Source organism: Lissotriton vulgaris, chromosome 3_1 (genome assembly GCF_964263255.1).
Source record: "Lissotriton vulgaris chromosome 3_1, aLisVul1.2, whole genome shotgun sequence".
NCBI lineage: Eukaryota > Metazoa > Chordata > Amphibia > Caudata > Salamandridae > Lissotriton > Lissotriton vulgaris.
The window spans coordinates 11,974,773-12,046,861 of record NC_141689.1 but is presented as its reverse complement, the minus strand read 5'-3'; positions in this window follow the sequence as shown (position 1 = coordinate 12,046,861).

Sequence of the window (72,089 nt, the reverse complement as noted above, 5' to 3'; positions counted from 1 at the left end):
ACCACAGCAAAGTCCTCCCTCTCAATGGCTGACCAACGTTTCTCTCTGGGGGTCAGCCTTCTGCTAATAAAAGCAATGGGCTGGTCCTTGCCATCTACATTAAGCTGTGAAAGCACTGCTCCCACTCCCAACTCAGAAGCGTCTGTTTGGACAATGAACTCTCTTGAGTAGTCAGGCACATGGCCTGCTTCAGGTCATCAAATGCCTCTTGACAGTTTTCTGTCCACTGAACCTTTTTGGGCATCTTCTTAGATGTCAGATCATTAAGAGGAGTCACAATGGACCCATAGTTCTTAACAAACTTCCTGTAGTACCCAGGCAGGCCCAAGAAAGCTCTAACCTGAGTCTGGGTAGTTGGAGGGGACCAGTCCTTGATGGTCTGGATCTTACTCTCCAGTGGTTGAACTTGGCCTCCACCTACAAGGTGGCCCAGGTATACAACCTTACTCTGCCCTATCTGGCACTTGGTTGCCTTGATAGTGAGGCCTGCCTTCTGCAGAGCCTCAAGCACTTCCTTCAGGTGGACCAGGTGATCCTCCCAGGTGGAGCTAAAGACAGCAATATCATCCAGATAAGCTGCACAAAAGTCATCCAACCCAGTAAGGACTTGATTCACCAACCTTTGGAAGGTGGCAGGTGCATTTTTCAAACCAAAGGGCATCACCACAAATTTATAATGCCCACTAGGGGTAGAAAATGCTGTCTTGGCTTTAGACTCCTCAGCTAACCTGATTTGCCAGTAGCCAGCTGTCAAGTCAAATGTGCTCAAATATTTGGCAGAAGCCAACTTGTCAATGAGCTCATCTGCCCTTGGAATAGGGTGTGCATCTGTCCTGGTGACAGCATCGAGTCCTCTGTAATCCACACAGAACCTCATCTCTCTCTTGCCATCTTTGGTGTGAGGTTTGGGGACCAGAACCACTGGGCTAGCCCAGGGGCTCTCTGAAGGCTCAATGACACCTAATTCCAGCATCTTTTGCACCTCAGTCTTTATACAGTCCCTGACGTGGTCAGGTTGCCTGTAAATCTTGCTCTTTACAGGAAGACTGTCACCAGTGTCCACCACATGGGTACACCAGTTAGTCTGACTGGGTGTCAATGAGAACATATGCCTGTATGCCTGTAGAACTTGTCTGCAGTCATGTTGCTGATGTTCAGTGAGGCTGCCACCTAAGGCCACACCATCAACTGAGCCATCCTCAGGGTTCTGAGTGAGCAGGTCTGGGAGAGGGTCACTCTCTTCCTCCTGTCCCTCATCTGTAGCCATGAGCAAGTCCGTGTCTTCCCTGTTGACATATGCCTTTAGTCTGTTAACATGGAGCACCCTGTGGTGGCTCCTGGGAGTTCCTAGGTCCACCAAGTAGGTAACCTCTCCCTTCTTTTCCAGAATTGTATGGGGTCCAGACCACTTGTCTTGGAGTGCTGCTGGGGCCACTGGCTCCAACACCCATACCTTCTGTCCAGGCTGAAACTCAACAAGGACAGCCTTTTGGTCATGCCAAGCTTTCTGTAATTCTTGGCTAGCCTCAAGGTTTTTGTATGCCTTTTCCATGTACTCTGCCATCCTGGAGCGGAGACCAAGTACATAGTCCACTATGTCTTGCTTAGGCTTTTTGAGAGGTAACTCCCATCCTTCCTTCTCCAGACACAGGGGTCCTCTTACAGGGTGCCCAAACAACAATTCAAAGGGGCTGAAGCCAACCCCCTTTTGAGGGACCTCTCTGTAAGCAAACAAAAGGCAGGGTAGTAGGATGTCCCATCTTCGCCTGAGCTTTTCAGGTAATCCTTTGATCATGCCCTTTAGGGTCTTGTTAAATCTCTCAACAAGCCCATTACATTGTGGATGATAAGGAGTGGTGAACTTGTAGTTAACACCACATTCCTTCCACATAGCTGTCAAATATCCTGGCATGAAGTTGGCATCTCTATCAGATATTACCTCCTTAGGAAACCCCACTCTGGAGAAAACTCCAAGTAAGGCCATGGTCACAACAGGAGCTGTTGTGGTCCTAAGTGGAATTGCCTCTGGGTACCTGGTGGCATGGTCCACCGCCACCAGTATGAATCTGTGCCCAGATGCTGTAGGGGGATCCATTGGACCTACAATATCAATCCCCACTCTTTCAAAGGGAACCCCCACCACAGGTAGTGGTATTTGAGGGACCTTTGTTGTTCCACCTGCTTTACCACTGGCTTGGCAGGTTTCACAGGAGCGACAAAACTCCTTGGTGTCTTCAGACATGTGAGGCCAGTGAAAGTGAGGGACAAGCCTGTCTGTCCTAAGTGTCCTGCTAAAGGAATATCATGGGCTAAGGTGAGAAGGAAACCCCTAAATTGCAGAGGTATAACCAACCTCCTGGTGGCACCAGGCTTGGGGTCTCTACCCTCTGTGTAAAGGAGTCCTTCATCCCAATAAACTTTATGGGCACCTTGAGCATTCCCAGAAGCCTCAGCAGCGGCCTGCTGTCTGAGGGGTTCAAGAGAAGGACAGGTTAACTGAGCCTGCCCCAAGTCTGCCCTAGAAGGTCCCCCTGTCCCCAGAAACTCAACCTGATCAGGTTCAAGTTCTTCAGAGACAGTTCCTTCAGGGGTCTCAAGACCAGCTTCCTGTGTAGCTTGATCTTCACTTGCAGGCAGTTGGGAAGGCACAGCCTTAATCCTCCTGTTCTTCTTCTTGGAAGGTGCTTGGTCCATTGTTCCAGGATCCAAGACCTGAGGTTCAGAGAGGCACTTTTTGGCCTGTGACCTGGTCACAGCAAGGACATGTGATGATATCCCTAACATCTCTGCATGAGTCCTGTACTCAACTTCTGACCATAGAGCGTTCTCCAGGTCATTGCCCAACAAACATTCTACTGGGAGATCAGCACTTACCACAACTCTTTTTAGGCCAGTTACCCCTCCCCAGGAAAAGTTAACAAGTGCCACACTATGGGTAGTAGTGACATTGCTGGCATTGGTCACCAGGTAATTATCACCTGGCATGTATTGTCCAGGGTCCACAAAGTTAGGTGTCACCATAGTGACACTGGCACAGGTGTCCCTGTAAGCTTGAGCCACTTTGTTATTAATCAAAGGCATCTGTCTGTATTTACCCAGGTTACTAGGACTGATGTCAGGGGGTCACATCTATGTCCCCTTCATAAATCAGAACAGCCTGTGTAAGGGTTCTGACTAGGTCAGAATCTCCTTCAGTTCCCAAGGTGATACCCACTACACCCTTGGTTTGTGGACCAGCACTTCTAGCTGTACTAGTGGGTGCAGTTGCCTTAGGGGCTGCAGTGCTGGGGGCTCCACCCTTTTTACACTCACTTGTCCAGTGAGAGGTGTTTTTTCAAGTTTTACACCAGGGTTTCTTCTGACCTTCTTTCTTCTTCTTCTTAGAAGTTTGGGACCCACCCTCTGTATCATTTTGGGGCCCTGTTGAAGACTTCGGGTCTTTAGCTTTCTGCTCCCCACCCTTCTGGTCTGTTTTCTTCTGGTCACCACCCTGGTTCTGGTTCTGGTTCTTTTGCTTAACTCTGGTTCTTACCCATTTATCTGCCCTCTTTCCCAATTCTTGGGGGGAGGTCATATCTGAGTCAACCAAATGTTGATGCAACTGCTGGTTCTGACAATTATTTAAAATGTTTTCTCTCATCAGCAAATTATACAATCCTTCATAGTCTGTAACCTTGCTTCCCAGCAACCATCCCTCCAGAGCCTTAGTGGCACACTCAACAAATTCAGACCAGTCCTGAGTCTGTGTCTTCTGGGTATCTCTGAACATTAACCTGTACTGTTCAGTGGTTAAGCCTAACCCATCAATCAGAGCACTCTTCAGGACCAGGTAGTTTCTAGAATCCCCATCACTAACTGTGAGGAGTCTGTCTAGGCCTCTACCTTCAAAGGAGAGCCACAAGATTGCTGCCCACTGCTCCTGAGGGATCTGCTGTACTCTGCAGGCTCTCTCCATTGCAGTGATCCATTTATGGATATCATCCCCAGCTTTGTAGGGGGGCACAATCTTACTCAGGTTTCTGTTACCAAAAGACCTGTCTTTATCCTTGTGGATATTGCTGCCACCAGTGGGTTCTATTAACCCACTCTCTCTAGGCTTTCTTGCTCTAGCAAGTTTCTCTTGGGCCAGTGCAACCTCTAACTCTTGTCTCTGGATCCTCAATTCAGCCTCTCTCATTTTGGCCTCATGTTCCCTTCTCTGAGGGCTAGTCATCTCCCTTCTGGAGTGACCATGAGAACCTCTAGAAGTATGGGAGTTGTTAGAGTCACCTGAGTGAGTCCTTCTCCTCCTAGGCTTCTGATTAAGTCCACCTGGGGGTCTGAATGGGTTGTTACCTGATTCAGTCCCAAATAGGCTTAAGTTACCCTGGTTCAGTCTAGTGACCAGAACCTGACTATTTCTGTCATCATCTGACTCACTGCTCCCCCCTTCTGTCTCTTCTTCCTCTTCCTCTTCCTCCTCATCTACCTGAGGAGCTCCAGTGATGGGGGCTTCCTCATCTATCAGGATGATAGGGACAGGGGTGTCTACAGTGTCATCCTCTGAAGGATGGCCTCCATCAGCATTCCCAGTGGGGTCTGCCTTAGAGGGCTTTAGAGTCTCAGACTGGTCTAAGAGCTCTCTTAGGTGGTCTGTAGTAGGGGAAGGCCCTGTCTTCAGACCCCTTAAGACACAAAGCTGTCTTAGTTCCTTAAAGGAAAAAATAGCAAATTTGGATTGTGCCCTTGGAGGGTCACTCTCAACAGGGATGTTCCCAGTGGAACCCTCTGCTCCAGACATTGCTCTAGTGTGGGTGGATGTGTTGCAATCTACCTACACTGGTGTTTACCTACTAAACCTATCTAGTAGTTGTAGTCAGGGTGTGCTACTCCCTTTGCTCTACAACAACTAATTTCAGTAGAACTCCAAGGCGTCCTCATTGAGTTCTCCAAATAAATTGCCTAACACCATGCGTGGGCAGAGCTGACAGGACCATGCTCATGGCCACTGATGAAGGCCAGGAGGATGAGAGTGAACCCTTCCCTGACTTACTGTTGAATAACTCACAAGAAGGGTCAGTTGAGGGTGTTGCTCTGTCTGACACGCTCACTGAAAAACAGCAATCTAGCTGCGGGCGAGTCATAGGGCAGTTTACCCTCTTTTCCTTGACCCCTGGTTAGACAACATGGTTTACCAACGAAGTGGACACTGGTGACAGTCTCCCTGTCAAAAGTAAGATTTACAGGTTGTAAGAAAAAGTCAACACTTGCATTAATACTGAGGTCAGCAAGATGTTAGTGATAATAGAGCTTGGAGTCACTGAACCCTCAGACAGTCCCTGGGCCAGCCCAGTGGTACTGGTCCAGAAACCTCATTCCAAAAGAGAGAACCTGAAATGAGATTTTGGGTGGAATTCAGGGATTTAAATGCAGTTACCAAAAGATCTACTCATCCAATTCAGAGAGCAGATGAACTTATTGACAAGCTGGGTGCAGCCACGTTTTTGAGTACCTTTGATTTGACATCATGGTACTGGCAGATTGGACTCAATCAGGGAACAAAAGAGAAGTCAGCATTTTCAACCCCAGAAGGCCACTTCCAATTTAAAGTGATGCCTTTTGGATAAAAAATGCCCCTTCCAGCAGTTGGTGAATCCTGTACTTTCAGGCCTGAATTACTTTAGTGCAGCATATAAAGATGATATAGCTGTCTTTAGCTCCAGTTGGGAGGATCACCTATTCCACCTCAAGGAAGTGTTTCAGACCCTGCATCAGGCAGGCCTAACTATCAAGGCCAGTGAGTGCGAGATAAGGCAGAGTTCTGTTATGTACTTGAGCCACCTTGTAGTAGGAGACCAAGTACATGCAACCTCTCCAGCACAAGATCCAGGCTATTCGGGAGTGGGTGGCTCCCAAAACCCAGACTCAAGTCAGGGCCTTCCTTGCTTTGACTGTGTACTCCAGGAGGTTTGTGAAGGGTTATGGGATCATTGTGGCCCCACTCATTGAACTTACTTCCAAAAAACAGCCTAAAAATAACCACTGGATGCCAAAAGATCTTTGAGCTGAAAGAGGCTATGTGCTCACCACAAGAACAGAAGGTACCTGTTGAGTGCTTGTTAGGTTCTTTGCACAAACTCTTCAATGTTTACATGATCATGTTAACGTTGACATTTTCTAAACTGCAACTCCATCTTCAGGATCCGGTATGCGAGGGTGTATGCAGGCTCCAAGAGGGTGCCTGGCGTCGAGGGCGGTGTGCCAATTACGCCACCACCCCCCTCCCGTGATCCATGGTGTGTAACTATCCCACAATTCAAGTGCATCATTACTATTTTTGAGGTTTCCTAACCAAGGATTACCTAAGGAGGAGTCCGCTTCCCCTAATGCACTTTTGCACTGTTTTTACATAGCACGTCCCGTGGTTAGGGTGGGCCTTAGAGTGTCCATACCGCCAGGGTTTAGTTCACTTTTTTGTCCTGATGAATGCCTGGTAAATTGACACCGTTTCAAGGCAGAAACATGTTGATTGACTATTACATTTCTGGAAATAACCAAAAAATGTATTTGGACCAATTCATTTTTCCACACTAATTTTATTTATGTCCTTGTGATCAAACATTAAATACTTTTTTTGAGACACATAAGACATTTTTAACTATCACTATCACTGTTAACTAATTGACTTCACGTCTATTTTTCACAATACCTGCTCCGCAGTAGATCTGGCGTCGAAGCTCACTGGGGTGCATTCGGCCTCTCCAGTGGAGCCCGATGATGAAGCATGTCACCAACCAGGTTGGTGAGTGAGGGCTTTTTAAACTAATAATAAACCTGAGTGGGGTTAGTTCCATCCCCCAGCTGCTCCATTTGCTCTTCGAATTGTGTGCGCCCTTTAGTCACTCGTTTCTATAATTATCAACATTTTCTAAACTGCAACATTTAGCACAAAATTTGCTTGCAAATCAGCATATAATATTGTGCTCAGAAAATAATTGCTTACATGTACATTTTCTTATAGTCACATTATCATCTCCTAAAACATTCTGTACAAGATCCCCGGCACACACCTCAAACTGTGTGGTGGATTATTTTCTGTTAAGCGACAGTCATGGGTGGGTGGGATAGAGAAAATGCAGCCAGACCAGAGCTGAGTTACTGAATGCTTGGGTTGGAGTTAATGTATAAATCATAAAAAAACGTTGCTTAGGTAGTGTTTTCAATGAATTGTGGTGAACACCCTGTGCTTCCATTCTAGCCAGATGAGATCTATCCACATCCTGAGGACGGCGACCTGCTCCAACACTAAAACTGGCTACCGCATGACACACAAACACACAGGTAACTGGGGATATTGTCCAGTCCAAGGTGTGCCAGACCTGCAGACCTTATGCTTTTTCAGGATTGGCAGAGCTGGGTAGTAGTACAATTATATGTATTCATATGATCTAATGCAAAAGTACAAATGTTGAATTATTCCATCTTTCACAATTCTCGTCATGCTGGTGACATTGTTTTTCTTCATTCTATTAATCATTGCAGCAGCGATATTTTACACCATAGTCCAATTGCCTCAATCAATACACAGGGCCAGATGTATCAATATTGGATTTTGTGAATCTATTATAGCGAATTCTACTGATTCGCTATTATGGAATCGCAAAATGTGATGTATGTAGGTTTCGCAATAATAATTGTGATTCTTACATATTCCTTAATTGTGAATCACAAATTGCGATTCGCTCTTAAGGAATACCTTCCCATTCATTTCTTTGGGCTTAGAGGCCCATAGGAATCAATAGGAATACATTTGCAATTTGTGAGTACCAAATAGGTACTCGCACATTGCGAATGCATTTTCCAGGGTAATGGGGGGCCAAAAGACCAACCTGTTGCACCCACTAAAAAGTAAGGCTGCATATGTGGCGCATATTACCAACAAGTAGCGATATTTATCGCTAAATAGGCTAAGCAGCGATTTTTTTATCGCTGGCCATCGCCGGAATTTATCGCTGAGATAACGTGCTATTAGCAACGTTTATCTCCAAAGCGATACATTTTTCAGCGATAGCGGCGAAATGCGTGAATATCGCAGAGAATACAGCGATATTCACACATTAGCAACGAAATGCTCTTAGCCATGTTATCCGCCTCCCATGTCATCCTCCTATTTTGCCCTGTCGTCCATAAGCCACCACCAGAGTATTTTAGCAATATGGTATAAAGGCCTAATCATTGGACTTATTATTTAATGATTGTTCCCAGTTCTCATAAGGGAGCCAGAAACCGCTATGCTTACATTCACATAGTCTATCCAACGTATTGGTATATTTTATTGAGGCCCACCATTCTATTTTATTAGGGCGAATAACTTTGATCCAGTTTTTACAAATTTCCCCTACGAGCAAGTAGTATTAGGTAAAATATCAATGTTTTAGTATTTTATGACAGAGATTCATAATTATCTGAAGTCCAAAAAATCCAAAAGATTTGCTTACCTGGATCATTTCACCAAGTATTAAAAGAATTGTATTACTCACATCCAGCCAGAAACCGTGGATTGCCGGGCAATCTGTAAACTTGTGAGTATCATCCCCTTTCTCTTTACTACATTTGAGGCATCTAGGCAATGCTCCGTTTCCCAGTTTTGACAATTTATATGGAGTCCAATATAAACTATGGAGGCAAAAGAGGGGGTTCGATCTTAAATTTGAAGGCCCTACTGTGGAGTTTAACATGTCCCAAGATACTTGCCATAAATCTTGGATCTGCTCTCCTGGCAAGCTCTTCTCTCACAGCACCGTTGGCAAGTTGAAATCATCATCCGCTATCTCCATTAACAGTCAGTATTCGTTTGCCACCTCTTTTTTTTTTAGTTACACCAGCTACTAAGCTTGTTTCCAGTTTATTAGACAGTCCTGCTTCCAGACCATCAGTGAGGCTCCAACTCACCATTAGATAGTATTTGGCTCTCTTCCCAAGGTATTAAGGCTTCATTCATCATCAAATGGCTCCAGATTGTTATCCCTATGTCTTTTAATGGACGCGCCAAACAGTCCTTCGACTAACGTGGAGATCCCGGAGAGTCAAAAATACGCGCCATCCTACTATAGTAGTTCATTTTTAGCGCCCGCCTAACTTTGAACCATGTTGTTGCTAAGCTCTGAAGGGTTTTCAGACATATCTTTTTAAAGTAGCGCGGGTCTCCAGATTTATGAATAAAACCATACTCTCCCCCTTTTACAACTTTTAGCATTGCTTTCCTAATTCTGAACCACCTGGTGCCTTAAACAGACCCTTCCCTCCTTTTAATAAGAAAACCCAGGCATAATAGGATAAGTCTGGCAGCCTTAAGCCCCCTTTCTCATATTGTTGACTTATTTTTTTCCATGTGATACACACTGGTTTAGAGGCCCAAATTTAACTGGTCATTTTTGACTGTGTTTTTTTAAGCCACTCTTCCTATAAGATGCCATAGGAACATTCTGAAATAGGAAGGTAATTTTGGGGAGAATTGTCATTTTGATGATATTAATTCTCCCATAGATGGATAATGGCAGGTGAGGCCATCCCAAAAACAGTTTCCCAATTTCCGTATTGATCTTCTGAAAGTTAGTTTCAGGGATTTGTTCTCTTTTCTGAGTGATTTTAATTCCCAGATACCTCATTTCCTTTTTGACGCAATCTCAGGTTACGATTTATTTCGTAACCTGAGATTTTCCCAAAACCTGCAGCCAGTTCATAAACTATTGCTAATGCAAGACTGAGGTTTGATGTATACACCACCAAGATCATTTGCAAAGAATCCCACTTTCTTCTGCCAGCCCCTAGCTTGAAAAGGAATTATCTCCTCATGCTTTTTGATTTTCCCTGCCAAGGGTTCAATATAGAGATTAAAAAGTAGTGGGGACAATGGGCACCCCTGACTTGTCGCTCTAAAGATATTACATTTTTCAGATAACCTGCCATTTATTAATATTTTAGCTGTGAGAATATTAAATATCTGCTTTATTGCCCATTACATTTTCCCCAGGTTTGATAATCTCAAAATGTCCTGAGGATAACACCAGTTTACTTGGCCGAACGCTTTAGTCACGTCAACTGTGATGACAGCTAAGGGCTCTTTGTCTACAGAGGCTAGGTCAATTGCACCAATAAGACTATAAGTCAGATCTTTAATACTTCTACCACGCACAAAACCTTTTTGATCTTCGTGAAGGAGTGCTCCCACCACCCCATTCAATTTGTCTGCTAATATTTTTGAATAGATCTTATAATCCGAGTTTAACCGGGAGATAGGACTGCATGAATCACAACAATCTGGTGGTCTATCAGGTTTAGGAATCAAAGTAACAATAGCTTAATTCCATGAGCGGTGAATCACTTCTCTGTTTTCAAATACTGCTGTAAGCAATCTACTGATAACTGGCATTAAATATTTGCCTAGCTTTTTATAGACTGCCATAGGAAAACCATCGGGCCTTGACTTCCCTGCTTTGATGGCATTTTTTATTTCTTGCTCAGATATCTTACTATTAATGACGTCTTTTTGGTGTTCGGATACTTTTTGTTCTTAAGGTCCCAGAAGGAGCCGAAGGGGAGGACATTAAAATGTTTGTGGTACATCTGATCAAGGAAGGGTTTCAAGTAAAATGGTCAGAAGAAGAACTAAGTATTGACATACAGATAGTCCATAGAGATCCATATAGAAGGAACATTAATAAAACTAGACCGAGGAAATTTCTGGTTAATTTTCATACTTATAACTTTAAAGAAGAAATTCTTCTCAAAGCATTGAAACAAAGATCTCTGACATTGGATGGTATTAATTTCGAGATTAGGTCTTTTGGCATACAATGTTGAGATAATGTCTTTAGTGGTACACCACAAACTGTAGGCCGGGTTACGCAGATTATACAGTTCTCCAGAATTGGGGCCTCCCTAGGCCTTGGCCATCAAGAAGTAAGAGAAGGATTTCCCATGGGGAGGGGGAGGGGAACACGAGTTGTTTCTGGTGCACAAGTGTGGGAGCATGAGGAAAATAAACAAAAAAATGTAGTCCTCTATATACATCTAAATGCAGGTCGCAGCAGAGCCACAAAGTTAGAATAAAGATAAATGACAGCAAATCAGAAGCCACTGATAACATTTTTATAATGGAATGTAAATGGCCTATGGGTGAGTCATAGGTGTGAGAGGGTCCTACAGTATCTAAATGATACTTCAGCTCACATTATTCTACTCCAAGAGATGCACCTAACCGGTAATGAGATGAGAGAGTTGTTTAAAAATAGGAGTTGGGTACAGAACATGGTATGTACAGAGCAGCAACTTACAATAACAGGTGTGGCAATTCTAACTTAATTATGGTAATGCTGGATGTCCAACCAGAGTGGGGACTAGTATAGAGGATACTCTATTAAAATATTTTAGCGAAGTATATACAGAGGACTTACGTATAAAAGGAAAGGAGGTTCTAGATTGGATAGACCAATTTGTGTACTTTTTGTGTCTCTCTTTTTCCATGCCTGAATTACTAATGCAAGGGTAAGATCTGTTTACATGTTTTCCTTGGGGGAATTGTGTTTTTTTTGCACAGAGTGTTATATGGCGCAAACTTGCCCCGAAGGTATCAGGTATCAGAGTGCTTAACACGAGCACAAGTTGCATTACATAAGGATAAATTAATTCTTTGTTAGACACGGGGAGATTAAGTGATTAAGGGCCAGATGTAGGTATCCAAATACCGGTCGGTAACGGCCGAAAATACAGATTTTCGGCCGTTACAGACCGGTATTTGGATACTGAGATATAGGGCCACCTAAAATACAGATTGGGTAATTTTACCGAATCGGTAATTTTACTGATTCTGTAAAATTACCGAATCGGTAAAATAACCGAATCTGTATTTTTAGATGTAGGTAGCACTGTAATCAGTGCTGAAGGGCTTTAAGAATTTGTTATTTACCACCAACTAGAAGTTGGTGGTAAATAATGAAAAGCCTTGAAAAAGCATTTTTTTTTGCTTTTCAAACGCTGCCATGTTGCAGACATACATGCCCTTGGGGCATGTATGTCTTCAACATGTGCACCGTACACAATTGAGGGGTGCAATAGGGTGTCAATGTGACACCCTGCCACCTTTCAATGTTTCCCCCAATTACTGAATCAGTATTTACTGATTCGGTAATTGCCATTCATTCCTATGGGCCTCCATGCCCATAGGAATGAATGGCAATTACCGAATCGGTAAATACCGATTCAGTAATTACCGAATCTTACCGATTCGGTAATTTCTAAAGAGAAATTACCTACATCCCATTTACCTACTCTTAAATACCGAATCGGTATGATTCGGTATTTAAGAGTAGGTACATCGAGATTACCTACATCTGGCCCTAAGTGATTTGCCCAGAATGACAGGATGTTGTGCGACCTTGCCAAAACTTGAACCCGGTTCCCCAGATTTGAGGTCGACCACCCTAGCCATTAGGACATACTCCTCTCCCCAAACGGTTGTCATGTTCTGAAGTTACATAACAGAGAGATTTTAGAGACTTCCACACTATTTTTTTGTATTTAAATTTTTATTAGCTCTGCATGTGCTAAATAGGTCCACCCCTGCATGCCCGTTTTTAATCTAACTGCCTACACCATAGAAGAAGATGGGAGAGAGAGTAGTCTTTTTAGGCACCATCCTTCGATGTCCCAATTTGTTTTGACCCCTATGTTGAGCACCTCAGCACCGTACTGAAATATGGCCTTAGGGAGGGCCCACCATAGAGGTTTTCAAAGTTCTCCAGTCTCCTACTGAAGAAAGTGCCTTGGTTTATGTTGATGCAAGGTAATCATTCCATCCTAAATAATAAGAGAAACACTTCCCTACTATATGTATTTTTTAATTCTCTCTATTCTAACTTTATTTATTACCCAACCAAAACTTTCCCAATTGTATTTAAAAAAATATTCTTCTTACAGTAATCAACAAAAATGTCCAATTTTCTCTGGATCCCAATTCCTGCCACATAAAAATAACAAATTAATCTGAGTATAAAAGACAGCTAATATGCATGTCATCCATTTTTGGGCTAAATCGATTGACTAAAACAGTGGTCAATTGTTGAGTGGCTCTCCGAAACAACACCCTGTTCCTTTGGTTGTCTATCCTTAAAACCAACCTTTTCCTATGGGTGTCTCTCCTTAAAACCACCCTGTTCCTAAGGTTGTCTCTCCTTAAAACCACCCTGTTTCAAAGGGTGGCTCTCCTTAAAACCACTCTGTTCATATGGATGGCTCTCCTTAAAACCCCTCTGTTCCTGTGGGTCTCTCTCCTTAAAACTACCCTGTTCCTATGGGTGGCTTTCCTTAAAACCACCCTGACCTATGGGTGGATCTCATAAAAACCACCCTGTTCCTATGGGATAATATAATTTTCTTAAGCCCACTCCTTTAACAAAAGGATTTTTGAGAAGGCCTCGCCACTTACAACCAAGTGATTTTTTTGCAGCCCAAATTATACAGTGTGTGGAGTGGTCTCTGTGGGTGAGTGAGTGACATGAATGACAGGTTGGATGGAATCCTCTGTAAGTATTGATTGTTTAATGTTTCAACTGTATGGTAGGAATCAGTTTGTAATGGTTAAATAATTTCACAATGTTTGGGGATGATACATGTGTATTAAAGCACCGTAGTGGATTGCTTGGTGCAAATAATTAGGGAGAAAAATGAATCTATACATGTGCCATTAGATTGATTCATGGCAAGCACTTTTGGCAGTGACATTTATGTGAACTATATGTTTGAATTACTGGTACGTGTGGTTTGGACTCAGGAGGCCTTTGAGGTTCACTGACACAACATCGATGTCAAAAATATCTATGTTAAAAATATTGAGTAAAAAATATAGACAACAAACATATTGACTCCTATACTTAAACAGGTAAGTACAAACATATTGAGTGTAATACCAATGTAAAAAATATAGATGTATAAAATATCTACTTTTATATCAATACAAAAAATATGTATATATTAAATACAATAAATATTAAATATAATATTAACAAAACAACATATATTTGATATACATATTAATAAAATATAACAAATATACTTAATAAAAAAAACACACAAACATAATAATGTATACATATATATTTACTTAAAAACAATTAATACACTATTATTTTAATTTAAGTTAAAAGTTCAAAATAATATCAAAAATAAAAAACATATATTAATGATTTGAAATATAAAAAAACAAAAATCTACAATAAATTAAAACTTTAAACTATTAAAAAAATATTTAAACTTATATTTCAGAATATAATCAGTGCAACAGTAGAGAAAGTGTTGGATAGCAACGGGGTAAAATTACTATTCCCGGTCCAGCGAGTGCATAAGTAGGGTATGTGTTGATAGCAGAGTAATTACATTTACTATTCCAACTCCAAAGTGTTGGATAGTGGAGGAGTAAAAATTACTATTCCTTCTCCAGTGAGAGCAACAGTAGAGAAAGTGTTGGATAGCAGAGGGGAAAAAAATTACTGTTCCCACTCCAAAGAGTAAAACAGTAGGGAAAGTGTTGGATACCGGAGGGGTAAAAATAACTATTTACATGCCAAAGAGTGCAACAGCAGGGAAAGTGTTGGATAGCGGAGGTTTAAAAATTACTATTTCTATTCCACAGAGTGCAATAGTAGGAAAAGTGTTGGATAGCGGAGAAGTAAAAATTACTATTCCTACTCCAGTTTGTGCAACAGTATGGAAAGTGCTGGCTAGCAGAGGGGTAGAATTACTATTCCCACTCCAGTGAGTGCAACAGTAAGGAAAGATTTGGATAGTGGAGGGGTCCAAATTACTATTCCAACTCCAGTGAGTGCAACAGTATGGAAAGTGTTGGATAGCAGACGAGTGAAATATACTATTCCCACTCCAGTGAGAGCAACTGTAGGGAACATGTTAGATAGCAGAGGGGCACAAATTACTATTCCCATTCCAAAGAGTGCAACAGTAGGGAAAGTGTTGGATAGTGTTGGGGTAAAAATTATTATTTCCACTCCACTGAATGCAATAGTAGGATAATTGTTGGATAGTGGAGGGGTACATTTATTCATTCCCACTCCGGTGAGTGCACCAGTAGGGAAAGTTTTGGATAATGGAGAGGTAAAAATTACTATTGCCACTCCAGAGAGTGCAACAGTAGGGAAAGTGTTGCCTAGCCGAGGGTAAAAATTACTATTCCAACTCCAGTGAGGGTAACAGTAGGGTAAGTGTTGGATAGTGGAGAAACAACAATTACTATTCACACTCAAACAGTTAAACAATATGTTTAAAATATCATAAAACATAAAAAACAATATTTAAAAAATAAAAATATTAAACATATAAAAAGAACGCATAATAATATTACATATAACAAAAACCTACAAATATGATATAAAATAAAATAATAAAAACATTTATAAAAAATTATTCTTTTGAACTAGAAAATATTTCAAACCAAAAAATGAATTCAAACATACATGTATTTATTTCATTTCCTACCCTATAATACCACACCAATAACAAAACACTTCAAAATGTTTAATTAAATGTATTTCGGCAATTAACACAATTAATAATCAATTAAAAGATATTAATAATAAAAACTAATAAACTTTTGTTGAATACACACTTTAACACTATAATATCCACAACATGCACCTAAATTAAACACAATTAAAACATATTTTTAAATTAAAAACTATATATATTAACAACTAATAGATAAATAATTAAAATGTATTCAATATCCACCGTTTACCCCTTTAAAACTGAAAACAATACACAAATAAAATCACAATTACCTAAAATAAATAACAAAAAATTAACGTTAACAACTATATATTAATTAATTAAAGACAAATTATTTTCCACCACCATAAACTCTACAACATACACCTAAAATGAATTACACAATTACCATACGTAATTACCAATTCATTAGTTAAAATGTATTAACAACTAATTATTAGTTCAATTAAAAATAAATTGCTTCTTATCCTTTCGCATCTATAAACACCACAACTCACAATTAATTTCACTATTTCCATAATTAATTACCAATGAATTAATGTTAATTACAATTAATAATTAATTAATATTAAATTATGTTACACATTTAACACAATGACATCTCAATTAAACACATATTAATAAATAAAAAATAATCAACACAATTAATATAATTAAATTATTCCACACCCTATTCCCCTATAAGCCCACAATCTGCAACAAAACTACAAATGTAAAATTAAAATTAAAAAAAATTATATCCACAACAAATGTAGCATATATATTAAAAATACAACAATGATCACACAAAAAATACATCACATATGTGTAAAATATATGCTAAAATACATAAAATTAGTAAAGAAATTATTTTTCACGCCTATATTTTTACAAATGATATTAAACACTTCATTATTTTTATAAATTGATATTACTTACCTTAAGTTGATATTCTTGACCATAATCATCTTGCAGTCGATATTTCTGAACCATGATATTAATGACTCAATATTTATGCAACTTGATATTTTTTACTCGAGATTCTCTCTGTGTATCAGCCTTTGAAGTTTTAATAATGGCTTAAATGGTTCAACATATTATGGAGGCAACCAAAATTTGAGACTTTGGTGTTTTAATAAAGGTAATTATGTTTATGAGCAATGTAAGCAGTGAGACTTATAAATACAGTCTTAAATGCATCTTCTTTCACTCCTTTTAAATTTAGAACAGAAATTGTGGATATTTAAAATAATGCAATTAAGAACTTTGCTTGATGGATTTTATGAATTAAATAAAAAATGGGTTTGAAAAAAAAGTTTTTAATATATTAGGAGCAGAGTTACATTTTTCACCCATCACAACATGATCGGGAGAGCTAAAGATGAGAAGCGCCATATTTGCAATATATATTCTATTTACTGGTCAGCTCTCTCCTGGAGCTGAAACACTTATGGGTTCGTATTAAACTGAAGACCTTACAAGGTTTTGCTAGAACATGGGCTGAAGTCATGAAATCCATAAAAGTAAATTACTTATGTGAAAGAGCTCCGTTGTGGGACTTGCCCGAAAATCCTGCTTGGCTTGATGACGCTCTAGCAATTCCTCTGAGCGAGGCAGGTCTGGAAGTATGGGGCGACCTCTTCTATGAGGGAGATCTACTTTCATGGGAACATTTGCAAGCTAAGGTTGGCCCTAATTTTTCACGTTTTAAATATATACAGATTCACAGTTGGACTGTAGCCTATAAAGCATCTCCTGCCAATAAGAATAAGTTTAAACTCGGAGGGCATAGCCCATTTATCTCTGATTTACTAAACAAAGGTCCAGCAAAGAAAGAAATATCTAAATGGTATAATTTTATTCTGGAGGAGTCAGATGGTGACTTTGTTTTGCCAGAGTCACTATGGAGTCCTGTTCTGATGGATCTGAATTTACAAAATCTTTGGATGTCTTCTTTTGAGCTTTTGTGGAACATTGTCAAGCCATCCTGTTTTCGTAGAAATCATATGTTTACCCTGCATATGGCATACTATTCCCCTCTAAGACTATCTAGATTTGCAGGAAGCCAGTCAGTGTCTTGTACTAAATGTGGTTTGGTTGCTGCTTCGGATACACATATGATTTTTGAATGTCCAGAATTAGCCACATTTTGGGAGGATATCAGCAACTCCCTTACAGAATCACTAGGAAGGACTTTCACAATGGATCTGTCTCTAATAATATTCGGTGTCCTAGAAGATGTACAATATCTACGTAGATGTCTAGTCTTTTATACCATCCTGCTCGCAAGAAGAGAGATCTGCAGGAAGTGGAAAGACCCTTTACCACCCACTTTTAGAGATTGGCAAAACTCAGTATTACAGACCTCAGTTACAGATCTGGCTAGATCTGGTAATCACAGAAAAAGGGCCTTTTGGCATTTACTTTCATGGCTTCAGTGATTCATGAGGGTTCGCCCCCCCGTGTCCAATGATTGATCTCCTATGGTGCTTCTATATTCTGTACCAATGGAACAGCCAATATCCGGTTCATGCCCGGCCCCCCACTTGGCTGCTAAAACTACTCCAAGGTTTGTCACAGATTGGCAAATCATGGACTTTGTGCCTTCTTGGAATCCGGTTGAAAGCTGAGGGAGAGGTGGCCCCCACAAGATTTGAGTCCCTTCCAGTTTTTAAATAAACTGAGACAGCTATTCTCCGTTAATTACTTTGGTACTTTGTCTATATGGTGGTTATGAGGACAAAAAAAATGAAAAATAAAAAAAATATATATTAAAAAAACTAACATGATTGGGAGAGCTAAAGATGAGAAGCGCCATATTTGCAATATATATTCTATTTACTGGTCAGCTCTCTCCTGGAGCTGAAACACTTATGGGTTTGTAGTAATAACTGAGGCACCCTTGCGTCATGAAGCAAGAGAGACATGGGGAAGGTGGTAGGAGTGAGCTAAGCAAGGCGTCTCTAGGAAAATAGCTGTATCTTGGCTCCTACCATCTGGTCGTAGGTGCACAAAGAGGCGGTGCAGAACTACTACGGCTACATACTCTACTTCTCTATTGTCCTTCCTTCCATGGAACTGAGGCTCCATCACATCCTATGTTACTCTCTCCCCACCTGCCCATGCCTGCCTACTCTCTTCACTGGAGCTGGCAGTGTGTAGAGCAGAGGCTGCTGAGGCATAAAACACTAAGGGGTCTATTAGGATGACAGTGGGAAAACCACCTCGACTGCCATATTAGCGGAAATGAACCGTCCTGGTCCCGCGGCAAAACAGGTGTTCCAATTAGGATCATCCACCCCAAAAATCCAACCATGGCAGAGCAAGGTCACGAACGACCACCCATAGCAGGCAGAGATGGTGAAAAACCATCCGCCGTGGTCGGATTTGTGGAGGAAACACAGTAAACCGGCGCCAGGCCAGAGGAGAAACCGCACGGAAAATCACCATTCCCCTGTGTGACAGCGGAACGTTCCGCAGTTTCCGACCGCCGCAGTCTTAATCAGTGATAAATAGGAGACCCGGCGGAAGGGCTGTAGCATAGCCATCACTGCGGGGACAGCATGACAAATATGGCGGTCATCAAAAGAAACTAACAACAAGGCCACCAAGTGTACACAGCAAACTAACCCTGCCCCTAAAACCACCTAACACACCCCCATGACACCCCCTATGACAACTTCAAAAATACAAATTCCAGGCCAACCCACTCAACACACCTGACAGCTATACTCCATTTTGACACACCCACAGAGCTGAGTATAAAACCAGCCCCTTCCCTGACCAGAATCCTTTGCACTTCTCATGCACTGAATGAGCCAAACCCTGCAGCACATTGGATAGGCAAAACACCACACATCTCACCAGTACAACAACACACACCTCCTACTCCACCCTACCACACTTACAACAGCACCTCAAAACTTTAGCGCATCACACACCATGGCACAAAAGAAAATGGCCAAATTCACTCACAGTGAGTTGTCAGTCATGGTAGATGAGATAATCAGAGTAGAACCACAATTCTTTGGTACCCTGGCCCAACAGACACCATTAGCCACCAGAGCACAAAAGTGGGGAAGGATAGTCAACAAGGTCAATGCAGTAGGGACCACCCTGCACAACAAGAAGGAGATCATAAAGCGGTGGCATGACCTCAAGAGGCAGGTGAAACAGAAGAACTACAAGTACCGTCAGCTCGCTCAGATGACAGAAGGTGGCCCTCCCATTCCACCAAGAACATTCACTGCATGGGAGGGGAAGGTGCTTGCCATTCTGCATCCAGATAGTCTCACAGGAATATCCGGGGGAGTGCGGGCTGGTAAGTACAAACAAATATATAGCATTACACTGCTATGTACTGTCTCGCACAACTACAAAGCTACACATCCTAGGCCCAATCCCATCCAACTGCACCACAATACGCAACACAGGTCTCACAGATATAACTGTCACCCCATTTGATTCACCCCAAATGTAGCCAGCTGCATTCCCAGGGTTGAATAGGCACAGGTAGGCAGCAATACAGCTCCCACCAGGCCCCCTGTCCCAGAGCTCAGCAAGATGGAGCAATCCCCCACCCAGCCAGAACCATATGGCAGCCATTGTAGCACACCAACTAAACTTAAAGGTAGGTAGCCCTCTTCCCAGGGTGGGCTGCTGGTGGGTGGTAGGGGTGCACTACAACTCCCACCATCCCCGCTTTCCCACACCTGAGCAGGATGGACACCCCCCCAGCCAGAAGCATGTGGCAGCCAGTGTATGTGTCACATTCACCTAACAGGTAGGTAGCCATCTTCACAGGGAGGACTGTTTGGGGGTAGGAGGCCTGTACTACTACTCCCACCATGCCCCATTATCCCATAGTTCAGCAAGGTGAAACACCCACCCCACCCCACCCCACCCAGAAGCATGCGGGAGCCCTGCCTTCCTGAAATCCCTTATCAGTCCCTACTGCCCTTCACGTAACCTCAGATCTTCTCACCTCCACCTCCTGGCTGTCCCCTCTATCAGACTCTGCAGATCCGGAGGTCAGATATTTGCACATTTGGCCCCTAAATTCCGGAACTCTCTCCCTCCCCTGCTTAAATCATCCAATTCCCTCATTCAATTTCGCAAATCTCTAAAAACATGGCTTTTCCCACAATCCAGCTAATCTCCTTTGCCCCCCTCAGCATCAGATCAGCACCAGGAAACCCACGGTGACAGAGCGCTTTATAAGCTTACCTTAACATAACATAACATAAAACTTACAGGTAGGTAGCCATCTTAACAGGGAGGGGTGTTTGAGGATGGGAGGCCTGCGCCACAACTACCACCACGCCTCCCCACCCAGAAGCAGGTGCCAGCTATTGCATTGTTCACTTTCATCCAAAAGGTAGGTAGCCATCTTCACAGGGAGGGCTGTTTGGGGTGGGAGGTTTGCACTACAACTCCCACCAGGCACCCCTATCCCACCCCTGAGCAGAATGGAGCACACCTACCCCACCATGAATCAGGTGTCAGTCATTGAATCACAACAAACAAACTTACAGGTAGATAGCCTTCTTTAGAGGGATGTCTGTTTGGGGGTGGGAGGCATGCACTACTAATCGCACAATGCCCCCTTGTCCCACAGTTCAGCAAGGTGGAGCATCCACTCCACCCAGAAGCATGTGGCAGCCTTTGCATTGCTCACCCTCATCTAACAAGTAGATGGCCATTTTCACCATAAGGGCTGTTTTGGGGTGGGAGGCCTGCACTATGACTCCCACAGGCACCCTAGTGCCGCCCCTGAGCAGGATGGAGCACTTAAACACACACCCAGAAAGATGTGTCCAAAAGTCTACCCCAATGAGACAACAGAACAGGTAAGTAGACAGTGCATGCACCCCACCATTCCTCTCAAAAACCATGGAGCCATGGAGCCATATGACAAGACCAGCCCTCACATTCCACCAAAATTGACACCGATACAGTAACAAATTACAGTGTGCAGACGGCCAAGCATATGTAACTGTCACAGAAACAGGCAGAGTAATCAGCAAAGATGCTTCACATCAAGTTGTATTGCTGCCAGTTGTCAGCATGTCTATGTGATGGGCATGTACTATGTCCACTCTCACACCTGCATGAATTTTTGTATGATTCTCCCATGCTAATGTACTATGTGAGATGCTGTATTGGTCCTGCTAGACATATCTGTGAAGTTGTGTTGAGTTAGTATCATGCTCCTTTACTGAGGGAGATATTGGTACATAACACTGTGTAACTGATTTTTCCCCCTCTTGTCTCCCATGCCTGCAGCTCAAAGTCCACCAGCATAAGGCCATGGAGTGGGACATTGCATGTAAGGCGTGGGCTTTGAGTGTCTCCAACTGACCGCGCACACACTGTCACAAGAGGTGGGATGACATCAGCCAGCTGAGCAAAAACGTGGCAGAGATGACGCTGGGGCTGTTTCCTCGGACTGACAGGTTCACGTGCAGCAGCATGACACCACTAATGGCCGGCATCTTAGCTGTGACACAGCCTGAGCTGGATGCACATTTGAAGGATCTTCAGCCGCAAGTGGGGGTGAGTATTCTGGGAAGAGTGACTTTGGTTGTGAGTGCCTGCATGTGTTCTTAGCCTGGGCCAGCGCTGGGCTCTGTGATGTTGCTAGTGTGATGCAATGGCTTGTAAGTGGCCTCTGTGTTGGGTGCAGCTGTTAGGCATTTTCCCTACCTGTACTTTCTAATGTCATTGGAGTTATTGCCCTTGACATTGCATTCTGAGTTGTGGACTTCTGGCATTGTCTGCATTCAGGTAGGCAGGTACATCCCATGGAAGGGAATGACAGTGTGCATTATCTGAGTGTGCTTTCATCAATGTGTGCATTGCCTGACATCAGAATTGTGAGGAATACACATCTGACACCAATGTGCAACTGTAGTTGTGCCCAAAGTACGACATGGTGGATGGCATGAGCTCATGGTCATTGTGGACTGATTTGTTGGAGTCTGTATCTGTATTGTCCACTTCCGCTGCCTCCAGATGTGACTTTGGCAACATGATGGGAGGTACATCTTTTCCCCCCTCAGTGCCTTTTGTGTGCTCAGAGGGATCTGTGTGTCTGGTTACACGGAGCCAACGGCAGGCTATTTGGCTGTGTGGTTATCACATGGGTCAGTTATGCCAAGTTTGCAGGATAACATGCCAAAATTGAGTTTAGAATTGAGTTTGCACAATATTACTGCACTGGTGTGCACCATGGGGATATCATCATCTTGTTTCGTGCTTTGCTAGCATATGATGTTTGTGTTAATGACACTGAACTGACCCTGCATCTCTGTCTCATGCAGCATCTACCATGGGCACAGAAGGACAGGGGACGGACAGACACCAGTGGTGAGGCATCAAGCACAGCTGTTACCCACAAGCACAGTGACACTGATTAGACCAGCGCCTCAGAGGAGGACAGGAGTCTGCTTGAGGAATCACAGTCAGAGACACAAACCTCAACATCATTTGACACCAGCGGTGACACATCTATGTTGGCGGGCACAGGGAGCGGGAACTCTGCCTCCCCTTCTACCACACAGTGTCCAGTGCACACCCTCCCGCCAACTTCCTATAGTGCTGCCCGTGTTTGCATCAGAATGAAGGGAAGAGTGTCATTCCCCCCAGGCACCGCTGCCCCTGTCTCCCCTGCTGCCATCAGTGTTGAGTCTGTGGGCCTTTTGTGTGTGGGCCAGACAACTCTCCTCAATGCTTTCCTAGACAATGACAAAAAGTTGTCACAGGTTGTTGCTTTCATGGATGGCATTCATTCAGACATCGGTGGGCTACACATGGACTGTCCAGTCTTTGTCCTCCGCAGTGGCAGCAGCTATTCAGCTGGCATAATCTCAGAGTCCAGCTCCAGTCCCTTTGGCCACCAAACTGCCAGTGGCTACATCGGACGATAGTGACCACAGACCTCAGGCTCAAGATACAACACATGCAACACACAACAGCAGCAGCCCAAGTGATTCAGGGCGCTGTCAACATCCCCCCAAAAAACCAAAGCCACCCCAGGCGCAAAGGCAAAAGCCCTTCAGGCGAAAGTCAGGGGCATAAAGCCAAAAAGCAGGCCTCAGGCTGACATGCCTCAGAGTCCTCCCCAGCCAAGGACTCTCCTGTCCCAAAAGCGACTCACAAAGGCAATAGACAGTTGCTGTGTCTGCTGAGAAGTGGGTGTCTGCTATGAGTACCTATAAAATTAGCTCCAAGGCAGATTCACCCACAACCTCAACTCCCATCCACACCCCTGTGAAGCTGGTTAAGGATGGCACTGTAAGGTGTACATGTGTTAAACAGGGGGTGGAGGGGCAAAGGCAAACCCAGGAGAAGCGTACCGCTGGATCCAGCATGTCCCCAGAGGAAGGCCCACAGGCTGCGCCTGATGCAGCTTTGGTGGAGAGTGTGCCTGTTGTGTCCACCCCACCTCCTGCCAAGACAAGAAAGCCATTTAGGCTCCCCAAGAAGTGGAAAAGCACCCCTCCACATTCACCCACCTAACACTGTATCTCACGGCAGCATGACTCCATCTCCATGCGCCACCATACCACCCGGTCCAAGCAGCCCTCCGGCTTCCAAAGACACTGATATCTCTACCCCAGCTTGGCCTCTCTGCCCGGTCCAGTCCTCCAACTGGCCTCACACTCAGCCACCATCCAGTCCAACCGACAGCCAAAGCTGAGTGAGTGTCCCCCTCACACACCTGTCTCTCCCACAGCGGTACCTGGACCGCCCATTGTTCTCCCCCAAACTGTGTTGCTGACCCTGGGAGGGTACAGTCTCACCCATTTCCTGTGCAGGATCTAATGCACACATGTGCCTTCTCTGACCTTTAGACTGGCCACTGGCCTTGATGTTCACTGCTGTTTGCACATTCCCTGTGCAGCTTCTCATGTACATATTCTGTACTTTGGACTGGCCACTGGTCTTGCTCTTGTCTACTTTTGAAGCCTATCTGTGTGATATGTGAATAAAGACAGTGACTCCTGTTGTCTGCTTTGTCAGTGCCCTTGCTAAATAAAGGGTTTTATGTGTGGGTATACTTTATTGTGACACATCCTCTGCATGCCACTTTAACATTGCCAATGGCTGTTTTAATTTTCTCAGGGTTTTGCAGAGGTGACAGGCACTTCCGTTGTTCTTTACTCTGTGGCTTGGGGGTGCAATGATGGTTGTTTGTGATAAGCAGCTGTTATCCTAAATGTTTAAGGAGGGTTTCAGTGTTAATACTAGGGAAATGCCTTAAAATACTGTTATTTTGGGGAAGGGCAGAGCTCGGATTAAGTGGAAGATTGGGAATATTGACTTCGATAGCGATGATTTTATCAATGAAATTGATTACAGTGCCTGGAAAGGCAAAGCCTTCAATAGAATTCTCTCTGGATTAGAAAGTTCATTGACTATGTTAAATATTTCTTTGGAGTTCTTATTGGAGATAGAATATTTGTGGAGAAATGGCTAGCTTTGTCTGTAAGTATGCTTTTCTTATATTCTTTCCTGGCAGCAATATAGATGAATTTTTTATCAGGGCAGTACTTTAATCGCCACTGTCTCTCCAGTTGGCGTAGCGCCATGTTTCTGGTTTTTAAGTTCAGCGGAAATCCATCTCAACGCGTCAGTACGACGGGCCGATTTTAATCTTTTAAGGGGGGCATGTGTATCACTAGCATTCAATACGGAGACATTTGCTTCTGTAGCATCAATATCTGTTCCACAGAGCGGGACGGTGTCAGATACCAATAATTAAAATCTCCCACGAGAAGGACCTTGGCGTGATCAATTGCAAGTTTTGCCATCTGTCCGCTGAGTGCCAGAGGAAATGAGGGCATGTGGTAGGGAGGCCTATACATGAACACACAGACAAAAGAGTCAAGAAGAGATTCAAGCTTTATTACAATGTTCTCAGTATCCTTAAGAGAGAGGCTTGGCAAAGGGCAAAACCTATAGTCGGTATGAATGATAGCTGCTGCACACCCCCCCTACTTTATCAGACGGACGATTTACATGGATAATATAATAATCATCAGGGATAGCCACCAGCATATCAGGGGCAGAATCATCAGTGAGCCATGTCTTGGTCAACAAGAGAATGCTAGGTTTATTCAAGAGTAGAATAGAAAATGTGTCCAGCTGGTGTTTTGACAAGGGAACAAGTGTTAAGATAGTAAACAGTTAAGGCGTAACCCCTGATTTAGCCTGATTCTGTAGGGGAAATGGAAGTCTGTATTTCAGGAAAGATAGTCCGTTTTGTGAGAATTTCATGTTCAGAGAGAAGAGACAGAGTCTCACCAGTGGGACACAGATGGATAGAATGCATACTTTTTAGTGTTTTCAAGGAGTAAATGGAAAAATGGGCATAATAACGTGCCACTGAACACGGTCGGGCAAGGACAGGCACATACGGGCTTGCCTTTGGCACGCCGTTGGTGCTCTGCATCGTGCATTTAGCTCTGATTCCCCAACCTCAGCTCCCCCCTCTCGCAGCGTGATTGGCTGCTACCAGGGGAGTCTCTAGGGGCATACGAGGAGCCCGAATACAGCCGTTTAGGCGTGTGACTCAACTAAGTGCAATTAAAGACATTTTTTTTAAAAAAGCACTAATTCTACAATCTAAAATAACAGTTTCTGGCAATGCCACACACAATTCTTATAGCAGGAACCCTAGTGCGTGACTCCCGCGCTACGAGCTGATTTTAGCTCCGATTCCCCGGCCTCAGCTCCGCCCTCTGGCAGCGTGATTGGCTGCTACAGGGGGAGTCTCTGGGGGCGTACGAGGAACCCGAAAACAGCTGTTTAGGCGTGTGACTCAAGTAAGTGCAATTTGAAAGTTTTTTTTAAAAAAGCAGTAATTCTTCAATCTAATGTAACAGTTTCTGGCACTGCCACACAACAATTCTAATAGCAGGAAGCCTGTGTGATCTTTCTTGATATGTGACCAGCAGTGATGGTGTATGGTCGTCTTGTGATGGCCAGTCATCACAGTCACATGAGTAGATTTCAATGTGTCCACTTGTGTGTTCATGACGTGTGCAGTGTGAAGGGGGTGACTTTGTCAGTGGTATTGATGTGTGTGTGCCCCTACGATGCCAACTGCACACATGTGTCAACCAGGATTTGAGTGCCTGTTATTTGGATTTGTCAGCCTTGTGCTTATGATTGTGTGCGCATGTGGGAGTTGTAGGTTGTGCACTGTGCGGTGTGTTGGTGTGTCCTTGCACATCTGGGTGACACCTACTTGTTGTTGAGTGCGTGAATGGCAAGTCAGTGTTGTGTTTTGTTGTTCAGCCAGGTGTCATATTACTGTTTGTGCTCACTGTGCAGACCTGCTCATCCATACTGACATTGTCAGTGTGTTTTCTCATGCATTGCTGTCACTTGAGGCATTTATGGCTCCAGTATGGCATGAGGGATGTGGAGTTATGACATCCCCTATCTGTGCTTCTGATGCCTACACATTGTGAGTGAGAACGCCATCTATTTGTGTATGGGGCACTACAGACATGTCCACTACCGAAGTACACAACACTTCCCTCTCATGTCAGCTATCCCCTTGGGTTGCCAGTGTTTGTGCTGATCTGTGCACAGGACCAATGTGGCACTCAAGACAGTTTCCCAATTTGTTATTTGTGATTTTCTTGAACTGTTTTGCAGTCATGGTTGCTCATATGCAGTTCAACTCTTTGTGCTGCACAGTCCTCTGGTAATGTTGCTCATACATGTGCCTCTGTGGGTGATGGGTGTGCTGTATGTGTGTTTGCTGAAGTACTTCTTTCCTTCCTGAGTGTGATGTTGTCTGTGTGCTGTGGTGACTTGTGTTGTGGAGGTTCATGGTGTGGCACTTATATCTGTGTGGAACTCGTCTGCTTGGTGTACACAAACTGTTTGTCATGCATGCAGTGCTGTGAGTACATGTTGCCTTAAACTTGCCTGGTGTGCATCCCCTGATGTCCAGCTGTGTTTGCAATGTGATGGATTGGCATGTGCATCTGTTGTGTGTTTGATGTGGATGTGTGCAGTGCTTGGTCTATGTGATTTCTTTCAGTTGACAGATGCTCTGTGTGTTATGTTCTATTTGCATACCATTGTGTGTGATTAGTTTGTGCATTATGATTCATTTAGATGTGTGTTGCAAGTGTAGTGTGCATTACTTGTGTGTCTGTCTCATGCACTTAGGGCTATTCTTGTTCCTGGGTTTCTATTGAGTGCATCCTTAGGGTTTTCTCCTCTTATATTTGACCTGTAACTTGTCAGGATTGTGCACGTGCAAGCATGTGGTACACTATGACACCATGTTGACTTGATGGGTGGTGTGGTATGTCTGTCTGTGTTTTATTATTGTCCCACTGCTCCCAGTTTGTGTCCAAGATTGTTTTGAGATGATGTACTTCTTGTCTGTGTTGGGGTATGTTGTCTGTGCATTGTTCCTGAGTGATGATGTTGTGTACTCCTGTTCTGTCTGGGCTCACATTGCCTTCCACAGTTTTACTGCATAGGTCTGGGCTTGTTGTACTTCTGTGTATGCTGTAAGTGAGTTTTGTGTTTGGCTGTTGTTTTTGTGCCAGCATTGGTTAGGGCATCCCTGTGTGTGTGTGTGTGTGTGTGATGTTAGTGGATGGCCCCCAGGGAGTGTGATTGTTTTTCAGTGTATTCACTGGACATTTTTGGCACCATTCTGTGTGTTTGACACTGGTGTTGAGTGCTGCAGGTGTGAGGTTGGAGGGGGTATGTGTGAAGGATCCAATTTGTGTTTGATAGTCATGGAGTGTGACAATGGGCCCTGTGTGTTGTGCTGATGACATACACCTGTCAAGTTGTTGGATACATATGTGTGTCTGATCACTGTTTGATGTCAGTGACTTCCATTCATCCATGTGCCTATGCATGGGCTGTCTTGCTGTCTCCCTGAGTTGTTGCACAGAGGTGACTGTGGTTTCATTTCACTCAATGTGCCAGCAATGTGTGATTTGATGGGCTAAGAGTGTTGTTATATGTTCCTTCTCTTGAATGTGATGTACACATGCTTTGTGGCTAGCTCATTGGCCTTCCATTTGTGTCCACCTCACTTTAGCTTTCCCATTTCTTGTCCTCCATTGCTGTTGACGTCTGGTCTGTGTATGTGGATGTGTGTTAGTGTGGGGTGTGTCTAGTTGAGTGATTGATCCTATCCATTGTGAGTGTTAATTTTATGATTGGACTCAGTTTGCTTGACATGAGTATAGTGTGGGTGTGGTGTGAGGGTTGCCCTGGCCCTGAGTTTATGTGCTATGTGTTCCTCTGTTTTGTTTGCAATTGCCGCCATAAGTGCGCTGGGGATGCTCAGACGTGGGTCCCAGGCACTCCACACCACTGGAGTCAAGCTAGCCGGGCTGATGAGAGGTGTTAACTCGAAACCGGTCCGGTCCTCGGATGCTTGATTCCATTCTGGGAAGGACATGGCTTTTGTAGTTCGGACTGGACTGTTCCCATGGGGCACAGGGTCAGAGCTGATTTGCATATCGCCATTGTCTAACCCAGGGTGGTGTGGAGTGCAAAAAAACAATGGATTTGGGCCCAGATCTTTGGACTGGGTTGAATGTGTGACATTGATCCACATTCTGTCCATCACCTGTTTTGTTTGCAATTGCAGCCATAAGTGCGCTGGGGATGCTCAGACGTGGGTCCTAGGCACTCCACACCACTGGAGTCAAGCTAGCCGGGCTGATGAGAGGTGGTACCTCGAAACCGGTCCGGTCCTCGGATGCTTGATTCCGTTCTGGGAAGGACATGGCTTTTGTAGTTCGGACTGGACTGTTCCCATGGGGCACAGGGTCAGAGCTGATTTGCATATCGCCATTGTCTAACCCAGGGTGGTGTGGAGTGCAAAAAAACGATGGATTTGGGCCCCGATCTTTGGACTGGGTTGAATGTGTGACATTGATCCACATTCTGTCCATCACCTGTTTTGTTTGCAATTGCCGCCATAAGTGCGCTGGGGATGCTCAGACGTGGGTCCCAGGCACTCCACACCACTGGAGTCAAGCTAGCCAGGCTGATGAGAGGTGTTACCTCGAAATAGGTCCGGTCCTCGGATGCTTGATTCCGTTCTGGGAAGGACATGGCTTTTGTAGTTCGGACTGGACTGTTCCCATGGGGCACAGGGTCAGAGCTGATTTGCATATCGCCATTGTCTAACCCAGGGTGGTGTGGAGTGCAAAAAAACGATGGATTTGGGCCCAGATCTTTGGACTGGCTTGAATGTGTGACATTGATCCACATTCTGTCCATCACCTGTTTTGTTTGCAATTGCCGCCATAAGTGCGCTGGGCATGCTCAGACGTGGGTCCCAGGCACTCCACACCACTAGAGTCAAGCTAGCCGGGCTGATGAGAGGTGTTACCTCGAAACCGGTCCGGTCCTCGGATGCTTGATTCTGTTCTGGGAAGGACATGGCTTTTGTAGTTCGGACTGGACTGTTCCCATGGGGCACAGGTCCAGAGCTGATTTGCATATCGCCATTGTCTAACCCAGGGTGGTGTGGAGTGCAAAAAAACGATGGATTTGGGCCCAGATCTTTGGACTGGGTTGAATGTGTGAAATTGATCCACATTCTGTCCATCACCTGTTTTGTTTGCAATTGCCGCCATAAGTGCGCTGGGCATGCTCAGACGTGGGTCCCAGGCACTCCACACCACTGGAGTCAAGCTAGCCGGGCTGATGAGAGGTGTTACCTCGAAACCGGTCCGGTCCTCGGATGCTTGATTCCGCTCTGGGAAAGACATGGCTTTTGTAGTTCGGACTGGACTGTTCCCATGGGGCACAGGGTTTAGAGCTGATTTGCATATCGCCATTGTCTAACCCAGGGTGGTGTGGAGTGCAAAAAAACGATGGATTTGGGCCCAGATATTTGGACTGGGTTGAATGTGTGACATTGATCCACATTCTGTCCATCACCTGTTTTGTTTGCAATTGCCGCCATAAGTGCGCTGGGCATGCTCAGACGTGGGTCCCAGGCACTCCACACCACTGGAGTCAAGCTAGCCGGGCTGATGAGAGGTGTTACCTCGAAACCGGTCCGGTCCTCGGATGCTTGATTCCGTTCTGGGAAGGACATGGCTTTTGTAGTTCGGACAAAACACACAAGTCAAACTGATCAAAAGTATACGCCGCGCTCAAATTCTGAGATACTATCTGCAACAAGATCGATGAATCGCTTATGGCGTGCTTTAAAAACTGATCCAATGGATCCCACTAAAATAATAAAATTGAGAGAGGCCCGCAATCACCTCAAGAAAGCAAAACGTGAACTACGCACAAGTCAATGGAACCTGTTTTGGGCCAAACTGCAGCATGACATTAAAACAAACAACTCTGCCAGGTTTTGGCGCACAATCAATAGTGCATCTGGGCACACATCCAAAGTTGCTTCCTCGAGCATTCTTGAAATAGAGTGGGTTGAATTTCTCTTTTCCCACTTTAATGACCAGGAACTGCTCACTAACCATCCAAATCCCCCTCCCATGGACACATTAACACAAACAGAGATTGTCCCGGAACCTCTCCCGAACACTTCAAACTCCTTAAAGAAGCTAGGCCACAAAATGACACCAACAAAAGAACGTCACTCGACCCAAAGCTGCGTCAATTTTGCGACAGTCCAGAAGGTCGAAATTGAAAAAATAATAAAAAAGGGACGCAAGGATGGCGCGCCTGGTCCAGGTGGAATTCCTCAAGCTCTGTTCAAGGAAGATGCAACTTTCTGGGCTGCGAAACTAAGCCCCCTTTTTAACACATGTCTGCAAAACAACACCATACCGCCCTCCTGGCGTGGATCCATCCTTGCACCAATCTCCAAAGGGGGGGACAAAAAATCCCCAGGGAATTACCGTCTCATCGCACTCATTGACAACGAAGCAAAGTATTTTGCGGGAGTGCTGCTCAACTCGCTTAGGGCATGGTCAGATGAAAACTCTATAATTCCTCCAAATCAAACAGGTTTCACAATAAACACCGGTACCTCAGTCAATCTCATGACCCTTTCATGCTTAATTGACCAAGCGAAATTCTGCTCTTGTTCACTTTATATGGGGTTTATTGACTATCAAGCGGCTTTTGACAATGTCAACAGAAGTAAACTCTGGCAGAAGTTGTCCAGACTTAACATTCCAGAGGCCCTCCTAAGAGCCATACAACTCCTACACCAGGACACATGGGTTAGAATTAAGATCGGGGACGGCTCAAGATTGTCTCGCCCGATTCCGACGAAAAAAGGCCTCAAACAGGGTTGTGTCTTGGCCCCGACTCTTTTTAATCTTTTCTTAGCTGACCTCCCTGAAGCTCTTAATAAGGTCAACTCCCACGCTCCCAAACTATCTGGCTTGCCGCTGACAAATCTATTATATGCTGATGACGTGGTACTGTTAAGCAAAACAAAGATCGGAATGCAAAGACTTTTGGATGCTACTTCTGACTACTCTAATGACAATGAGCTTCGCATCAACAACAGGAAGACGAAAATTTTAGCGGTGCACTCAAGGAAAGTCAAGAAACTGTCTTGGGCTTTGAATAATGAAAGCATTGTCGAATCAAATAGCCAAAGGTACCTTGGAGTCACTTTCAACAACAATGGAAAATACAAATCCCACCTAGAAGAGCAAAAAAGGAAGGGTACGGCACTCGCTTTTGCAATCGGACTAATTCAAAAGAAACTACAAGGCCCTACTCTTGCACCCACACTACAGGCGGCTCAGGCAAAAATCATTCCTACCTTAACTTACGGAAGCGAAGCATTAAAAGGATTGGATAGTGACCATCTAGATAAAATAATTACTAAGATCTACAGGTCTGTGTTCAAATTACCAAACCATACATCACCGGCACAAATTAGGTTGGAACTTGGCATCTGCAAACAACAATTGGCCAGAGCCATGTCTTTCCTAGTGTGCTGTCACAAATTGAGGTTATCAAAGGAGGGAAGTTTAGGATACCATTTGTGGGCCAGCATTGATAACAACTCATGGCGAGCAGGACATGAATACTGGTCAAACGGCTTAAAAACCCTGTGCCTAAATGACCTCTGGAACTTGCACGCTAGTCAGATGGAATTTAAAAGGCTAGCGAAAATCAGCACCAAACAATTGTCAATAGTGGAAGACAAAGCCAGCCTTGCAAAAAGAAGTCATGGGTGGATGACCCTTCAATCCTATGCCTTGCTAATCCCACAGCCGTACCTTACTACATCGTTCAGTGCTCGGACGAAACTACGTTTTTTAAAACTGAGACTGGGAGTTATTAACCTGTTGACTCATTGGCCAAAATGGAAAAGAGAACATGGAAAAGTTCAATGCCGACTTTGTGGGACCCACAAAGAAGACATTATACACATCATATGCCTGTGCCCTCTACTGTTGACAGAGAGACGGGCCCTACTAAAGCATCATTGGAATAGACACATGATTAGAAGCTGTAGAGCAGCAGTTTTGGCCTGTTTCGACCCTAGGAACACTAAATTAAATTGTGCGCTAGTAAGATTCATGGAGCGCGCTGCAAAAAAACTTGCTGAGCTGCCCAGAGTTTGCGATCCCCCATTGGAATAATGCTGCCAAAATTTTACTTGCTGTTGCTGGCTTTTTATGAATATGACTTTTTAAAATGGAAGTTTCATTTGTTATCATCTATACATACTGACTTTTAATGAATGTAACATTCTAAATGCAATCTTGAACTTTTTAAATGTTTTGTACTTGCAATGGTTTATTTTTAAATCACGCAATAAAAGATTATTATTATTAGTTCGGACTGGACTGTTCCCATGGGGCACAGGGTCAGAGCTGATTTGCATATCGCCATTGTCTAACCCAGGGTGGTGTGGAGTGCAAAAAAACGATGGATTTGGGCCCAGATCTTTGGACTGGGTTGAATGTGTGACATTGATCCACATTCTGTCCATCACCTGTTTTGTTTGCAATTGCCGCCATAAGTGCGCTGGGCATGCTCAGACGTGGGTCCCAGGCACTCCACACCACTGGAGTCAAGCTAGCCGGGCTGATGAGAGGTGTTACCTCGAAACCGGTCCGGTCCTCGGATGCTTGATTCCGTTCTGGGAAGGACATGGCTTTTGTAGTTCGGACTGGACTGTTCCCATGGGGCACAGGGTCAGAGCTGATTTGCATATCGCCATTGTCTAACCCAGGGTGGTGTGGAGTGCAAAAAAACGATGGATTTGGGCCCAGATCTTTGGACTGGGTTGAATGTGTGACATTGATCCACATTCTGTCCATCACCTGTTTTGTTTGCAAATGTGTTCCTCTGCAGCACCACCTGCTGTGGCTTTCTACCTGGTTGTTTGGTGTGTGGTGCAGGGTATGGGTTCACCTGGCTGTTTTTTGTGCATAGGGGTGCACAGGAATGGCATGTAGCATGTCCCTTAATGGATGTGGGTGGCCTAGTGTGTGGAAAGTGGAGGGGTGGCCCTATGATCTTTGTGGACTGCCAACTGCCAATGCCTGGCACTGCCCCTGCTTTCTACATTGTGTGCATGTATTCCTGCTTCTTCACAGCTGCGCTGATCTGAACGGGACATTGCATTAACATTACGATTGATTCGTGACCTGGATGCGGAGGGGTTATTTAGTGACAGGTAGGACGAGGGTGGGTACACTTGTGGATGTGTTCCTGTTCCCACCAGGGTGTCCAGCACACACAGACCCTGAGTCATCTTCTTACAGCTATAATACAAAGCTGAAAGTAGAATACATAAGGAGCTAACACATAGCTAAAAAGGAGGAAATTAATACATTAAGCCACAACTCACTTACGGCCTTTAACTTTTCGCAGATACTGTTTTGCAGACACCTTTCTTACAAACTTGAAACTCAAATACATGTTTAATAACTCAAATAATGTCACTTTTAGGAACCACATGATCAGGCAAATACACAAGAAAGAGAGATTGAACATTTAGCAAATAAATAGGTGACACATGCCTCAGGCTGAACAAACACTCACTTCTCATGAGCTACAGTAGGTCATATGCTTCAGTTTATGCACCAAAATATGAAAACTTTCACCCGAAATGCCCCTAATTCAAGCTAATACCCATCTGACTCTCTTGCACCATGGTGGGTGAGGGCTCCCCTTAGACCATCCTATGCGTTCTGTTCTCTGCCCTTCACAGGATCTGCTTTACTCTCCTGAGATATCTTCGAGTAGCTCGCCTGCCAGGGTGATGTCAACATATTTTTATTGTTTGGACAAATGGGCAGAATGACCTGCATAAACATCTGTTATATTTTTAACTCTGTGTAGTGCTCATTGCAGATCTAACCTGCTTCTCAGTGATAGCAACTAACGAAGGAAAACCGGCAACCCATGCAAATGTGCAATGTGTTCTATTATATAGCACACTGTCACATCCATTGCATGATGTCATCAGTGATTACATCACTGATGTAATTTGAGATATTATCTTTGATGTCACCAATTACATCATTGAATATGTCATAAAGGTATAATATGTGAGGGCATAAGCAGTACACAGGAGGGGCACAAGTAGATACCTCAGTGAAATGTAACCGGTACATATTATTGGTTTTTAGTTTAAAATGATATGTTTAATTGTTTCGCCTTGCTTTATTTTTTTTCGATGAACATCTGAAGTTTTTTAAACAAAAAGTAAGATATTTTTAATAGACATGATTTAACACCACCATATTATCCCTTGGTTTTTGCAGTGCATTTCAAGGGTTTTATCAAATGTGAAGTTCCAAATTATTACCAACGCTAATCATGATGTCACTTTTTTCTGTGAATTTTCTAGATTTTTTTAACAGAAAGTAAGATCTTATTTTCCTACCTAACTATAACGTCACTTTAATATTGGGCATTTTCAGTAAATTTCTAGGGCTGTTTTAATACAGAGGCTGATTTTACTACCATGCCTAACTATGTCATCTCTGAACGGTGGTGGACAGGCCTTGAACCCAACCACACAAGTGGTAGCAAATCTTCTTGAGCATGACCAGTCAATGAGAGCACTCATCACAAAATAAAGGAATGTTTTTTTAAAGAAGGCTGGTCTACTGGCTCTGTCAAGCGGTCCTCACATCAATATATATTAGAATGCAAGCCTGTTAGCTTTGTCAGGGGGTGACCACCTCAATGCATAAGGCAAGCCTATTGCTTTTTTCGTGGGGTCATCACATGATTATATGAAGGTATGTTTACTGGCTTTGTCAGCAAACGTAAACACTGCCTAATTCTGTCTCAACCACATCATTTAGCCATAATACCAACATCAAAGGGGCCCTACAATCCTTCGCTAAAATGAAAAAGCTGAAGCTCTGGGAATGCCTACAAATGGCACAAACATTTCCTGTCTGTACATTGTGACGCTCCAGGAAACACAGGTTACTTTTAATAAATTATTTGCTGGGGGCTGCTTTACTCCCTGCAGCACCCCCAACAACAGTTTGGTAAGATGTTAATGGTACCTCTTCCCAGACTGGAGCACCACAAATCAGGATATAAAAGTACATTAGCCCATGAAAGGCATTAGGGGGCTCTCCATGCTGGGAGCAGCGATTATTAAATGAGCAGTTCTGCTATTTATTATGACTTTTTTCGACCTTGTGATGCATTATTTAATTACTTTTGGTTGCTCAAGTCCACCTGGAATTCCCACAGCTTTCTCTTTTTTGGGGACCTGTTGGTGAAGACCCATGACCCCGCAAACCTGGCCGGCTCATTGCATGCATTCTATGTCGTCCATGGCCACATGTGTGAAGGCAATATTGCCTTTGTGCTCCTGCCTTTCTATTCACTTCCACCAGTAGGAGCAAAACCCCACTCCCCTTGCATTTGCTTCAATCCACATTCAGTCCAGGGGTATAGGGTTACCAGGACATTGTTTCATCAGGACCCAGGGGACAGGGTCACAGTGGCCATATATACTGGCACAGAGAGGGGGTCCTCAAGCCTCCTCCCCAAACATTAATAAAAAATGCCCCAACCCCTGGACCCAGTCCCACCCCAGGACCACAAAAGAAACAAAAAGAATTAAGAGCCTCATTTACTAAAGTGCTGCAGTCACAACCGCAAGCCCTTTAACTCATTCCATGCTGCCGTCAACCATTGGCCGACGGGAGCACTACCTCCCTAGTGCTGCCGTCGGCCAATGGCTCACGCAGCCTTCCGACCCTTTAGAATGCCCACACCGCGGGGGAAACCGTTGCGGTTAAGGCGTTAACTGCACCACATTGCGGAACTTTCAAACCACAAGAATGCCACATATTTACAATAATATGTTGCATTCCTAAGGTTTCTCCTGCGCTGGCACACAATGGGATGCTATGCACGTCGCAGGTACCCTTGCACCATGGTGCAAGGGTGCTGTGTCACTGGGATGATTGTTTATGTCGTGGAAGGGTTCCCTTCCTGCACATAAACAATCTAAAATGGCATATTACATCTTCTATGTGTGTGCTGCATTAGCACACATAGAACTTGCAAAGCGTCATTTTTTTTATCATTGTTCGTGTGCAGGATGGGACACCTTTCTGTACAGGAACAGACACTAGAGGTGGGTTCCTCGTTCTATGTGTGCTGCATAAATATAGAAAACAATTTCAAACTAGGATATTTTGCCATTCATGTTTGAACTGCTCTTGTGGAAGAAGGGAGGAGAAGTGCTAATGAGAGAAACTGCATGGCTTGGAGACAAATGGCTTGTGATGCCACCTTTAAGCGTATTTGCGACATTGTGTGATTGGAAATATATAAATGACCACACCTTTGACTCTGCCCACTGATCCAATCCTTGGGTTATCCCCGTCCTCAGAGTCTCCGCCCACAGTTCACCTACTTTCTTCGCCCCACTTCGACCACTGATTAAAAACCAAATGACCTGACCGCGCGCAGTTGTCTCCGCCTCCACATCTGCACTCCTGGGTTATACAGTTATTTTTAACTTAGGGTGGGATCTCTGCTGCCTGGTGACGCTCATCATGACATGCGCATTTGGGATCGCACATTAAAAAATGCCCGTGACTCTGAGGCAGGCATCTCAGAGGCCAGAAAGGACTGGGAAAGAGTGGCCCGCAGGTGAGTCTATTTAATTACGACTGGACAGCAGCTGTTTAAGTTGCATGCAATTCAAATGAAATCCAGTATAGCGTCATTGTTGTGGCTTGCCGTGTTTTGTTATGCTGGCTTTGTAACAGGTCAGCATGGCTCTACCTTCAGAGCATAATGAAAGGACTGCTTGGCAAAGAGGTGTTCAGTTATAAAGGGATGTGCGTATATTCAATGTATGCAAAATTTCACGCAAGTTGATGTATTCAAAAAAAGCTTTTGTATATGTTTTCATTTATTTTAATGATTTGCATAGCACTGGCATGAGGCATCCAGGAGCCCAGCGCAGGCCCTTGCGGTGGTGTCGTACCAACTTTAAGGGCCCCCAGTTCAGCCTCCATACTGAGAATGTGTGTGAGGTTTGAGAGTTTCAGTGGCCCCTCAGCTCATTTTGCTGGGGGAGGGGGGTTTGCTAGATTTTTGTGATGAGTATCTATAGCGCTACCAAGAACCACGTGATGCCTCCTAGGTAATTGCCTAGTGAGGAGCTTAGGTCCTGGGGTATGAGGGAGTGCTGAGTGAGTGAGATAGCATCCCTCCTTTTTTAGCAGGTCAGTGTGTGTCTAGACATTTGCGATTTACCTCCTCAGTTGTTTTTACAAAAACTTATCTCACCCTGTTTCTCAGTTTGTGTGCTGATACTTATAGCTTGCGTTCATTGGAGGAAAATCTAAACTACACAAGCAGCTTGTGTTCTTCTTGTTTATTCAATATTGCATTCTGGTAGCTGCAGTTCTGTATTTGTAAAAAAGAAATTAAAAAAACAGTGTGCATTGTTTTATATCATGCATGTACATTCAATATTGCATTCTGGTACTTGGAGTCCTGCATTTGTAAACTGAAAATAGCAGTGTTTTTTATGCTATAATTGACATAGGATGCATTTTGATATGTGTAGTCCTTCATTTGTAAAAGTTAAACCAGCAGAACATGTACTCGGTGTGTACCATATAAGACACGTAGGAGGAATATTGCATTCTGGTACTTGCACTCCTGCATTTATAAAATGAAAATCAAAGCAGCATGTACAGTTTGTATTTTTGTAGCATATCTGTGCTTGATAGATTTCACTCTGGTACTTACAGAACTAGAATGAAACTCAAATTCACATGAATTCTTTATATCATACCTTCTCATGGGATAATGCTTTGTGGAACTTCCTGTGCTTATAAAATGAAAATCAAAACTGCATGTACAGTGCGCATTGTTGCATATAGGACTTCTGCAAGGCAGAGTTCATTCTGGTACTTGCAGTCCTGTATTTATTTTCATATTGGTGTTCTGTTGTGGTATTTTAAAGCGAAGCATTTATAATGAGAATTCAAACTACAGATGATGATTGTATTGTGTCTTCCCGCGTCTGTGTGTGGAAAGCTGTTTTCATTCGTATATTTAGCACGGACAGGGTACTGGTCATGGTTGACTTGTATGTAGTCTGTGCAGATTAGGTGCTGGGGTTATGTGCGTCTTAGTGGTTTAACACATTAGGCACCCTGCATGCTACATACCCCAGGATGAAGAGAAGGTGGCATTGGGTTTGTGCGCACACACTGCCAGGCCAGCAAACCTTGTGACGAAGATGCTTGGAGTGGGTGCTGCGAGAAGTGTACCCACATGTTCAGGGGTACTCACACATGCAAGGGCAGTCTGATGTGTGTACCACCATGGGATGCCGGCTGGTTCAGGGGCACACCGCTGCTGGAGGGGGATGGGAAAGAAAGTTGGCACCAGGAAAAGGTACTTGGTAACTGGCATCATGTCAGCAGTACCCTGTAGACCCAAGTATGTGGGCAGACATACAGAGAATAGGTGTGGTGAATGGTAGCTACTGATGAGGCCAGAACACTGAGTCAAAAACATTTATTATCTTCATTTTTCTCACCACTGGTTGATGAAGTTGTGATTCAATTTGAAAAACAGACTGTAAAATGACTCCTGACCAGCGTGTGAGGCTTTCACCCCATCGTGACCTTTAAGCCTCAGCACTTAGCATGAAAATCTAGGCCCAGGTCCATTACTGGAAAAACAAACTTACATGTCCCAGTATGAAAGGCAGTGTCTGGGAAAAAAGAGTAGCGCCTATCGTCATTGCATGTGGTCTTCTGGCAGGACTGCACCCCTGCAGCGACCACAAGCACCCAGCCCAGGAGAGACCATGGCACAAATATGACGTTGTTAATTATTCTCTGGCTCAAGGGCATTGCGATGGAATCTTCCATTATATCTATGAACTGGCTCAGTTGTACATGGATGACGTGATCAATTATTGGAATTGCCTCATTTGCTGCAGACATGGTGATGTCCTCAGTACGGTTTAGGAGAGAAAATGTGTTCAAAAATGCTTTGTTTTGGCCTTTCTGTCTCCAAACTCTCACTGCGCCTGGTCGCTACACACCATGTGGGGGCTGGTCTCACTTTTACTTTGTTCTTCCTGATTCACTGCTTGTGTCTGGTTTTGGTGCTCTCTGAAAGAATGTCTATGGGTACATATGCCTGGGTGGGTAACCTGATGTTCTTTAAGGTCATCATCTACTATTTACTGTGCTTTGAAAGTTGATACAATTGAATATGTGATGAAAATGTGCTGTAAAATTCACCATTTTGGTCTGTCTATTTCTAAAATGTTCTTAGGGGGAGAACCCCCCCAATCCCGCTAGTAGCGGTTGGGCTCACTTGCTGCGCTCGCTCGCTATGCGCAGGACGAGAGCTGGTCTGGCAAAATTGGCCAGGGCTACTTTCAGTTCCCAGTCTGGACCTGTATATACATATAGGTAAATCAGACTTTCCACAGCAAGAGCATTTTTTGTTGCACTAATAACTTTGATGCCATTTGACTAATAACTTGAAACAATCTGAGAAAAGTTAATCCAGCATCTGAGTGCTCCTAGGAACCAGCCTCATGTGTCCATGCCGCCCAACTGGTCCGGAGATTTCATGCCCTGTTCCTGTGCAAGCCCCACCCTATTAGATGGCCTTTGGGGGGAACTGGGACAACTCACCTAGGGTGAGCCTACCTTTAGCAGTCAGTCTGGTACATGGAATGTCTGCAGTGCCCCATGCATACCCAGGCCACTGTGAGTTGTGAATCTGGTAATAGGTTTCCTTGCCAGCCTGTCACGCTTCATTGAAATCTTGATAATAGGTTTCACTATAGCCCCCTACTGTTACGGCAATCTAACTTATGCACATAGCAAAGGTCTGATTGCACCAAAATATCCCTGAAACATTACACGGCACCTGCTATGCCTAACCACCTCCCAGGCACGTGAAAACCTGCTTCAGCGAGCCATGCTTCAGATCTCAAAAGATCCCGGCTCATATGAGTTCAGCAGCCAACTTGAGGGCACTACAATAAACACAGCGGCTACAGCACAAGGCCTTGCTTGGCCTCATCTTCCTGGACAAGGAGCATCATAGTCTGCTCATCTGAAGGAGCAAGAAAGTCCACAACCCAAAGACATGATCTGTAAGTACTCTTCAATCCTGGTTCCTTGCATCACCTTAAAGAAAAAAATTAGAAATCATCAGAGAAGGGTATTTTGACATTGCACGCATGCTTAAAAGTTTCCCGATAGACCAAAGTTACAAATCTTCAAGTCACGTGCGACTGTTGGACATCTCTGGATTTTGAGTTTATGGAAGACTGAGGACCAAATATATCAATATTTTAAATTTACAAAGATGCAGGGTTTTGACTCTCAGGGAATACTTGCGCTCTGCTATGTTTCTGACTGCCTGTCCGGCTAACTAGTTACAGGTAGTGGTGCCACAGGAAAGGGGAGACCCTCTTAACCCCTTAAGAGATGTTGCCACACAACACCTACACTTTGAAAACAATTTCCTATGCACACACAATATCAATTCAAACACAGAGTAATGTAGTTGTTAGTCTGATCAGTACATTCATAAAAATTATTATTTTCCACTTCTTGTATGAGCAATTTTCTTTATTGCTCAAGCTATATAACGCCAGCCGACACATGTTTCGTCAGAGTGCAGATCGCTTATATATATCAATACTCACATAAACTAGATTAAAACATATGTAGTTACTGATAAAGACACTAGTGAGGCAGTCATTCACTCACTAACAAACACATATACACACTCATCCACCCATACAGTCCTGCACATATGATGTCTTCAAAACACATACAAACAGTGAGTCAGTCATTGATGCATCTATGTGCTAAGTAATACCCCCACTAAACCATACAGAGACTCATACTAATACTAAAAAACATCTAATAACCCATATACACACACATGTAGCTACTAACCAACCCATGTAGCGGAAAGTGTGGTAGTTCGATGCCAAAATGGGAATCGATTTCATCTAGCACTTCCCTCCAATAGGTTTCTAGGAGTGGACAGTCCCATGGAATGTATGTCAGTGTACCCCGGTGCCCGCACCCTCTCCAACATGTGTCCTCCCTGCTACGGTCCAGTTTGTGAACCCGCTCCGGCGTATAGTACCAATAGGTGGAGACCTTAGTTAGTGTGTCAGTGAGGCCCATGTGGTATGCCGAGTGCCTTGCCCTATAGGATATGCGCTCCCATTCTTTAGGGCTCAGTGTCCTACCCAATTCCCGTTCCCAGCGTTCTCTCCCTGAGTTATAGAGGTGTGTAGAAGGCGGTTGTAGTAGCCTATAGAGATCCGTAATCAATTTTGAGTCCGACGTGCGCGTCAGAAGCCATTTTTCGTATGGTAGGAGTTGCCTATCGGCCGTCTCCCACATATGTGGTTGAAGAGCACAGTGGCGAGCCTGCATATAGCGGTGCCTCTCGGTTTCAGGGAGTGAAAACTCCTGGCAAAATTGCGGGAAGGGGACGACCCCCTCTGGGCTATACATGTGACACAGGGCTCTATACCCCGCCTGCCTCCAGTGTGTGAATGCTCCCCTTTCCATTACCGGGGTAAAGTCGGGGTTGTCCACCAATGGTGTGAGTGGCGATGGGAACGAGGTGAGGCTGTACGCGATGTTGGTAGATTCCCAGACCCGCAAGGGCACCCTTGTAACAAAGGAGGCGTACAAATTCTTGGGTCGGTGAGTCCAGTGCAGAAATGGGATTTCCTGCAGGGGTCGGCCCGCCACCTCCTGATCCTGGAGGAGCCAGTGCTTATCTGACTCCCACCTACTCCATTCCACTAGATAGCGCAACTGTGCTGCTTGAAAATACTTATGGAGGTCTGGTATTCCCAGTCCTTCCGCCTCTGGGGCCAACAGTGAGAGGGCCCTGCACATTCTGGGTTTTTTCCCTTGCCAGATAAAACACGAGAGGTCCGCCTGTAGCTGCGGGATCCACCCGACTGGTGGCTGGAGCGGTAGGGCCCGGAACAGGTAAAGCACCTGGGGCACGACCGTCATTTTGACGGCGGCTATCCTGCCCAACCAGGAGAGAGTGCTGAGGTTCCATCGTCCCAATTCCTCTTTGATCTTTGTGCCCATGGCTGTGTCGTTGGCCAATACCATGGCCGGTAAGGTGGGAGCTATCTGGATCCCCAAGTAGGGCACCGCCTCTGATGACCAAAGCATGGGGAATTGGTTTTGTAAGTAGGTCCTAGTAGCCCGCTTAAGGGAGATATCTAGAGCCACCGACTTTCCGATTTTCATTTTAAAACCGGCGACCGCACCAAAGGAGGCCAGCTCCTCGATGCAGGCCGGCAGGGCCGTCCGGGATTCATCAAGCGATAAAATGACATCGTCCGCGTAGAGGCTTATAGCGTGCGTGAAACCTCCCATCCGCACCCCGTCACTGCCGGATTGTCACGGACCCGTTGGGCGAACGGTTACATATAAAGTGCAAAGAGAAAGGGCGAAAGTGGGAATCCCTGCCTAATACCTCTCTCGATGTTGAAGTTCCTTGAATTATACCCATTCACATGAACCACAGCAGTTGGCAGTCTGTAGCAGTTAAGGATCATGGAGCGAAACTTATCCCCTATGCCCGCCTTCACCAGAACCCGTTCTAGGTAAGGCCAGTGCACCCAGTCGAACGCCTTCTCGGCGTCCACCGCCAGCATCATTCTTTCCCCCGGAATCCGGGAGGCCTTGTCTAACAGGTGGACGATACTTTTTGTGTTGTCAACCGTCTGCCTCCCCGGGACAAAACCGGCCTGGTCAGGATCTATAAGGCCGGGTAGGTGAGGGGCTGGTTGGGCGGCTAGGATCCCCGTGTATAATTTTAAGTCGACATTCAGAAGGGATATCAGTCTGTAAGATCCGCAATGCTTCCGGTCCTTCCCAGGTTTGGGGATAACCGTAATGGAAGCCCGTAGAAGATCAGGCGGAATGGCTCCCGGTTAGGCAAATGAGTTAAAAAGACGAGTAAGGATAGGGGCTAGTGACGTGCAGAATGTTTTGTTAAAGAGCGAGGTGTATCCATCCGGGCTTGGCGCTTTGCCATGTTTAAGCCTGGCGATGGCAGAAATCACCTCCTCTATCCGGATGTCCCGATTTAAGTGCTCCACCTGCAGGGGATCCAGGGAGGGCAGGGTGACCGAGTCCAGATATGCGGCCATGGCCATCTCGTCCGGTGGCTCACTAGCATAGAGATCTGCGTAGAACCTGCGGAATACGTCTGCTGTGTGGGCGTCTTCCTTCACCACCGCCCCTGAAGGGTCAGAGATCTCCTTCACCAGCTTACTCTGGCGCGCCACTCGGAGCCTGTTGGCCAGCAGTCTGCCACAACGGTCCCCCCCCTGTGTAATAGGTATGGCGCAGCCGGAGTGCAGCATATTCCACGCGGTCCAAGTCCAGGGCCGCCAGGAGTTTCCTCGCCTCCTTAAGCTGCCGCCAAATTCTGGGGGCCCCTGTCCTGCGATGTATCTGTTCAAGTTTGCGGACCCGGTTGGTGAGTTCATCCCTCTTGGCCTGTCGCTCTTTATTTTCAGCAGAGGAGATCGCCAAAAATTCCCCCGGAGGACTGCTTTCAAGGCCGCCCACTGCGTTGTCCGGGTGGTGTCAGAGTTGTCGTTGTGGGTCAGGTACTCCTGGATTGCGTCCTCAACGCGGCCCACCACCACCTTCCTGTGCAGCAGGGTGTCGCAGAGGCGCCATGCTCTGGGAGGACTAGCTGCCGGCGGCAGACACAAAGTGGTACAGACCGGGGTGTGATCCGATAAAGCTAACACTCCCATGTCCGACCCCGAGACCAGTGCCTGCACCGGAGACGTGACCAGGAGGTGATCTAGCCTCGCATACGTTTTGTATGCATGGGAATAATACGAATATCCCCTGTCTGTGGGATGCATGTGTCGCCAAAGATCGAGTAAGTCTACCTCCGACAGCCGTGCTCTACATCCGTCGGAAAACTCCCCGACCTGCGGGGAGCGTTGCCCTGACCTGTCCATAGCCGAGTCAAAAACCATATTTAAATCTCCACCAAGAATAATGTGTCTATCTTGCGAGGCGGTAATATCTACAATCGCCGATTCCTGCCGTTCATTAGGGCTATACAGGGACCCGATCGAGAAAGCAAGACCTCCAATCCTAAACTGGTATGCTAACAGTCGGCCTTTCTGTTCAGTGAGTTTATGGAGGATATCCCCTTTAAAGTGTCTGGCCACCAGTATCGCCTTTCCCGCCGTCTTAGTGGTACAGGAAGAGAAGAACTGTGACGGGAACTTATGTGAGCGCAGCCTGTGTGTGTGCTGTGGCAGCAGGTGTGTCTCCTGAAGGAGACATATGTCCGCACGTGTGTTCTCCAGGAGAGAAAGCACTGCCCGCCGTTTGACCGGATTATTAAAACCCCTGACATTCAGAATCACCACCTTAAAAGTGTCAGGAGGCATAGGGAAAGATGTAGAAGAAAGCGTTAAGGCCCCGCTCAGGTGAGGCAAGGTGTATGAGCACCCATAAAGCTACCAGAAGCTGCAAGGCATAGAGGAAAGTGTAAGCGATCGCGTAGCTTCCCCGCCCGGGCTAACTAAGGTGTATGAATGTTGCCAAAGTATCTAGTAACCACACAGTGCACTGGACGACCCTCCCCCTTTCGCAACTCCCGGATCACCATCCCCACCCCGAGCCCCCCCAACTCCCCGTGGACATCCCCCAAACTGTATACTACAGAACGGAATACCTGGGTCATAAAATAAAGTTTTGTAGTGTGTCCTGAAACAGAGTTGTAGGCAAACTATGAGATCAAGAAAGCTAACCAAAGAGAATAATCAGTGGTTGAGAAATTCTCATCAGACCACCCAAGTGGCGGAGTGCCCTCATATGAGATGGGTTTGTGGACCCAAACAACATCCAGACCATCATATGACGGTATAGTTGTGGATACCAATTGTTGTCTCCATCCAAGGTGTATTCTCAATTGGTTGCTGATGAAGTGCAGTGTGTGAAAGTGAGTGTAAATTAAAATTGATTACCGGAACAAAAATTATGTTTAATGAGTATTGTTCTGGTATCAACCATAAAGACTACGCCTAGTAGTCTGACAGTATGACTACCCAGTGAGGCTGTGCAAGACGGTCGACATGTTTCAGCCAGGAGGAAGTATTATCCGGCTTTCTTCAGGACCAAATCAGAATGAAAAAAATACTGCACAGAAAATAGATGTGAATGTGATTTTATGTATAGCAAGAATGTAAACATCCTACCCGGACCTTGGAGCCCCAATGTGTCCAGTGATGTTGGATATTGTGATCCTTACCTACGAAAAAACATAGTAGAGAACCACATGCAAAAATAATGATTAAGGAGCTCTACATTTGCCAACCAAACGGTGCCTCGTACACACATAGAGCAATATTATCTCTACATTATACCCCACAGAAGAGGCTGGACTGAGGGTATACATGCTAACCCATTAGCTTAGATATGGGAAAAAAAGCTGAATTAAAGTAAGATTGATACCTACCCAGCTTTGTGTGGGTAGTAGACCTCACCTCACCCGGCATCCGCTCGGGAAAACTGAGGCACCGCTCTATCGTGCAAATTGGGAATAAAGGTATGACACAATGAGGAACATCATGCCCACTTAGTTCACAAAGTTTAGGTTTGCACAATATTTAAAACCTAATTGTTAAAAAAAAGGGGGGGAACCACAAGTGCTTAGAACAAAAAGCTGACAGTGGGAAGGAACTGGCTATGAAAACGAGCAATCTGTTTAGATTGTTATTTGGTAGTTTAAAAGTACTCTTGGCTGGTTTTGAGGTGTTCAAATCACACCACATAATACTCTCAAAGAAGAGAAACCTAGTAAAAAACGGGAACCACGAACCCTGCGACCTACCTCTCTGTCGGTACCCCTCTCTAGCGTCTGAGAGGAAGTGGAGGTAATGACATAGAGCGGCCGCGGGTTATTTATACCCGTAATGATTGAGTAATTGGCAAAGAATGGGAGTTAATTAGATCGTAATGCGCATGCGTGAGAATAAAAACGCTGCTTGCTCAAAGATGTGCATTGGATGTAAGTAATAGTTTTGTGGGGATGCACATGCGCCGGTGAACACTCTGCTGTTCACCGGCTCGCATAGTAGTGACCTGACTTCGGCACATGCGCAATGTGGTCCGCTTTTGCAGCGCAATCGCATACAAATGACAGGAAACAGGCGCGTGATGGTAACGTGTTCGCGCTTGGTGTATTGCTTAGTCTAGTCGTATACGGGGTCTTGATTTTTAGGTGGAGACATCACACCAAGTATAGTCGTATACAACGTGTGGTTTATAGGGCAGGACATCATACCGAGTAAAATTTAGTAAAATTTATTTGGGGGCCATATTATAAAGGACACAGAAAAAGAGAAACCACATAGTTTCATGTATTAGGGTTCATACATTGAGGTTTCTGTCTCACAGTCAATGTATAAATATCGAGGGAGAACACAATCCTTGCTGGATATCGGCAATGGCCCAATGTGTGAAGGTATGACAACCACTAGAATGTTATAGTAAGTGATATTCAATCTACAGCGCCATTATGTTTGAAGTCTATGATGGCATTATAGGGATGATCATGGAATATCGTCATTCAATCCCTGCACATCACTCTTAACTCTAAAAATCCATTTTCGCTCTTTGATAAAGAGAAATTTTGACACATCACTGATATGTGATGGGATGAATGGGTGTTCCAATATCACCCATCTCAGTTCGTCAGCTTTGTGTTTTAGAGTCAGAAAATGTGTGGTCAAACGAGTTGATTGTTTTTGGCAACGAATAGTGCTTTTATGTTCACTTATTCTTAGTTTGACTTTGCGAGTGGTGTGACCAATATAACGTAGTGAGCATGGACAGGTTATCATGTAGATAACTTGCTCAGTGTTGCAGTTTGTGTGTCTTTTTAAAACCCATGGTTTGTCTGTGCCTATATCTACGCTGTTGGTTTTGTAGATCTGCGGGCAGACACTACAGGACTCACAGGGAAAATGGCCCTGTACTGCTGGTAATTCCCATAGGGTGTTGTTGGTGACTGGTGACATCATTTTAGGTCTCGTGTGTACCAGACTGTCCCTGATAAATGGTGCCCTCTTGAATGAAAATAGAGGGGGGGGGGAAATTAACTTAAATTGCACAACATAGTTCCCCTTCAAAAATATTAACTTACCTTTTTCAAAGCAGTTGAAGTTTTCTGTGAAAATTCTTTTGAAATGTCCCTCAGGTACTATTAGTCAAAATGGCTGTGTTTCCCTCTCATTTTTCATATATATTGATGTACATAACCAATCAAATGTCAGTATATAAAAGTACAAAATGTAAGTAACATTTTAATTGGTTGAAAATTCTAACCCTTTCATATGTGTTTTTGTCATGTAATTTACCTCAGGATATTTAGACAGGGCTACAGTCTAAATGGCTCAATGGAATACCATCACATTTGGGAAAATGGTAGGGACTGGTATGTAGTAGGGTCTATTCTGTATTTGGTGAAAGTCTGTCCAGTGGTTTATATGTAATTTCGTTTCCCACATTTTTTTGGGGAGCGCTTGGCGGTGCGCGCCCCAGTACGTGTACCGTGAGCGTTACGGGAGTCCGCCATTTTGTGTTTCGGTCGAATTGAGACACAATATGGAGGACAAACAACGTTGGGAATGGGTAAAAAGGGGCACAGTAGACATCCCCTGACCCTCTAGGTTTTCTGAGGGAAGTTTAGGAGGGGCATATATGCCAAAATAAAATGTTTACATTTCACGGGGGGGGGCGCCCGGTACGCGCACCGGGGAGCGTACTTTGGTGAAAAATAGTGAAAAAAGTTAGAGAAAGATAATCATTTTGAGTGATTAGAGGTAGGGTAGCTCTGAAAAGAGCTTTTGGGTTCTGTGGCTGATTTAGGTACCTACAAGTAGGTTCCAATGCACAGTCTTAAATTCAGGAGGAATATTCTATTCCCCTCATCTGAGAAGTGCACACCATCTCCTCTGTAGATGTCTTGCATGTTGTAACACAAGTTATTGTTGTATATTGAACCCATTACATAGTCTCTCATGTAAGCAGAAACAGATTTATTCACATGTTTCCGTGCTTTCTCAAATTGTGGACAAAATTGGTTGGACCAGTTCCATTTCTGTCTTTGGCATATATTGGAATAAACCAAGGCAGTTTGTGGAAAAAGTGTCATCAATTGATCAAAGGTGTCCTTTAAAAGCATTTCCAGACCTACCCCAGTCAAAGTGCCCAAGTCATTTCCTCCACAGTGCACTATTAAGAGGTCAGGGTTTGGCAGATGCAAAAAGGTTTTCACCAATGGTATCAATTGGTGACATCTCAATCCTCTCTGGCCAATCCATTTAATTTCCACATTTGATAAATCAAGGTTGTGAAAATGTCTGCAAACTGCATACCTTTGAGCCCAGTGGATGTAGCTATGTCCAATAATTCACACAGAATACATGATGAGAGAAGGTTCTGGTGCAGTCAGATGAAGTGTGGGAATGAAATGGCAGTTGGAACAGTAGGAGTTTTAAAAAAAAATTGTGGAGTTTCCCTGCTCTTGAATCACAAGCAATGATTGGTGGATTCAGATAGTTTAAAACTGAAAGTTAGGGTGCATGGTTGTGTTGTGTGAAAGAAGCAATTTGAATGGTTAAGAAAAAGTCAATTAAAGCAATAATGCCCTGGATAAGCTGGTGTTTTGAGAGCTCAAACATCCTTGCTGACTTAATTTGCAACATTGTTGAATAAACTTTTGAACCTGAGAGTTCAATTAGGAGGGAGTTGCTATGGTAACAGGTAGAAAGGTCTCAATGGGGGAAGGGTGTTGGTTTGAAAATAGTGAGGGAAAAGTTTTGATTGGTTGAAATGAGGCATATGTGTGTTGAATTAGAGCTTTTCTGTGCTAGTCTTGGTTTCAGTGTATTGAATGCACACCTTTTGCTCTCTAAAGAAACATTGGTGTGTGTGTCTGACACTGTTCTCAATCTACAAAAGCATTTGTAAAGGTAAGTAATGATTTATTTAATTTAGATAGAGACTTATTTGCTCTATGGAGAAGATTTGGAAATAGATAGTGAAGTTTCAGTAGTAAACTTGAATGCTTGTACATAGGACTTGTGCTGTGTTTGTAAAAAGTTATTTAAAAAACGATTTTGGGGTAAAAGAATGGCTTTTATTTTTTTGAGAAGCAAATAATAGTGTCTGCCTCTGTAAAGAAATATATTTGAATGTTTTAGAATTAAGTCACCTGCGTTAACTCAAATTAGGAAGCAGATTGAGATTCTTTCTTCTTGGTTTGTGGTATGTTTTTTGGAAATGCTTGATATTAAAATATGCAAGATAGAGGAATTGTCTTTTGTGAAACAGTGAAGTTTCAGTAGTGAAATTGAATGCTTGTACATAGGACCTGCGCTGTGTTGGTAAAATGTTATTCAAAAAAACGATTTTGGGGGCAAATCAATGGTATTTACATTTGGGCCTTATTTTTGATTGGCTTGTGGCGCAGGTGCGTCACTTTTAACATGGGAAAAAAATGACGCACTGGTGGCGCAAGGCTTTCATAAATAAGGTTCAATAACAAAAGGAGCTTAGAGGGAATATTACGGGTATTAATGGGAAAAGCCCTCCACTCATCAAATGCAATCCAATAATAAATAAGGCCCTGAGTTTATTTGCTGTTGGTTTGTGTGTTGCTTTTTGATAATTCTTGCTATTAACATTTGCAAGATAGAGGATTTGTGAACAATATATATAAAAAAAAGTATTACATAAATATACAATATAGGATTCATTTTAGAAAATATTACATTTCATAGCTATAGAAATTTGCTATTAAAAAACCTATGAAATTCACTGAAAAAATCATAGGATTCACACCAGTTATAGTTTGGAATTAGCATTTAAAAAACCTATTAAATGCACTGAAAAAAACATAGGTTTCACACAAGTTATAGTAAGGAATTAGCATTTAAAAAACCTATTAAATTTACTGAAAAAACCATAGGTTTCACACCAGTTATAGTTAGCTGGAAATTTTACTGACATAAAACCAACGAAATTCCACGTTATAGTTAGTTGGACTCACTATAACTTGCGCGTGTAATGCACTGCTGATGACATCACATATTACATCACTCATGACATGTCAGTGACATCACTCATGACATCACTGATGACACCATCCTTGTGACAGAGTGACAGACCTCCTTTCACTGTAAAGTAACCCTTGAAACATATATTCAAAAATAGAAACTAACATTTTCAAAAAGTGGATATACCCATACCAGTTACAACAACCAATTCAGTAATTCCACCATCTATATACACATCCACTCATTCACCAACAGTTCTATATAGTCACTCATACATATACTCACTCATCATATGTAGTGATACACCTATACATCCTGTTACACACCGACAGTCATCAAAAAGTTACTGACACACATATTCACACATGCAAATAAACTAATAAACATCCATTTATTTATATATACAGATATACGCACACTACCACCTTAGTTCTAAGGAAACTTACACATACTTACTCTCTTAAACAATCACTTATAGAAACACATACTTATTTAAACAGGAACTGTTTCAGTCTCTCACTCTCACATATACTGACTTATATATATCAATACTCATATAAACTAGATTAAAATATATGTAGTTACTGATAAAGACACTAGTGAGGCAGTCATTCACTCACTAACAAACACATATACACACTCATCCACCCATACAGTCCTGCACATATGATGTCTTCAAAACACATACAAACAGTGAGTCAGTCATTGATGCATCTATGTGCTAAGTAATACCCCCACTAAACCATACAGAGACTCATACTAATACTAAAAAACATCTAATAACCCATATACACACACATGTAGCTACTAACCAACCCATGTAGCGGAAAGTGTGGTAGTTCGATGCCAAAATGTGAATCGATTTCATCTAGCACTTCCCTCCAATAGGTTTCTAGGAGTGGACAGTCCCATGGAATGTATGTCAGTGTACCCCGGTGCCCGCACCCTCTCCAACATGTGTCCTCCCTGCTACGGTCCAGTTTGTGAACCCGCTCCGGCGTATAGTACCAATGGGTGGAGACCTTAGTTAGTGTGTCAGTGAGGCCCATGTGGTATGCCGAGTGCCTTGCCCTATAGGATATGTGCTCCCATTCTTTAGGGCTCAGTGTCCTACCCAATTCCCGTTCCCAGCGTTCTCTCCCTGAGTTATAGAGGTGTGTAGAAGGCGGTTGTAGTAGCCTATAGAGATCCGTAATCAATTTTGAGTCCGACGTGCGCGTCAGAAGCCATTTTTCGTATGGAAGGAGTTGCCTATCGGCCGTCTCCCACATATGTGGTTGAAGAGCACAGTGGCGAGCCTGCATATAGCGGTGCCTCTCGGTTTCAGGGAGTGAAAACTCCTGGCAAAATTGCGGGAAGGGGACGACCCCCTCTGGGCTATACATGTGACACAGGGCTCTATACCCCGCCTGCCTCCAGTGTGTGAATGCTCCCCTTTCCATTCCCGGGGTAAAGTCGGGGTTGTCCACCAATGGTGTGAGTGGCGATGGGAACGAGGTGAGGCTGTACGCGATGTTGGTAGCGTCCCAGACCCGCAAGGGCACCCTTGTAACAAAGGAGGCGTACAAATTCTTGGGTCGGTGAGTCCAGTGCAGAAATGGGATTTCCTGCAGGGGTCGGCCCGCCACCGCCTGATCCTGGAGGAGCCAGTGCTTATCTGACTCCCACCTACTCCATTCCACTAGATAGCGCAATGGTGCTGCTTGAAAATACTTACGGAGGTCTGGTATTCCCAGTCCTCCCGCCTCTGGGGCCAACAGTGAGAGGGCCCTGCACATTCTGGGTTTTTTCCCTTGCCAGATAAAACACGAGAGGTCCGCCTGTAGCTGCGGGATCCACCCGACTGGTGGCTGGAGCGGTAGGGCCCGGAACAGGTAAAGCACCTGGGGCACGACCGTCATTTTGACGGCGGCTATCCTGCCCAACCAGGAGAGAGTGCTGAGGTTCCATCGTCCCAATTCCTCTTTGATCTTTGTGCCCATGGCTGTGTCGTTGGCCGATACCATGGCCGGTAAGGTGGGAGCTATCTGGATCCCCAAGTAGGGCACCGCCTCTGATGACCAAAGCATGGGGAATTGGTTTTGTAAGTAGGTCCTAGTAGCCGGCTTAAGGGAGATATCTAGAGCCACCGACTTTCCGATGTTCATTTTAAAACCGGCGACCGCACCAAAGGAGGCCAGCTCCTCGATGCAGGCCGGCAGGGCCGTCCGGGGTTCATCAAGCGATAAAATGACATCGTCCGCGTAGAGGCTTATAGCGTGCGTGAAACCTCCCATCCGCACCCCGTCACCGCCGGATTGTCACGGACTCGTTTGGCGAACGGTTACATATAAAGTGCGAAGAGAAAGGGCGAAAGTGGGAATCCCTGCCTAGTACCTCTCTCGATGTTGAAGTTCCTTGAATTATACCCATTCACATGAACCACAGCAGTTGGCAGTCTGTAGCAGTTAAGGATCATGGAGCGAAACTTATCCCCTATGCCCGCCTTCACCAGAACCCGTTCTAGGTAAGGCCAGTGCACCCAGTCGAACGCCTTCTCGGCGTCCACCGCCAGCATCATTCTTTCCCCCGGAATCCGGGAGGCCTTGTCTAACAGGTGGACAATACTTTTTGTGTTGTCAACCGTCTGCCTCCCCGGGACAAAACCGGCCTGGTCAGGATCTATAAGGCCGGGTATCTGAGGGGCTGGTTGGGCGGCTAGGATCCCCGTGTATAATTTTAAGTCGACATTCAGAAGGGATATCAGTCTGTAAGATCCGCAATGCTTCCGGTCCTTCCCAGGTTTGGGGATAACCGTAATGGAAGCCCGTAGAAGATCAGGCGGAATGGCTCCCGGTTAGGCAAATGAGTTAAAAAGACGAGTAAGGATAGGGGCTAGTGATGTGCAGAATGTTTTGTTAAAGAGCGAGGTGTATCCATCCGGGCTTGGCGCTTTGCCATGTTTAAGCCTGGCGATGGCAGAAATCACCTCCTCTATCCGGATGTCCCGATTTAAGTGCTCCACCTGCAGGGGATCCAGGGAGGGCAGGGTGACCGAGTCCAAATATGCGGCCATGGCCGTCTCATCCGGTGGCTCACTAGCATAGAGATCTGCGTAGAACCTGCGGAATACGTCTGCTGTGTGGGAGTCTTCCTTCACCACCGCCCCTGAAGGGTCAGAGATCTCCTTCACCAGCTTACTCTGGCGCGCCACTCGGAGCCGGTTGGCCAGCAGTCTGCCACAATGGTCCCCCCCTGTGTAATAGGTATGGCGCAGCCGGAGTGCAGCATATTCCACGCGGTCCAAGTCCAGGGCCGCCAGGAGTTTCCTCGCCTCCTTAAGCTGCCGCCAAATTCTGGGGGCCCCTGCCTGCGATGTATCTGTTCAAGCTTGCGGACCCGGTTGGTGAGTTCATCCCTCTTGGCCTGTCGCTCTTTATTTTCAGCAGAGGAGATCGCCAAAAATTCCCCCGGAGGACTGCTTTCAAGGCCGCCCACTGCGTTGTCCGGGTGGTGTCAGAGTTGTCGTTGTGGGTCAGGTACTCCCGGATTGCGTCCTCAACGCGGCCCACCACCACCTTCCTGTGCAGCAGGGTGTCGCAGAGGCGCCATGCTCTGGGAGGACTAGCTGCCGGCGGCAGTCACAAAGTGGCACAGACCGGGGTGTGATCCGATAAAGCTAACACTCCCATGTCCGACCCCGAGACCAGTGCCTGCACCGGAGACGTGACCAGGAGGTGATCTAGCCTCGCATACGTTTTGTATGCGTGGGAATAATACGAATATCCCCTGTCTGTGGGATGCATGTGTCACCAAAGATCGAGTAAGTCTACCTCCGACAGCCGTGCTCTACATCCGGCGGAAAACTCCCCGACCTGCGGGGAGCGTTGCCCTGACCTGTCCATAGCCGAGTCAAAAACCATATTTAAATCTCCACCAAGAATAATGTGTCTATCTTGCGAGGCGGTAATATCTACAATCGCCGATTCCTGCCGTTCATTAGGGCTATACAGGGACCCGATCGAGAAAGCAAGACCTCCAATCCTAAACCGGTATGCTAACAGTCGGCCTTTCTGTTCAGTGAGTTTATGGAGGATATCCCCTTTAAAGTGTCTGGCCACCAGTATCGCCTTCCCCGCCGTCTTAGTGGTACAGGAAGAGAAGAACTGTGACGGGAACTTATGTGAGCGCAGCCTGTGTGTGTGCTGTGGCAGCAGGTGTGTCTCCTGAAGGAGACATATGTCCGCACGTGTGTTCTCCAGGAGAGAAAGCACTGCCCGCCGTTTGACCGGATTATTAAAACCCCTGACATTCAGAATCACCACCTTAAAAGTGTCAGGAGGCATAGGGAAAGATGTAGAAGAAAGCGTTAAGGCCCCGCTCAGGTGAGGCAAGGTGTATGAGCACCCATAAAGCTACCAGAAGCTGCAAGGCATAGAGGAAAGTGTAAGCGATCGCGTAGCTTCCCCGCCCGGGCTAACTAAGGTGTATGAATGTTGCCAAAGTATCTAGTAACCACACAGTGCACTGGACGACCCTCCCCCTTTCACAACTCCCGGATCACCATCCCCACCCCGAGCCCCCCCCAACTCCCCGTGGACATCCCCCAAACTGTATACTACAGAACGGAATACCTGGGTCATAAAATAAAGTTTTGTAGTGTGTCCTGAAACAGAGTTGTAGGCAAACTATGAGATTAAGAAAGCTAACCAAAGAGAATAATCAGTGTTTGAGAAATTCTCATCAGACCACCCAAGTGGCGGAGTGCCCTCATATGAGATGGGTTTGTGGACCCAAACAACATCCAGACCATCATATGACGGTATAGTTGTGGATACCAATTGTTGTCTCCATCCAAGGTGTATTCTCAATTGGTTGCTGATGAAGTGCAGTGTGTGAAAGTGAGTGTAAATTAAAATTGATTACCGGAACAAAAATTATGTTTAATGAGTATTGTTCTGGTATCAACCATAAAGACTACGCCTAGTAGTCTGACAGTATGACTACCCAGTGAGGCTGTGCAAGACGGTCGACATGTTTCAGCCAGGAGGAAGTATTATCCGGCTTTCTTCAGGACCAAATCAGAATGAAAAAACTACTGCACAGAAAATAGATGTGAATGTGATTTTATGTATAGCAAGAATGTAAACATCCTACCCGGACCTTGGAGCCCCAATGTGTCCAGTGATGTTGGATATTGTGATCCTTACCTACGAAAAAACATAGTAGAGAACCACATGCAAAAATAATGATTGAGGAGCTCTACATTTGCCAACCAAACGGTGCCTCGTACACACATAGAGCAATATTATCTCTACATTATACCCCACAGAAGAGGCTGGACTGAAGGTATACATGCTAACCCATTAGCTTAGATATGGGAAAAAAAGCTGAATTAAAGTAAGATTGATACTTACCCAGCTTTGTGTGGGTAGTAGACCTCACCTCACCCGGCATCCGCTCGGGAAAACTGAGGCACCGCTCTATCGTGCAAATTGGGAATAAAGGTATGACACAATGAGGAACATCATGCCCACTTAGTTCACAAAGTTTAGGTTTGCACAATATTTAAAACCTAATTGTTAAAAAAAAGGGGGGAACCACAAGTGCTTAGAACAAAAAGCTGACAGTGGGAAGGAACTGGCTATGAAAACGAGCAATCTGTTTAGATTGTTATTTGGTAGTTTAAAAGTACTCTTGGCTGGTTTTGAGGTGTTCAAATCACACCACATAATACTCTCAAAGAAGAGAAACCTAGTAAAAAACGGGAACCACGAACCCTGCGACCTACCTCTCCGTCGGTACCCCTCTCTAGCGTCTGAGAGGAAGTGGAGGTAATGACATAGAGCGGCCGCGGGTTATTTATACCCGTAATGATTGAGTAATTGGCAAAGAATGGGACTTAATTAGATCGTAATGCGCATGCGTGAGAATAAAAACGCTGCTTGCTCAAAGATGTGCATTGGATGTAAGTAATAGTTTTGTGGGGATGCGCATGCGCCGGTGAACACTCTGCTGTTCACCGGCTCGCATAGTAGTGACCTGACTTCGGCACATGCACAATGTGGTCCGCTTTTGCAGCGCAATCGCATACAAATGACAGGAAACAGGCGCGTGATGGTAACGTGTTCGCGCTTGGTGTAATGCTTAGTCTAGTCGTATACGGGGTCTTGATTTTTAGGTGGAGACATCACACCAAGTATAGTCGTATACAACATGTGGTTTATAGGGCAGGACATCATACCGAGTAAAATTTAGTAAAATTTATTTGGGGGCCATATTATAAAGGACACAGAAAAAGAGAAACCACATAGGTTCATGTATTAGGGTTCATACATTGAGGTTTCTGTCTCACAGTCAATGTATAAATATCGAGGGAGAACACAATCCTTGCTGGATATCGGCAATGGCCCAATGTGTGAAGGTATGACAACCACTAGAATGTTATAGTAAGTGATATTCAATCTACAGCGCCATTATGTTTGAAGTCTATGATGGCATTATAGGGATGATCATGGAATATCGTCATTCAATCCCTGCACATCACTCTTAACTCTAAAAATCCATTTTCGCTCTTTGATAAAGAGAAATTTTGACACATCACTGATATGTGATGGGATGAATGGGTGTTCCAATATCACCCATCTCAGTTCGTCAGCTTTGTGTTTTAGAGTCAGAAAATGTGTGGTCAAACGAGTTGATTGTTTTTGGCAACGAATGGTGCTTTTATGTTCACTTATTCTTAGTTTGACTTTGCGAGTGGTGTGACCAATATAACGTAGTGAGCATGGACAGGTTATCATGTAGATAACTTGCTCAGTGTTGCAGTTTGTGTGTCTTTTTAAAACCCATGGTTTGTCTGTGCCTATATCTACGCTGTTGGTTTTGTAGATCTGCGGGCAGACACTACAGGACTCACAGGGAAAATGGCCCTGTACTGCTGGTAATTCCCATAAGGTGTTGTTGGTTACTGGTGACATCATTTTAGGTCTCGTGTGTACCAGACTGTCCCTGATAGATGGTGCCCTCTTGAATGAAAATAGAGGGGGGGGGGAAATTAACTTAAATTGCACAACATAGTTCCCCTTCAAAAATATTAACTTACCTTTTTCAAAGCAGTTGAAGTTTTCTGTGAAAATTCTTTTGAAATGTCCCTCAGGTACTATTAGTCAAAATGGCTGTGTTTCCCTCTCATTTTTCATATATATTGATGTACATAACCAATCAAATGTCAGTATATAAAAGTACAAAATGTAAGTAACATTTTAATTGGTTGAAAATTCTAACCCTTTCATATGTGTTTTTGTCATGTAATTTACCTCAGGATATTTAGACAGGGCTACAGTCTAAATGGCTCAATGGAATACCATCACATTTGGGAAAATGGTAGGGACTGGTATGTAGTAGGGTCTATTCTGTATTTGGTGAAAGTCTGTCCAGTGGTTTATATGTAAGTTCGTTTCCCACATTTTTTTGGGGAGCGCTTGCCGGTGCGCGCCCCAGTACGTGTACCGTGAGCGTTACGGGAGTCCGCCATTTTGTGTTTCGGTCGAATTGAGACACAATATGGAGGACAAACAACGTTGGGAATGGGTAAAAAGGGGCACAGTAGACATCCCCTGACCCTCTAGGTTTTCTGAGGGAAGTTTAGGAGGGGCATATATGCCAAAATAAAATGTTTACATTTCACGGGGGGGCGCCCGGTACGCGCACCGGGGAGCGTACTTTGGTGAAAAATAGTGAAAAAAGTTAGAGAAAGATAATCATTTTGAGTGATTAGAGGTAGGGTAGCTCTGAAAAGAGCTTTTGGGTTCTGTGGCTGATTTAGGTACCTACAAGTAGGTTCCAATGCACAGTCCTAAATTTAGGAGGAATATTCTATTCCCCTCATCTGAGAAGTGCACACCATCTCCTCTGTAGATGTCTTGCATGTTGTAACACAAGTTATTGTTGTATATTGAACCCATTACATAGTCTCTCATGTAAGCAGAAACAGATTTATTCACATGTTTCCGTGCTTTCTCAAATTGTGGACAAAATTGGTTGGACCAGTTCCATTTCTGTCTTTGGCATATATTGGAATAAACCAAGGCAGTTTGTGGAAAAAGTGTCATCAATTGATCAAAGGTGTCCTTTAAAAGCATTTCCAGACCAACCCCAGTCAAAGTGCCCAAGTCATTTCCTCCACAGTGCACTATTAAGAGGTCAGGGTTTGGCAGATGCAAAAAGGTTTTCACCAATGGTATCAATTGGTGACATCTCAATCCTCTCTGGCCAATCCATTTAATTTCCACATTTGATAAATCAAGGTTGTGAAAATGTCTGCAAACTGCATACCTTTGAGCCCAGTGGATGTAGCTATGTCCAATAATCCACACAGAATACATGATGAGAGAAGGTTCTGGTGCAGTCAGATGAAGTGTGGGAATGAAATGGCAGTTGGAACAGTAGGAGTTTTAAAACAAAATTGTGGAGTTTCCCTGCTCTTGAATCACAAGCAATGATTGGTGGATTCAGATAGTTTAAAACTGAAAGTTAGGGTGCATGGTTGTGTTGTGTGAAAGAAGCAATTTGAATGGTTAAGAAAAAGTCAATTAAAGCAATAATGCCCTGGATAAGCTGGTGTTTTGAGAGCTCAAACATCCTTGCTGACTTAATTTGCAACATTGTTGAATAAACTTTTGAACCTGAGAGTTCAATTAGGAGGGAGTTGCTATGGTAACAGGTAGAAAGGTCTCAATGGGGGAAGGGTGTTGGTTTGAAAATAGTGAGGGAAAAGTTTTGATTGGTTGAAATGAGGCATATGTGTGTTGAATTAGAGCTTTTCTGTGCTAGTCTTGGTTTCAGTGTATTGAATGCACACCTTTTGCTCTGCTAAAGAAACATTGGTGTGTGTGTCTGACACTGTTCTCAATCTACAAAAGCATTTGTAAAGGTAAGTAATGATTTATTTAATTTAGATAGAGACTTATTTGCTCTATGGAGAAGATTTGGAAATAGATAGTGAAGTTTCAGTAGTAAACTTGAATGCTTGTACATAGGACTTGTGCTGTGTTTGTAAAAAGTTATTTAAAAAACGATTTTGGGGTAAAAGAATGGCTTTTATTTTTTTGAGAAGCAAATAATAGTGTCTGCCTCTGTAAAGAAATATATTTGAATGTTTTAGAATTAAGTCACCTGCGTTAACACAAATTAGGAAGCAGATTGAGATTCTTTCTTCTTGGTTTGTGGTATGTTTTTTGGAAATGCTTGATATTAAAATATGCAAGATAGAGGAATTGTCTTTTGTGAAACAGTGAAGTTTCAGTAGTGAAATTGAATGCTTGTACATAGGACCTGCGCTGTGTTGGTAAAATGTTATTCAAAAAAACGATTTTGGGGGCAAATCAATGGTATTTACATTTGGGCCTTATTTTTGATTGGCTTGTGCCGCAGGTGCGTCACTTTTAACATGGGAAAAAAATGACGCACTGGTGGCGCAAGGCTTTCATAAATAAGGTTCAATAACAAAAGGAGCTTAGAGGGAATATTACGGGTATTAATGGGAAAAGCCCTCCACTCATCAAATGCAATCCAATAATAAATAAGGCCCTGAGTTTATTTGCTGTTGGTTTGTGTGTTGCTTTTTGATAATTCTTGCTATTAACATTTGCAAGATAGAGGATTTGTGAACAATATATATAAAAAAAAGTATTACATAAATATACAATATAGGATTCATTTTAGAAAATATTACATTTCATAGCTATAGAAATTTGCTATTAAAAAACCTATGAAATTCACTGAAAAAATCATAGGATTCACACCAGTTATAGTTAGGAATTAGCATTTAGAAAACCTATTAAATTCACTGAAAAAAACATAGGTTTCACACCAGTTATAGTTAGGAATTAGCATTTAAAAAACCTATTAAATTTACTGAAAAAACCATAGGTTTCACACCAGTTATAGTTAGCTGGAAATTTTACTGACATAAAACCAACGAAATTCCACGTTATAGTTAGTTGGACTCACTATAACTTGCGCGTGTAATGCACTGCTGATGACATCACATATTACATCACTCATGACATGTCAGTGACATCACTCATGACATCACTGATGACACCATCCTTGTGACAGAGTGACAGACCTCCTTTCACTGTAAAGTAACCCTTGAAACATATATTCAAAAATAGAAACTAACATTTTCAAAAAGTGGATATACCCATACCAGTTACCACAACCAATTCAGTAATTCCACCATCTATATACACATCCACTCATTCACCAACAGTTCTATATAGTCACTCATACATATACTCACTCATCATATGTAGTGATACACCTATACATCCTGTTACACACCGACAGTCATCAAAAAGTTACTGACACACATATTCACACATGCAAATAAACTAATAAACATCCATTTATTTATATATACAGATATACGCACACTACCACCTTAGTTCTAAGGAAACTTACACATACTTACTCTCTTAAACAATCACTTATAGAAACACATACTTATTTAAACAGGAACTGTTTCAGTCTCTCACTCTTACATATACTGACTTATATATATCAATACTCACATAAACTAGATTAAAACATATGTAGTTACTGATAAAGACACTAGTGAGGCAGTCATTCACTCACTAACAAACACATATACACACTCATCCACCCATACAGTCCTGCACATATGATGTCTTCAAAACACATACAAACAGTGAGTCAGTCATTGATGCATCTATGTGCTAAGTAATACCCCCACTAAACCATACAGAGACTCATACTAATACTAAAAAACATCTAATAACCCATATACACACACATGTAGCTACTAACCAACCCATGTAGCGGAAAGTGTGGTAGTTCGATGCCAAAATGGGAATCGATTTCATCTAGCACTTCCCTCCAATAGGTTTCTAGGAGTGGACAGTCCCATGGAATGTATGTCAGTGTACCCCGGTGCCCGCACCCTCTCCAACATGTGTCCTCCCTGCTACGGTCCAGTTTGTGAACCCGCTCCGGCGTATAGTACCAATGGGTGGAGACCTTAGTTAGTGTGTCAGTGAGGCCCATGTGGTATGCCGAGTGCCTTGCCCTATAGGATATGTGCTCCCATTCTTTAGGGATCAGTGTCCTACCCAATTCCCGTTCCCAGCGTTCTCTCCCTGAGTTATAGAGGTGTGTAGAAGGCGGTTGTAGTAGCCTATAGAGATCCGTAATCAATTTTGAGTCCGACGTGCGCGTCAGAAGCCATTTTTCGTATGGAAGGAGTTGCCTATCGGCCGTCTCCCACATATGTGGTTGAAGAGCACAGTGGCGAGCCTGCATATAGCGGTGCCTCTCGGTTTCAGGGAGTGAAAACTCCTGGCAAAATTGCGGGAAGGGGACGACCCCCTCTGGGCTATACATGTGACACAGAGCTCTATACCCCGCCTGCCTCCAGTGTGTGAATGCTCCCCTTTCCATTCCCGGGGTAAAGTCGGGGTTGTCCACCAATGGTGTGAGTGGCGATGGGAACGAGGTGAGGCTGTACGCGATGTTGGTAGCGTCCCAGACCCGCAAGGGCACCCTTGTAACAAAGGAGGCGTACAAATTCTTGGGTCGGTGAGTCCAGTGCAGAAATGGGATTTCCTGCAGGGGTCGGCCCGCCACCGCCTGATCCTGGAGGAGCCAGTGCTTATCTGACTCCCACCTACTCCATTCCACTAGATAGCGCAACTGTGCTGCTTGAAAATACTTACGGAGGTCTGGTATTCCCAGTCCTCCCGCCTCTGGGGCCAACAGTGAGAGGGCCCTGCACATTCTGGGTTTTTTCCCTTGCCAGATAAAACACGAGACGTCCGCCTGTAGCTGCGGGATCCACCCGACTGGTGGCTGGAGCGGTAGGGCCCGGAACAGGTAAAGCACCTGGGGCACGACCGTCATTTTGACGGCGGCTATCCTGCCCAACCAGGAGAGAGTGCTGAGGTTCCATCGTCCCAATTCCTCTTTGATCTTTGTGCCCATGGCTGTGTCGTTGGCCGATACCATGGCCGGTAAGGTGGGAGCTATCTGGATCCCCAAGTAGGGCACCGCCTCTGATGACCAAAGCATGGGGAATTGGTTTTGTAAGTAGGTCCTAGTAGCCGGCTTAAGGGAGATATCTAGAGCCACCGACTTTCGGATGTTCATTTTAAAACCGGCGACCGCACCAAAGGAGGCCAGCTCCTCGATGCAGGCTGGCAGGGCCGTCCGGGGTTCATCAAGCGATAAAATGACATCGTCCGCGTAGAGGCTTATAGCGTGCGTGAAACCTCCCATCCGCACCCCGTCACCGCCGGATTGTCACGGACCCGTTGGGCGAACGGTTACATATAAAGTGCGAAGAGAAAGGGCGAAAGTGGGAATCCCTGCCTAGTACCTCTCTCGATGTTGAAGTTCCTTGAATTATACCCATTCACATGAACCACAGCAGTTGGCAGTCTGTAGCAGTTAAGGATCATGGAGCGAAACTTATCCCCTATGCCCGCCTTCACCAGAACCCGTTCTAGGTAAGGCCAGTGCACCCAGTCGAACGCCTTCTCGGCGTCCACCGCCAGCATCATTCTTTCCCCCGGAATCCGGGAGGCCTTGTCTAACAGGTGGACAATACTTTTTGTGTTGTCAACCGTCTGCCTCCCCGGGACAAAACCGGCCTGGTCAGGATCTATAAGGCCGGGTATGTGAGGGGCTGGTTGGGCGGCTAGGATCCCCGTGTATAATTTTAAGTCGACATTCAGAAGGGATATCAGTCTGTAAGATCCGCAATGCTTCCGGTCCTTCCCAGGTTTGGGGATAACCGTAATGGAAGCCCGTAGAAGATCAGGCGGAATGGCTCCCGGTTAGGCAAATGAGTTAAAAAGACGAGTAAGGATAGGGGCTAGTGACGTGCAGAATGTTTTGTTAAAGAGCGAGGTGTATCCATCCGGGCTTGGCGCTTTGCCATGTTTAAGCCTGGCGATGGCAGAAATCACCTCCTCTATCCGGATGTCCCGATTTAAGTGCTCCACCTGCAGGGGATCCAGGGAGGGCAGGGTGACCGAGTCCAAATATGCGGCCATGGCCGTCTCGTCCGGTGGCTCACTAGCATAGAGATCTGCGTAGAACCTGCGGAATACGTCTTCTGTGTGGGCGTCTTCCTTCACCACCGCCCCTGAAGGGTCAGAGATCTCCTTCACCAGCTTACTCTGGCGCGCCACTCGGAGCCGGTTGGCCAGCAGTCTGCCACAATGGTCCCCCCCTGTGTAATAGGTATGGCGCAGCCGGAGTGCAGCATATTCCACGCGGTCCAAGTCCAGGGCCGCCAGGAGTTTCCTCGCCTCCTTAAGCTGCCGCCAAATTCTGGGGGCCCCTGTCCTGCGATGTATCTGTTCAAGCTTGTGGACCCGGTTGGTGAGTTCATCCCTCTTGGCCTGTCGCTCTTTATTTTCAGCAGAGGAGATCGCCAAAAATTCCCCCGGAGGACTGCTTTCAAGGCCGCCCACTGCGTTGTCCGGGTGGTGTCAGAGTTGTCGTTGTGGGTCAGGTACTCCCGGATTGCGTCCTCAACGCGGCCCACCACCACCTTCCTGTGCAGCAGGGTGTCGCAGAGGCGCCATGCTCTGGGAGGACTAGCTGCCGGCGGCAGACACAAAGTGGCACAGACCGGGGTGTGATCCGATAAAGCTAACACTCCCATGTCCGACCCCGAGACCAGTGCCTGCACCGGAGACGTGACCAGGAGGTGATCTAGCCTCGCATACGTTTTGTATGCGTGGGAATAATACGAATATCCCCTGTCTGTGGGATGCATGTGTCACCAAAGATCGAGTAAGTCTACCTCCGACAGCCGTGCTCTACATCCGGCGGAAAACTCCCCGACCTGCGGGGAGCGTTGCCCTGACCTGTCCATAGCCGAGTCAAAAACCATATTTAAATCTCCACCAAGAATAATGTGTCTATCTTGCGAGGCGGTAATATCTACAATCGCCGATTCCTGCCGTTCATTAGGGCTATACAGGGACCCGATCGAGAAAGCAAGACCTCCAATCCTAAACCGGTATGCTAACAGTCGGCCTTTCTGTTCAGTGAGTTTATGGAGGATATCCCCTTTAAAGTGTCTGGCCACCAGTATCGCCTTGCCCGCCGTCTTAGTGGTACAGGAAGAGAAGAACTGTGACGGGAACTTATGTGAGCGCAGCCTGTGTGTGTGCTGTGGCAGCAGGTGTGTCTCCTGAAGGAGACATATGTCCGCACGTGTGTTCTCCAGGAGAGAAAGCACTGCCCGCCGTTTGACCGGATTATTAAAACCCCTGACATTCAGAATCACCACCTTAAAAGTGTCAGGAGGCATAGGGAAAGATGTAGAAGAAAGCGTTAAGGCCCCGCTCAGGTGAGGCAAGGTGTATGAGCACCCATAAAGCTACCAGAAGCTGCAAGGCATAGAGGAAAGTGTAAGCGATCGCGTAGCTTCCCCGCCCGGGCTAACTAAGGTGTATGAATGTTGCCAAAGTATCTAGTAACCACACAGTGCACTGGACGACCCTCCCCCTTTCACAACTCCCGGATCACCATCCCCACCCCGAGCCCCCCCAACTCCCCGTGGACATCCCCCAAACTGTATACTACAGAACGGAATACCTGGGTCATAAAATAAAGTTTTGTAGTGTGTCCTGAAACAGAGTTGTAGGCAAACTATGAGATCAAGAAAGCTAACCAAAGAGAATAATCAGTGGTTGAGAAATTCTCATCAGACCACCCAAGTGGCGGAGTGCCCTCATATGAGATGGGTTTGTGGACCCAAACAACATCCAGACCATCATATGACGGTATAGTTGTGGATACCAATTGTTGTCTCCATCCAAGGTGTATTCTCAATTGGTTGCTGATGAAGTGCAGTGTGTGAAAGTGAGTGTAAATTAAAATTGATTACCGGAACAAAAATTATGTTTAATGAGTATTGTTCTGGTATCAACCATAAAGACTACGCCTAGTAGTCTGACAGTATGACTACCCAGTGAGGCTGTGCAAGACGGTCGACATGTTTCAGCCAGGAGGAAGTATTATCCGGCTTTCTTCAGGACCAAATCAGAATGAAAAAACTACTGCACAGAAAATAGATGTGAATGTGATTTTATGTATAGCAAGAATGTAAACATCCTACCCGCACCTTGGAGCCCCAATGTGTCCAGTGATGTTGGATATTGTGATCCTTACCTACGAAAAAACATAGTAGAGAACCACATGCAAAAATAATGATTAAGGAGCTCTACATTTGCCAACCAAACGGTGCCTCGTACACACATAGAGCAATATTATCTCTACATTATACCCCACAGAAGAGGCTGGACTGAAGGTATACATGCTAACCCATTAGCTTAGATATGGGAAAAAAAGCTGAATTAAAGTAAGATTGATACTTACCCAGCTTTGTGTGGATAGTAGACCTCACCTCACCCGGCATCCGCTCGGGAAAACGGAGGCACCGCTCTATCGTGCAAATTGGGAATAAAGGTATGACACAATGAGGAACATCATGCCCACTTAGTTCACAAAGTTTAGGTTTGCACAATATTTAAAACCTAATTGTTAAAAAAAAGGGGGGGAACCACAAGTGCTTAGAACAAAAAGCTGACAGTGGGAAGGAACTGGCTATGAAAACGAGCAATCTGTTTAGATTGTTATTTGGTAGTTTAAAAGTACTCTTGGCTGGTTTTGAGGTGTTCAAATCACACCAAATAATACTCTCAAAGAAGAGAAACCTAGTAAAAAACGGGAACCACGAACCCTGCGACCTACCTCTCCGTCGGTACCCCTCTCTAGCGTCTGAGAGGAAGTGGAGGTAATGACATAGAGCGGCCGCGGGTTATTTATACCCGTAATGATTGAGTAATTGGCAAAGAATGGGACTTAATTAGATCGTAATGCGCATGCGTGAGAATAAAAACGCTGCTTGCTCAAAGATGTGCATTGGATGTAAGTAATAGTTTTGTGGGGATGCGCATGCGCCGGTGAACACTCTGCTGTTCACCGGCTCGCATAGTAGTGACCTGACTTCGGCACATGCGCAATGTGGTCCGCTTTTGCAGCGCAATCGCATACAAATGACAGGAAACAGGCGCGTGATGGTAACGTGTTCGCGCTTGGTGTAATGCTTAGTCTAGTCGTATACGGGGTCTTGATTTTTAGGTGGAGACATCACACCAAGTATAGTCGTATACAACGTGTGGTTTATAGGGCAGGACATCATACCGAGTAAAATTTAGTAAAATTTATTTGGGGGCCATATTATAAAGGACACAGAAAAAGAGAAACCACATAGTTTCATGTATTAGGGTTCATACATTGAGGTTTCCGTCTCACAGTCAATGTATAAGTATCGAGGGAGAACACAATCCTTGCTGGATATCGGCAATGGCCCAATGTGTGAAGGTATGACAACCACTAGAATGTTATAGTAAGTGATATTCAATCTACAGCGCCATTATGTTTGAAGTCTATGATGGCATTATAGGGATGATCATGGAATATCGTCATTCAATCCCTGCATATCACTCTTAACTCTAAAAATCCATTTTCGCTCTTTGATAAAGAGAAATTTTGACACATCACTGATATGTGATGGGATGAATGGGTGTTCCAATATCACCCATCTCAGTTCGTCAGCTTTGTGTTTTAGAGTCAGAAAATGTGTGGTCAAACGAGTTGATTGTTTTTGGCAACGAATAGTGCTTTTATGTTCACTTATTCTTAGTTTGACTTTGCGAGTGGTGTGACCAACATAACGTAGTGAGCATGGACAGGTTATCATGTAGATAACTTGCTCAGTGTTGCAGTTTGTGTGTCTTTTTAAAACCCATGGTTTGTCTGTGCCTGTATCTACGCTGTTGGTTTTGTAGATCTGCGGGCAGACACTACAGGACTCACAGGGAAAATGGCCCTGTACTGCTGGTAATTCCCATAGGGTGTTGTTGGTGACTGGTGACATCATTTTAGGTCTCGTGTGTACCAGACTGTCCCTGATAGATGGTGCCCTCTTGAATGAAAATAGAGGGGGGGGAAATTAACTTAAATTGCACAACATAGTTCCCCTTCAAAAATATTAACTTACCTTTTTCAAAGCAGTTGAAGTTTTCTGTGAAAATTCTTTTGAAATGTCCCTCAGGTACTATTAGTCAAAATGGCTGTGTTTCCCTCTCATTTTTCATATATATTGATGTACATAACCAATCAAATGTCAGTATATAAAAGTACAAAATGTAAGTAACATTTTAAATGGTTGAAAATTCTAACCCTTTCATATGTGTTTTTGTCATGTAATTTACCTCAGGATATTTAGACAGGGCTACAGTCTAAATGGCTCAATGGAATACCATCACATTTGGGAAAATGGTAGGGACTGGTATGTAGTAGGGTCTATTCTGTATTTGGTGAAAGTCTGTCCAGTGGTTTTTATGTAATTTCGTTTCCCACATTTTTTTGGGGAGCGCTTGCCGGTGCGCGCCCCAGTACGTGTACCGTGAGCGTTACGGGAGTCCGCCATTTTGTGTTTCGGTCGAATTGAGACACAATATGGAGGACAAACAACGTTGGGAATGGGTAGAAAGGGGCACAGTAGACATCCCCTGACCCTCTAGGTTTTCTGAGGGAAGTTTAGGAGGGGCATATATGCCAAAATAAAATGTTTACATTTCACGGGGGGGGCGCCCGGTACGCGCACCGGGGAGCGTACTTTGGTGAAAAATAGTGAAAAAAGTTAGAGAAAGATAATAATTTTGAGTGATTAGAGGTAGGGTAGCTCTGAAAAGAGCTTTTGGGTTCTGTGGCTGATTTAGGTACCTACAAGTAGGTTCCAATGCACAGTCTTAAATTCAGGAGGAATATTCTATTCCCCTCATCTGAGAAGTGCACACCATCTCCTCTGTAGATGTCTTGCATGTTGTAACACAAGTTATTGTTGTATATTGAACCCATTACATAGTCTCTCATGTAAGCAGAAACAGATTTATTCACATGTTTTTGTGCTTTCTCAAATTGTGGACAAAATTGGTTGGACCAGTTCCATTTCTGTCTTTGGCATATATTGGAATAAACCAAGGCAGTTTGTGGAAAAAGTGTCATCAATTGATCAAAGGTGTCCTTTAAAAGCATTTCCAGACCAACCCCAGTCAAAGTGCCCAAGTCATTTCCTCCACAGTGCACTATTAAGAGGTCAGGGTTTGGCAGATGCAAAAAGGTTTTCACCAATGGTATCAATTGGTGACATCTCAATCCTCTCTGGCCAATCCATTTAATTTCCACATTTGATAAATCAAGGTTGTGAAAATGTCTGCAAACTGCATACCTTTGAGCCCAGTGGATGTAGCTATGTCCAATAATCCACACAGAATACATGATGAGAGAAGGTTCTGGTGCAGTCAGATGAAGTGTGGGAATGAAATGGCAGTTGGAACAGTAGGAGTTTTAAAACAAAATTGTGGAGTTTCCCTGCTCTTGAATCACAAGCAATGATTGGTGGATTCAGATGGTTTAAAACTGAAAGTTAGGGTGCATGGTTGTGTTGTGTGAAAGAAGCAATTTGAATGGTTAAGAAAAAGTCAATTAAAGCAATAATGCCCTGGATAAGCTGGTGTTTTGAGAGCTCAAACATCCTTGCTGACTTAATTTGCAACATTGTTGAATAAGCTTTTGAACCTAAGAGTTCAATTAGGAGGGAGTTGCTATGGTAACAGGTAGAAAGGTCTCAATGGGGGAAGGGTGTTGGTTTGAAAATAGTGAGGGAAAAGTTTTGATTGGTTGAAATGAGGCATATGTGTGTTGAATTAGAGCTTTTCTGTGCTAGTCTTGGTTTCAGTGTATTGAATGCACACCTTTTGCTCTGCTAAAGAAACATTGGTGTGTGTGTTTGACACTGTTCTCAATCTACAAAAGCATTTGTAAAGGTAAGTAATGATTTATTTAATTTAGATAGAGACTTATTTGCTCTATGGAGAAGATTTGGAAATAGATAGTGAAGTTTCAGTAGTAAACTTGAATGCTTGTACATAGGACTTGTGCTGTGTTTGTAAAAAGTTATTTAAAAAACGATTTTGGGGTAAAAGAATGGCTTTTATTTTTTTGAGAAGCAAATAATAGTGTCTGCCTCTGTAAAGAAATATATTTGAATGTTTTAGAATTAAGTCACCTGCGTTAACTCAAATTAGGAAGCAGATTGAGATTCTTTCTTCTTGGTTTGTGGTATGTTTTTTGGAAATGCTTGATATTAAAATATGCAAGATAGAGGAATTGTCTTTTGTGAAACAGTGAAGTTTCAGTAGTGAAATTGAATGCTTGTACATAGGACCTGCGCTGTGTTGGTAAAATGTTATTCAAAAAAACGATTTTGGGGGCAAATCAATGGTATTTACATTTGGGCCTTATTTTTGATTGGCTTGTGCCGCAGGTGCGTCACTTTTAACATGGGAAAAAAATGACGCACTGGTGGCGCAAGGCTTTCATAAATAAGGTTCAATAACAAAAGGAGCTTAGAGGGAATATTACGGGTATTAATGGGAAAAGCCCTCCACTCATCAAATGCAATCCAATAATAAATAAGGCCCTGAGTTTATTTGCTGTTGGTTTGTGTGTTGCTTTTTGATAATTCTTGCTATTAACATTTGCAAGATAGAGGATTTGTGAACAATATATATTAAAAAAGTATTACATAAATATACAATATAGGATTCATTTTAGAAAATATTACATTTCATAGCTATAAAAATTTGCTATTAAAAAACCTATGAAATTCACTGAAAAAATCATAGGATTCACACCAGTTATAGTTAGGAATTAGCATTTAAAAAACCTATTAAATTCACTGAAAAAAACATAGGTTTCACACCAGTTATAGTTAGGAATTAGCATTTAAAAAAACTATTAAATTTACTGAAAAAACCATAGGTTTCACACCAGTTATAGTTAGCTGGAAATTTTACTGACATAAAACCAACGAAATTCCACGTTATAGTTAGTTGGACTCACTATAACTTGCGCGTGTAAAGCACTGCTGATGACATCACATATTACATCACTCATGACATGTCAGTGACATCACTCATGACATCACGGATGACACCATCCTTGTGACAGAGTGACAGACCTCCTTTCACTGTAAAGTAACCCTTGAAACATATATTCAAAAATAGAAACTAACATTTTCAAAAAGTGGATATACCCATACCAGTTACAACAACCAATTCAGTAATTCCACCATCTATATACACATCCACTCATTCACCAACAGTTCTATATAGTCACTCATACATATACTCACTCATCATATGTAGTGATACACCTATACATCCTGTTACACACCGACAGTCATCAAAAAGTTACTCACACACATATTCACACATGCAAATAAACTAATAAACATCCATTTATTTATATATACAGATATACGCACACTACCACCTTAGTTCTAAGGAAACTTACACATACTTACTCTCTTAAACAATCACTTATAGAAACACATACTTATTTAAACAGGAACTGTTTCAGTCTCTCACTCTCACATATACTGACTTATATATATCAATAATCACATAAACTAGATTAAAACATATGTAGTTACTGATAAAGACACTAGTGAGGCAGTCATTCACTCACTAACAAACACATATACAAACTCATCCACCCATACAGTCCTGCACATATGATGTCTTCAAAACACATACAAACAGTGAGTCAGTCATTGATGCATCTATGTGCTAAGTAATACCCCCACTAAACCATACAGAGACTCATACTAATACTAAAAAACATCTAATAACCCATATACACACACATGTAGCTACTAACCAACCCATGTAGCCATTTATACACAAAGTGAAACACTGATACAAACATTTAAATATGTAAACATTACTCGCTAATATATGTATTCACTAAGATACACTTAATAAGCCAGTTATCCAATAATTTTTTTTTTTAAAAACATTCATTAAGA